At 35.8% G+C, this 72,089-nt stretch overlaps 3 protein-coding genes and 1 long non-coding RNA gene across 4 annotated transcripts in view; all 4 read right to left on the bottom strand.

Annotated features, from left to right (window-relative positions):
* The window catches only part of LOC133865762 (laccase-14-like), a 5,945-nt gene extending 246 nt beyond the window's left edge, over positions 1 to 5,699 (bottom strand). The window contains exons 1-7 of the mRNA XM_062302231.1: positions 5,522 to 5,699; positions 5,009 to 5,160; positions 4,567 to 4,811; positions 2,518 to 2,643; positions 1,023 to 1,614; positions 246 to 598; positions 1 to 128 (exon numbers count right to left, since the gene is read on the bottom strand). The exon at positions 1 to 128 is cut by the window's left edge and continues 246 nt beyond it. Of these exons, the coding sequence (XP_062158215.1) occupies positions 1 to 128; positions 246 to 598; positions 1,023 to 1,614; positions 2,518 to 2,643; positions 4,567 to 4,811; positions 5,009 to 5,160; positions 5,522 to 5,626 (1,701 nt within the window). The 5' untranslated portion in view covers positions 5,627 to 5,699. The remainder of the gene's footprint in view (positions 129 to 245; positions 599 to 1,022; positions 1,615 to 2,517; positions 2,644 to 4,566; positions 4,812 to 5,008; positions 5,161 to 5,521) is intronic.
* Positions 5,700 to 26,519: 20,820 nt separating this feature from the next.
* LOC133867110 (laccase-14-like) lies at positions 26,520 to 30,779 on the bottom strand. Its single transcript, XM_062303792.1, has 7 exons — positions 30,595 to 30,779; positions 30,089 to 30,240; positions 29,641 to 29,885; positions 29,062 to 29,187; positions 27,609 to 28,200; positions 26,834 to 27,186; positions 26,520 to 26,730 (listed from the first exon to the last, which is right to left on the bottom strand). The coding sequence occupies exons 1-7, from the start codon at positions 30,697 to 30,699 to the stop codon at positions 26,591 to 26,593; spliced, it is 1,713 nt and encodes a 570-aa protein (XP_062159776.1). The 5' UTR covers positions 30,700 to 30,779; the 3' UTR covers positions 26,520 to 26,590.
* Positions 30,780 to 48,316: 17,537 nt separating this feature from the next.
* On the bottom strand, positions 48,317 to 52,705 carry LOC133867214 (laccase-14-like). Its single transcript, XM_062303931.1, has 7 exons — positions 52,498 to 52,705; positions 52,155 to 52,306; positions 51,116 to 51,360; positions 50,888 to 51,013; positions 50,045 to 50,630; positions 49,034 to 49,386; positions 48,317 to 48,579 (listed from the first exon to the last, which is right to left on the bottom strand). Exons 1-7 carry the CDS (start codon positions 52,600 to 52,602, stop codon positions 48,446 to 48,448), a joined length of 1,701 nt encoding a protein of 566 aa, XP_062159915.1. The 5' UTR covers positions 52,603 to 52,705; the 3' UTR covers positions 48,317 to 48,445.
* A 5,071-nt stretch (positions 52,706 to 57,776) lies between these two features.
* On the bottom strand, positions 57,777 to 58,417 carry LOC133865242 (uncharacterized). The gene is made up of 2 exons (XR_009899677.1): positions 58,139 to 58,417; positions 57,777 to 58,026 (listed from the first exon to the last, which is right to left on the bottom strand). It is a non-coding gene; the product is annotated as an uncharacterized LOC133865242 (long non-coding RNA).
* Positions 58,418 to 72,089: the final 13,672 nt, after the last annotated feature.

Below are 72,089 nucleotides of genomic sequence, written 5' to 3' on the forward strand. Positions count from 1 at the left end.
ACAAGGAGGCATATAGGCAGGTGGTGGTCGGATGCTCGTTGCATTAGTAGGTCCATTCCTCACTATCAGCACAGTGTCCATACCCCAGCTTGCGTGCCTTTCCAAATGACAGTGCATAAACCATACACCTGAAAATTATATATATATATATATATATATATATACATAGCTTAACCATGTTAGCTAGTTCATAGCTCGTGGCAAAATAAATAAATAAATTAGCTAAAGAATATATATATATATACCGGGATTATCAGCAAAAAATCTGATAGTAGCCCATCCATTCTTACGAACTCCGATGGTATTAACCTCCGGTGGGTCGATTAAATTATAATTCGGAGGATCAGTCACATTGTTGAAATTTCCCGACCCATTTCCGACCAAGTAGAAGCTAAAACCATGCAGATGCATGGGATGATTCTCTGCGGCGACGATATTAGTCCCTTGGAACACAATTTCAACCGCTTCACCATACTTTATCAACTTCGCTTTTGTTCCCTGGCTTGGGTATAATGTGTTATTTCCTACATCTCCTGTGAAGTTGAAAATATATGGCGGCACACTTGGGAAATCACTAGCGAAAACCCCATTCAACCCACTGCATGCACGCATCAAACACAATTTTAATTAAGCAAAATATATATAGTATATAACATATCAGAAAAACTTCACTTAATTACCGGTGTTAATTTAGTGTATTCATCGTTAAACTTTTTTCAATTTTACCCGTCCGTTAGAATTTCTGTTAAATCTTGTCAAAATTTCTAAAATAATCCTACATTTTTTTCTTATTTTTATTATTAATTTTTTTTTTAAAAAAATGAAAGTGCGCATATACCCTTCTAACTACCACTCTACTGTCGATATCCCCTTCAAACTACCAATTGTGTCGATCTCTCCCATAAACTACCAAAACACTGTCAATATCTCCCCGATAAAAAAAATACCCTTCATAAAAAAAAAAATTAAAAAAAAAAAAATATTAAAATTATAACAAAAAATAAAAACCAAAAATTAATTACTTGTAATATGCTTGCAGGACAGCAATAGATGGGGTCTCGAAACTGATGTTGTTCAAGCTAGCAGACATGCGATTACCGTGAGGCCCCGAACACGATGTATTAATAGGGCAGATCAACTGGTTTACGGAAACCGCTATGAAGATTCGTGTAGTGATGTTTTTCGGGACGTTGACCGGGTGTTCTTTGCTTGCCAGGGCCCTTAAGCGAGTGGTGAAGTTTCCAGCTGCATCTGTGTCATTAAAACTAGGAAGCGTTGGAAACGGAATTGATGACGGCGGAGTATAGTTGCCGTTGTATTGGAGAATTGCTGTAGTTGTGGTCCTGTCGGACCCAACGGTGCCGTCGACGTAAGGAGTTGAAGCAATGTAATAGAGGCTGCGAGACTGGTTCATGGTTACCCGAACATCCATTGTTTGGCCTGGGGTTATCATGATGTAGTTGGTGGTGATGGGCTTGATGTATGCACCATCTGTCCCGACAACCGTGAGATTGTGTTGTGCAATCCCGAAGAACTGTTCTTCATTCATCACGGCATTTATAATGCGAAGAAGATAAGTATTGCCATACTCCACCGCTAAATGATATGTTGTCCCTGCAACATGAATTATCAAATTAATTGTCGTGTTACATATAACATTCTTAATTTTGCGAAATATCTTTGCCTAAATTTTCCTATTTATCTCCACCCGATATCTTTCTTTGAAATTAGCATAATATTTAAAGAAATTAGAAAATAGGGAAAATTTCACTTACAATTCCTGATATTTCATCACTTTTGCAATCATAATCTCAAACTTTAAAAAGTGTTAATTGAGTGTATCCATCTTTCAAGTTTAACCATTCGTTAGAATTTTTCGTTAAATTTTATCAAAATTTTTAAAATACGTACTCTTTTTTTTTTATTAAAAAAAAAATTAGAAAAATTTTCAAAGATTTAGGCACGGGTATTTTTTACAAATTCCGTTAAATTTTGACCAACAACTAAATCCTTAAAAAAAATTTCGTAAAAAAAAAAAGGGGGTATTTTGAAAATTTTGATAGGATTGAACTAAAAATTTTAACAAATGGTTGAAATTGAAAAAAAAAAATTTAAAAATGGATACCATAAATTGAAACTTTTTAAATTGTTTGAGTTTATGATTGCAAAAGTGGTAAAAGATCAGTGGTTGTAAGTGAAGTTTTTCTTAAAAAATATTTGGAGTATTACAGCTTTTACTACAAATCCCTAACAAATTCACATGGTGGTCCATATTTTATGAAACTGGGTCTATCATGTGGCAATCACATTTTGCTAATGTGATAATTAAGTCCATATAAATTGTCATATCAATTTGTAAACGTAGTAAATATTAAATAAATTGCGTCTACGTAAGTTTATAAAAAATTTGCAGTAAAAATTATAATTCCCCTATCAGCACTTGGCAGAAAATGAAAGCGTTGTTGATTTGGTGAATGTATTAGTTTAGAGCTAATAAATATTGTTTGTATAACATACCGTTGGAACAATTATACAAGTCTCCCGGTTGTCCGTTGATAGTGAAGGCATCTGAAACCTTTGGTTCACCACCAGTTGCGAGGGCATCGTCGATTATCGCCATCACATCTCCCTTATACCAATCCCCTGTACGTCCAGCATACATCAAAAATGAAAAGATTAACATGCTAATTAATTAATACTTGGCATAACTTCCCCTTTTCTAGGTACGTTGCTGATAAAGTTTTTTCTATTTTAGAAATTGTGTCACATTATTAAAAAATAAAAAATAAAAAAGACCCTATAATTAGCTATTAATTCTGTTACTTCAGTAGACGGCATGAGTGGAAAAAAATAAACATAGACTGAAGCTTCTTGGAGGACAAAAGAGCTCATTGGACACGTGAAAGTTTTATTAATGGGACGCACTACAAAAATTGCTGCAATTAGTCGCGTGTTTATAGTAGCGGTTACTGTAGCTACGCGGCCAACTAGCCACGTGTCTTTATGACAACGTGGCAGGTTGCATATAAAAAACAAGTAGCCACGTGTAATAAATTGGCCACGTGTATTTTTTACACGCGTCCAATTGGCTGTGTGCATCAAATAAACGTTGCCAACTGATTTTAATTCCCCCTCTTTTTTTTCTTTTGCATTTCCCCGCCCTTTATCTTTTCATTTCCGCATTTCTCTCTCTTTTTCATTTCCCCACGCCCCTTTGACTTTTCTTTTCATTTCTTTTTTCTTCCTTCTTTCCCTTATTTCTTCCCCTTTCTTCACACAGTCACAAAGAGGGAAATGGAAGAGGGAGACCAAGAGAGATTTTGAGATAGATCCGGCGAAAGACGACGGAGCTGGAGTCTGGAGGGTCATGGCCCGAGAAGTTGAGCTTGTGGTCGACCAACTCTCAGAGATGGAGGAGATCCGGCCGACTCACCCTCGTCGGCCGGTTTTTGGTTTGATTTCCGTTCGGTTTTTCTTTTCCTTCTTTCCCTTTTTCCCACGCTCGCCGTTCCTTCTTCTCCTTTTTTTTTGTTCTTTTCTTCACACAGAGGGAGATGGAAGAGGGAGACCGATCGGAGATAGATCTGTGATCGACGATGGAGCCGGAGTCCGAAGGATCACAGCCGGAGAGATAGAGATCTAGATCGACCGATTCTCAGATATAGAGGAGATCCGGCCGACTCATGATCGCCGGCCGGATTTTGAATTTGATTTTGGGTTTCTCTTGTTTTGGTTTGATGATTTCCGACGAGTGGTTAAGGGGCGACTGGGTTTAATGGCCGGCGTGCTGCATTTTTTTTTTTTTTTGATTTTATTTCCGACGACTTCTTGTTGTTTTGGTGTATTGAATTTTTTCCCATTTTTGGTTTTTGTATTTTTGGTTTGATGGGTTCGAATCCGGCGATTGGGTGATTGCCGATCCCGGCCTGGATTTATGCCGAATTGGGAGAAGAAAAAAGAAAAAACAGGACATAAATTTATGTTCTGTTTTTTCTTTTTTCTTCTCTTTTTTTTTTAAAAAAAAAAAGAACAAAAATATTAGTCACGCGTCTTTCATTACACACTGCTAGAAGTGCCTATTTTTTCAGAAAAATGAAATTTCAGTTAGCCACTTGGAGTGGCATGTGGCTAAATGCTACATGGCTAAATAGCCGCATATATAAAGAGACACGTGGCTAAAATTGCATTTAGTCACAACTGGATTCACTGCGTGTAATTGGCCGTAGCTAAATGCACGTGGCTAGCAAGCCATGTGTATGACCCCATACACGTGGCTAATTGTAAGTAGCTAAAAACAAAGTTTTTTTGTACTGACGGCTTAAATTTTGGATAACTTTTGAAGGACTATATACTTTAACCAAAAAGAAAAGCATCATCATGAGTCAAATAGAAATATGGGATCGAAAAAAAATAGATAAATAATAAGGTGTAGAGTATTTTTTTTAAAAAAAAAAACAAATATATATATATATACTAAACCGAATGTAAATGGTCTTTTATATATATATATATATATATATATATATATATATATATAGAATCGAAGTAGTTGATGCGATGGAATACCGAGTACAATTGTTTCTTGTGCATAAGGCTTTGGAAATGGATAAGTTGTCGCCGGAGTTGGTAGAATAATAATAGCACCGTGAACGGTGGCACGTGACCAGTCACTATGGGCATGCCACCAAAGGGTTCCTTCTTCTGTACTAAATATGACCTCATATGTGAAGTTTGTTCCCGGTTGAATTGGGCACTGGGTAATGTTCTCCGGCCCATCCGACCAAGGATTCCTCGGCTGTCTTACTCCGTGCCTATCAAGTCAAAAAAAACACAGAAAAAACAAAGCACAAGAGAAAACAATCATGCGCGTACCCGTTGGCGGTGGGAAGTGTTTGTTTTTTTTATTATTATTATTATTAATTAATTAGAACGTGTCAAATTGTCAACCATGAGGAGAGAGAGGGGGATAAAAAATGAGTGGATATGGATAGAGATAGTGATAGTTTACCAGTGAATGGTGACCCCATATAAGCCCTGGTTGTGGACATTAACGAACACTGTATCTCCCCTGTGAACTTGAATCGTTGGTCCTGGAAAGCTGCCATTTACAGTCAGAATGCTCTTTGTGCTGCACAGCCTTGTAAAATTTGTTTCTTTTAGCTGCAATGACACCAACCCAAACAAATCAAAAGGTTAATCTTTATGCCAAAAAAAAAAAAAAAAAAAGAAGAAAACATGTCATGTCCAATTGTCACTAAGAGGCCCTTTCATTTGCCGTTCATCAATTATAGATTGTAATACTAATTTCTAAATGATTTTATAGTAGGTAAGATTTTTTTTTTTTTGGAGGTACGTCTTATCATGAGGAATTTAACAAAAAATAGAAAGCACTAGCAAATTACAACCAAATCTCAATAAAGTTAAAAATAAAAAAATAGAAAAGAAAAGAAAAGAAGTGCTTGCAAATTACAGCCAAATATTAATCCAAAAAAAAAAAAAAAGAAGGGAAAGAAGTGCTTACAACAAAATCATAATGAAGGACATCGCCTCTAGCCATGCAAAGAAGCCCACCCAGAAACTGGATTGCTAAAAACCCTAAGATCAAACTCATCCATTTTAATCCCATTTTGCCAACTATTCACTCAAGTCAATGCCTGATCTCCTGTGTACTTCAGATCTCCCCCGGCCCTTACTTCTGTTATCTCGAGCTTGCAATTGCAAGTATTTATAGAGCCTTTTTGCCCATGTTGCTTCTCACTCTTGGTCTTTAATTAATCAATTGGTTGAATGTTTCAAACAGTTACCTCATAAAATATAAAGAAATGAAAACCATGGAATTATTAAAATTATCTCTTGTCATCTTCAAATGGAACAAAGTATTATCCTTTAGATTACACGGTTTGATATATTTATATAGCCTATTATGGTCTTTCGTGGGTAAACTGCTCAGCTTGCATTTTTCTTTTCTTTTTGCTAATTAATTGGAAGGTGATATAATTAATTGTCAAATATGATCCAAGTCTCGGGCTCTCACCTTTGACATTAGCTCACGTGGGTTTAATTTAATTGGTTGCAGTTTTTATCTTAGGCCAAATATGTAAAGATCTCTGTGCTTTGTGTGATTTTCACATTAAGATCGTTGGGAATAAATCCCACTCTGACCAGCTTAAGGAAAGAAGGGGAATAGTCATTCCCTAGGCCTAGGTTGGCCCAGGATCAAGCTGTTCCTGACAGGGCGGAAGTTGTACCCGATCGGGTATATAGAAGATGACCCGACCGAACGGGAGAAGAACCGACTGGGCATTTACATTCGGGTACACCGAGACTTGCAATACAAGGTACACCTACCTTGACGGACTTGACTAGGAGTTAGTCCTATATATGCGCCATACTGGGTGTCTGAGCACCATGCTGTGTTACTGTTCACCTCGTACCGAATCACTATTCACTCCATACCGTGATGGTTGGTGATTCCCTGAAAATCCGGAGGAAACTGTTCTCGACACAGTGTCCTCCACTTACCCGAGATTGCTTATAAATACCAGACTCCCCAAGTATTGAAGGGGGATAATTTTTCAACTTTTGCTCTCACCTACTACCGGACTGACTTAATTATTGGAGGGAGGATCGCGGGCCAACCCCCAACGCTTCCTTGTTGTTTTGCAAGTTATCCGAGCGCCCTGGAGGGTCCGAATCACCTAGAGGGATCTAGCCACCTAAAGATCGAGCTGAGCCACTAAAAGAACGAAAGTTGGAGCAGACTCGTCACCGATCAGATATTGTACCAACAAAGATCTCAATTTTTAATATTATAAATTTAAGTCTGAGTTTACCAAAATTTTAAATCTAATACTATTTTTCCTTATAAATAATAATAATAAAAAATAAACAACATTAAAATACAATTATACCATTTATATTATTTAAAAAAAAAAAGAAGAAGAAGAAGAAGAAGAAGAAAAAAGGGCCCCGACCTCGACATCCCTTAGATGGGTACGTGACTCACATCTTCCTTGGTCATGGGGCTATCACATTCCCTGTCACAGCCTCGGTTTTTTTTTTTTTTTTTTTTTTTTTTTTTTTTTTGTTTCTTTTAAAATTTAGTCCCTACGTAGATCTCGTTTGATTTCAAATATTTCCCTTTATGAACCTACCGTACAATTAGTTAACAATGTGCCATGTCAAGTTAATTAATTAATGGCATGTAACTCTCATTTGACACATTATATGACAAGTACCACACGTACCACATGGCATATTTGTTTTAAGTCACAATTTTTTTTTTTGTTAAAAAAAAAAAGAGATCGAGGTGGCCGGTCATCCCTTATCTGGTAGGGGCACCGCCTCTCATTAGTGAGCTAGGTCGTCCCTAATATGATGAGAGGGATGCCCCTCATCAGAAGAGTGGTTTAAGCCCTAGCCTTCTCCTATGAAGGGAAACCTCCCCTCTCAAAGAGGTGGTGATCCTTATTTGTGAGGGTTAGCCCCCCTTCACTAGTTAGGAGTGGGCAGCCAGTCACTTCGTAATATTTACACTATTGGGAGCTGTTAGAAACACACTCACTACGCACCAAGTGCACACTCACCCTCTCACATGGAGTGGGTCCAACCTGGAACCACCCTATGTGAGAGGATGAATGTGTTTCTATCTTTTCCTTTATACTATTGGGGAATGATTCATGCACTACTAGTGCACTACCCTAAGACAAATTGGGGTGGGACCCAAACATTGAGTTCCACCCCAATGTGTCTTGGAGTAGTGCACTTGTTGTGCACTAGTAGTATTTTTAGCATTTCTCTTACACTATTACACCTATTTCTAAAAGTTTAGCAAAATATATAGTCGATCAGTCCATTACAACAAAGTTAGGGTTCCCTAAAAACATAACCAAAGTTCTACGCAAAATAAGCGATCCCTCGATAAGCTCCAAGCTCCTCAAGTTTTGCTAGGGTACGTGGATAATATCCGGACTCTCTGTTACCTCTAAAAATGTAAATATGATTTAATGAGCAACCCTGGTAAATTGAAATAATTAATCACCAAAGTGAGGTCGAGCCGTTACTTACCAACCGAAATTTGACACAAATTCAGTACAACATTTCCTAATATTTCCTAGGGTAATGATTCACCCCATAGATACCATTTTTTATCACCATGCCTATGTGGCAAAGTGGTCCTCCATTACCTTTTAAGTTTGAGTAATGATTCAATACTACCAAAACATACAACTTTTCACCTTAATTTATTTTTAAAAAATAAAAAAACTCAAAAAGTAGTGGAGGGAATCATTACTCTTTGAGTTTTAAAAATAAAATAAGGTAGGGGACCACCTTACCACATAGGTAAGGTGGTAAAAAGTAATATATTTGGATGGTGGCATGGTGAATCATTACCTTATTTCCTAAATTAAGATTTTCATGTTGCATTAATTTTCATATCAAACTTTTATTTAATTCCTTTACATGTCTGTCATCAATTCCTTACCTTATTTGGTCAATCTTGCCTTCTTTACCGCGGTTTAATTTTTCTATAAATACCATACATGTTTATACAATTAGGCACATGCAATTCAATATAATAAAAATGTAGCCCATATGTCCTTTATAAGCGGTAGCTAAATTTTGATTATAAGTGTGATTTCGTAGACAATAAGTGCGATTTTAAAACAAATCGTTGAACATAAATCGTTTGAGAACTACATTTTTAAAAATTGTGATTTAAAAACGTAGAAAATCTGCTTTTTCAAATTGCAGGTAATATATATATATATATATATATATATATAAACGTAAAATTTTAAAGGCTAATTTACAATTTTAAAGGCTAAATTACGATTTTGCTAAACACTTAACTGCGTTTTTAAAAATCACTTTTTCAACTCGCACATTTTAAAATCGTTATTTTAAATCGCAAATCCAAATAGATCCTAAGGCTGAACCACCCCAAATCTTACATCTTCTATCCTCTCTTTCTATATTTTATATAAAATTCAAAATGGTATCAAAGTTACTGTTTTCTTGGTAGTTTTAATAATCCCCATTTTGCTGTTTATTCAAGTTTTCTCATTTACGGGTTTCTTTGGTATTTTTCATTGCGAAAGCAACATACCAAATGCTTCATTGAGGATAGCTTTGCACTTGACCAAAATTAGGAGTCTATTTGGTTCATCACGCGCCACTTACAATATTTGCTACCGCCTCCTACAGTCAAAATACGAAATCAAAATAATGTTTTCAACGTATAAATCTATCAATCTAATGAAAGCCTCGACACCAACAGACGTTTCATGCGCTGTCATGCGTCATTCAATTCTCCACGCGCCACCGACAATTTTGGTGGTTCCTCCACGCGCGTCACTCACCACAAGTTCAACATGCTTGTTGTCGGATTCGGTTTATATATCTGGTTCGACCCGACGACATGGCCTATTCAGTGGCCCATTTCACGACTAGTTTGCCGACCACCACCAGTCACCTTTTTTCAGGTTTCCCCCAATCGTTGTTCCCCATCCGTCATCACCGACAATGTTCAGCTTCGACATGATCACCTCCGGCTGTCACCGACTTTGGGCATTATCACTGTCATATTCTAGCTGCCGTTCTCCGGCAGTCATCGCTGTTGTCCGCCCCTTCCTCAGCGAATTCTTCCTACCATCTTCCTTTGACTGTCTTCACCGCTGCCATCCACAGTCTTTTGTGTTTCACTAGATCCTATCCCATATGAGCTCATGTCATGCTTTTTATTCACGCCTCACATAATCCTTATCAGCTTCATCAATGGTTTTAAATGGTCGAACGCACACTCATATTTTAGTTCTTGGCTTACCAGGTCTAGTTGACCAAAAAAAAATATTTACTGGCCTTTATGGGTTCTTTTTCCCTCGATAATTTTACCCATCATAGTGAGATATGGTTTTCATTGGCTGCATTCGCAAGTTATGTCCATTTTCAGTTCCTAAAGGTGCCTGTTGTCTGGCTAGATTAGGTTTTTATTTTCTATTTCTTATATTTGCTATCATCTTTTGCAATTTCTTTGAAAATACTTATTATTAAAAAAAAAAAAAAAGTCTCCATAGTAAGTTTAAGGGGAAATGTTAAAGTAATTTTCATATCAAGCCTTGATTTAATTTCCTTATAGATCTATCATCAATTCTATATTCCTTATTTGGTCTATCTTGCCTAGCTTGTTTACGACAATTTAATTTATTTATAAATACCATATATTTAGAGCATTCTTAGTAGCCTCATCAAAATAGCTTTTTAGTTATTTTGGTGAGCCAATTTGATGAAAACACTAAAAAATCACTCCCAGCAGCCTCACTATTTTAACCAAAAAGTTTTGATGAGTGAAATTACTCACCAATTCTGATGAGTAATATTCACTCATCAAATCACTCACCAAATTTTGTTTCACCTTTCTCTCTCACATGATCATGATCAGCACACTTTTTTCCTTTTTTTCTCTCATTTTCTTTTTCCATCTCTCATCTCTCTCACACGATAATGTCCTTATTTCATGGATATGAAGGGATTCTTTGTAAAAATATTAAATAGAGAAATAATAAAAAAAATCTGAAAAATTATTATTTAAATGGAATAGTGAATATTGCTAGTTAAAATAGTGAGGCTGCTGGGAGAATTTTAATAAAGTAGCTCACCAGAATAGAAAAAAATAATTTTTAGTTATTTTAGTGAGTAAAATTTGATGAGGCTATTAGAAATGCTCACTCACACATTTCAATATAATAAAGATGTGGCCCTAAGACTAGTGGTAGATGTAGGCCTCTAAGATTGAACAACCCCAAATCTTATGTCTTCTATTTTCTTTGCTTCCGCTAAATTATTCTTCTATTTTAATATTTTGCTTAAATTTACCTATTTGAAAATTTATACATAATTATGGAATATTTAATTTGTAGCCGTTGAATGACCGTGCAAGTTAATTTTGTTGAAAAATCCTAATGTCTGCTGGAGATCAGATTTCCCTTCTTGTATTCAATATCTTATTGTTAGGGAGAAGTCTTTTCCCTATATCCTTTGTTGGGATCATGATGTATTTGGTAGTCTTTGCAATAAAGATTTGATTGGGGGGGGGGGGGGGGGCAATTTCTTGAAAAAAAAATTTATAAGGGTGAAAAAAAAATCTGAAAAAAAGCTGAAGAATAAAACGTGAATGGGGGAGGAATGAGGAGCTACTCAGGGAAAAAAAAATAAAAAAAAATAAAAAAAAATAAAAAAAAAAAAAACTTGGAACTTGCGAGTGGCTGAACCTGCGTTTGAAATTGGAAATAGAAGATGAAGATTCAAGAATGTATTTTGAAAAGTTGGAAACTTGGAAGCCTAAAAGGCAACTCTCTGTCAGTCACTGTGTCTGTTTGAACGTGGAAGAAGACTCTAGAGACAAGAGCAAATACTCCAAAAGAGTAGCAGTAACTCTGACTAAACCAACTAAAAGGAGAAAAGTCAAAAGAGGAAAAAAATTCAAAAGTCTAGTCCACTGACTCGTGTTCGTCGGTCGTCACTCGTGATTCGTGACTATTACATAGACTTATGGTACACTTCAGTCTCCACGTGATTCGTGAGAAAGAACAGTGGGAGTGATTGTGCCAATTGTTCGAATGGTAATTTTGTTGAGAATAATGATTAAAATGGTATTTGAAATTGAGAAAATTTTAACCTTTTAAAAAAATGTGTGAAAGTAGAATTATTATCGATTTGTCATATTATGAATTTGTGATTTGTGAGGGAGTTCTGTCTCTTTGCATCATGATATTCGTGAATGATAGCTTGAAAGTTGAAGGTTGGAAAAGTGGTCCAAGTAAAGTTAATGGGTTAATTAAAAAAGAAAAAATTGGTGAGGGTGAGAATTATTAAAGATGAGTTTCTGACGGATTTTTTAATGGTGTACATCAAAAGAGAAGTTGCTGCAACAATTAGCATAGATTCAATCATAGATGATTTTCGAGATTTAAAAAAAGACACATTCCATTTTGATAGGTGTTTTTACTGAAATTTGATGTATTATGAAACACTTATTTAATATATTTTCTTTTGTTTAATATTTTTTTCGTCAAAACTAAATTGATGTTAATTTCATTTTTATATATTTATTTCATCTTTAATTTTCATATATTTCTTATTCATGTTTTGACTCTTATTCTTATTTTAATATATTTGTAATTCATACCTTGACAACTTGGCCCCTGCTCAAAATATTTTCTGACTTCGTCCATGCGAGTAACTATTCCTTTTACTAACAATACAAATAATGCATTGATTCACTCCCAAGACTATATACTTGTTGTCAAACATTTATGCCCAATTTAACTAGATTGTGTGATTTCTGTGTTAGGACTAAGACTTTTTGTTGTTGCAAATTAAGAAACGGCCCTCTTCAAAGCTTCTTCTAGTCATGGATTCACTCCCGTATAGTTTTTGTGAAGGATTCAGCCATGACTAAATACATTGTATAAACTATTCCTTTTACTAACTCAATCTACAAATAATGCATTGATTCACTCCCAAAACTATATACTCGTTGTCAAACATTTATGCCCAATTTAACTGGATTGTGTGATTTTTGTGTTAGGACTAAGACTTTTTGTTGTTGCAAATTAAGAAACGGCCCTCTTCAAAGCTTCTTTTAGTCATGGATTCACTCCCGTATAGTTTTTGTGAAGGATTCAGCCATGACTAAATACATTGTATAAACTATTCCTTTTACTAACTCAATCTACAAATAATGCATTGATTCACTCCCAAGACTATATACTCGTTGTCAAACATTTATGCCCAATTTAACTGGATTGTGTGATTTTTGTGTTAGGACTAAGACTTTTTGTTGTTGCAAATTAAGAAACGGCCCTCTTCAAAGCTTCTTTTAGTCATGGATTCACTCCCGTATAATTTTTGTGAAGGATTCAGCCATGACTAAATACATTGTATAAACTATTCCTTTTACTAACTCAATCTACAAATAATGCATTGATTCACTCCCAAGACTATATACTCGTTGTCAAACATTTATGCCCAATTTAACTGGACTGTGTGATTTTTGTGTTAGGACTAAGACTTTTTGTTGTTGCAAATTAAGAAACGGCCCTCTTCAAAGCTTCTTCTAGTCATGGATTCACTCCCGTATAGTTTTTGTGAAGGATTCAACCATGACTAAATACATTGTATAAACTATTCCTTTTACTAACTCAATCTACAAATAATGCATTGATTCACTCCCAAGACTATATACTCGTTGTCAAACATTTATGTCCAATTTAACTGGATTGTGTGATTTTTGTGTTAGGACTAAGACTTTTTGTTGTTGCAAATTAAGAAACGGCCCTCTTCAAAGCTCTTCTAGTTATGGATTCATTCCCATATAATTTTTGTGAAGGATTCAGCCTTGACTAAATACATTGTTGCTTCTCCTACGAAAGCATGGACGATAGCAATCCCACGTCATTCAGAAATGCTTTCTTTTTTTTTCTTTTTTTTTTTTATAAAAAAAAAGAGTCTCGAAATGGGCCGGTGAGGCTTATTTAGGCTAACATTTTTCTTTTTTAAATGATAAGGCTTCAATTAACCGACAAATATGCGATGTTTTATTAAAAGATTCTTTTCTGTTTTTCTTCTTTTTTTTTTGAAGGGAAAAAGAAAAAAGAAAAACAGAAAAGAATCTTTTAAATGTTTCTGGGAGAGGGGGAAGGAGTGTTGGAATGGACAATAATATTTTAAAATCTCAAAAATATAAATAAATAGTACAGTGCCAAATGTTTTCCCCATGCGTAGCCGCGTAGGTGTATCTATATATATATAAATGGTAGATTATCTAATCCGGTTCTTTTTGTATTATTTTGTACTGACTTGACATATAAGAAAAGAAGAATAAAAAGAGAGACTGTAAATTTATTATTATTATTATTTTTTTTTTTATTAAAAGAAGGGTGTTAAGTTAGCACAAAAAAACTTAAGAAGGACCACAGTAGATATTTTAACATTTCTTAAGATATATATATTATCATTTTAAGACACAACTTTTGACCACCTTTGCCCACGTGACAATTTTTACTTTTACTTTTTTTTTTTTTTTAAAAAAAAAAAAAAAAAAAAACCCTAAAGCTACTTAGGGGACCACCTTGCCACATGAACAATGTGATCAAGAGTTGTGTCTTTTTTTTTTTTTTTATGAAAATATAAAATCTTTCATTGATCAAAGAAGGGTACAAAACAAACCACCATATAGATGTACACAAGATACTCCTAACCAGGTGAATACCTCACCTGAGCCAAAAGACTCAAACTATTACAGACAAAAATGCTACAAATTAAAAAACCTAACCAAACAAAATGATGCCTCTACAATGACATAATCATTTTCTTTAGATAGAGTCGGTCACACATTCTAGGCAAAAATCAATGACTAAGTTGATCAGCACAGAGCACACTGCCAAAAGAACCAACACCAACAACCAACCCCACCGAATCAACACCGAGGGGACAACAACTCCACCATTACCTCAAAAGACTAAGGGGAAAAACAACAAGACACACACAAAAAAAAAAAAAAAAAAAAAAAAAAAAAAAAAAAGAAGAAAAAAACTACAATTAAATGCAATGGCCAGACCATTACTCCCACTTCCCCTTTTTGTGCAAACAGTTGGAAGCACCTACTGAGACTCCAGAAAAATCTGGAAATGGTCCCTGAAAAACACTCATAAACTGCACAAAAAAAAAGGCCCTCAATCAAGCACTATCGGTCCAAATTAATTGCCTCACGTCGCCCCAATGGCGAGATAACTAGTGAAAAACAAAACCGCTGAAAAACCACCAATCCTCGTTCCCCTAAACCACCGTTCCTAAGGAAAACTCTAGGCCTCATTGCTGCAAAACTACCACAAAAAATCAACTGAGCTATTTCGCCTCCGGTGTGGCCAACCATACCAGCAGCGGCGGATCAAAGCCTCCTATTCGAAATCAACACTATCAAGCCGGAAAACCCATGGAAGAAACCCAAAACTTGAACCAGTACAATTCTTCTCACGATTGTGTCTCCGACAAATCTAGTGGCAAATCACAAACTCCTATTAAAAATCAGACACCGGGCGCCACGAATCGGGAGAAAAACGTCTGCCATTACACCCAACCAAGTGAAAAAACCACGATTCCATCTCGGAAAAGGATGAGATAAAACACATCCACTTCACCTCAGTAGTTACCAACGACACCCAAAGAGAGAAAATGAAACTTATATATGAACAAGACCTAAAACAACCTACTGGGGATGAGGGAAGCAGAAGGCTCCCCTCCTCCATTATCACGCTCAAAACAGGTTCTTACTCGCAGAGGAAAAATCACCAGAGCACTGCTAGACGTCAACAAAAGATTATATCTATATATTTAGTTGAGTCTTAAGGTAACAAAAGATTATATATATATATATATATATTTATATATATTTCTTCCCGAAATTGTTTTTTTGTTTTTTTCGTGGCTCTCAATTCTCAGCAGTCGGGATTGCCATTTGCCCATTTTTTGGCTAAATGTTTCCTAGTCATGGTTTACATCTAAAATGATACTTTTGTTTTTTTACATGGAATCTGTTATTATTTAAATGAGTAGTGATTCACTACCACCTAAATATACAACTTTTTACCACCTTGTCTATGTGGCAAGGTGGTCCCCCACTTTAATTTATTTTTTAAAAATAAAAAAAAAAAAAAAAAATTAAAAAGTAGTGGGGGACCACCTTGCCACATAAGCAAGGTGGTAAAAAGTTGTATATTTGGGTGGCATTGAATCATTATTCTATTTAAATTATGTAATTGAGCATCTAAGATACCAATTTTATTTTAATTACTTAAGTGTTGTTGACCAAAATTTGTTGAATATTCATTACTAATTCAATCACATTGGATTATCATGAATACAGTTAATTAAGCTAATCAAATCTCTCTAGAGATAAGCTCCGAAATTCATGGCATTTGTTGTTGCGTGGCCAGTACCTTTCCACATCTATAGGTCGTTTTCATTCTGGGCATGTTTGGGTGATTTTTATTTTTTAAAATTTAAATTTTATTAAGATTTTATCTATTTTTTTTTTTTTAAAAAAATTGTCTTATATTTTTTAAATCATCTAAAAAGTAAATTCTCTCAATATGAATAATTTTTAAATTTTTTTTTTTTTAAAATTACATATTCAAACGATCCCTTTATTATTTTAAGTTTTGTCCTTGTTTTTCGCAGGCGTGACCATTTATTTATCTTTTTCTTTTTCTTTTTCTATTTCTGGACATGTGCAGATAACAAAAGTATACCTCATGTCCGCTTAGAAAACCAAAAAGAGAAGAAAGGAAAAAGTGAACTCACGTAGTCACGTTGATTGCAACCGGTCCTCTTATCCATTGACTGTCCCTTTTGATATATATGAATAAATTTGAATTGCTTTAATTGGAAGCAATATATCAGGAATCTTGGTCATTTGTCCAACATCTTCTATTGTAATTGTTTAAGCTTAGAGTAATGGGTTAAAGCAATGATATATTATACCAATTTTTAATTCACATTATTGATTGGACAATCCTAATCAATTTTAGTGGTACATAATTAATTTCTTTGTGCTCTTAGAAACCTTAGCTGTCAGGGTTTTCTATTCGTTTTCTGGTTTGAGAGAGGAGGGTCGGGGGCTTGCCCCCCAACCCCCTGTTTGTTTATTCGATTTGTTTATATTTTTATTGTTTCAACCCGGCACTAAGCAGTGAGTTGTTGTTGTTTCTTCCCTTTCGGTGTCGCTCTATGAAGCCAAGAGGTGACATGTAATTTTCTCCAATTCTATTGATGATTTGGAAGGTTGAGGGTTTCAATCTATTGGTGGGTTGATTTGGGTTAGGTGCCAACGGCCCCCAATGGAAGGAAAGTATTTTGGCTTGGTTTACATGCCGATTGTTTTTGAAGCCAGATCTATCATTCCTTGTCAATATCTGCATGTCACGCGCCTGTTCAGGGTGTTCATCGTCGTCCCCCACCTCTATCTCACCCAGGCGTGTTTTTCCCGGCAGTCCGTACAACGGAGCGTGGTGTGCACGTGCAAGCAAACGCTCCTCACTTGCAGGCACGTGTTGGCTCCATCATCTCCTTCGGTTTGTGGTTGGCGGTTCCCAAGAGTTTTCGTGGTTGTTCTAATGGTGGGCGGTCTTTGGGTGCGGGCGCGTGGTATACACGCGCCATTACTAGCGACTCCATGTGTTCATTTTAGCCGATCAGTGTTGTTTGTTATTGTTCTAGTTTTTTAAGTTTGTGTTATGTTGTTACCTTTGCAGCCTGCCTTGGTAGATTTTAGATCCAAATTGAACCGTAATAGCTATTTTTAGATTAAAATTTGCACTCTCTTATCTCCTTTAGTGGAAACTCATATGTAAAGAGAGGTTTGTATTGTTCGTTCATCTGCTCAAGCAGCTGCTCCCCAAGTCAAGATTCAGTCTTGGACTTTGTTTTTAGGAGTTTTTGTACCCCTAATTACTGCCTCTGGCCCTTTGGGTCTTATATTATAATGAAAGTTTCTCCTTGTTTCAAAAAAATAAAAGATTAAAAACAAAAAATCCTAATCAAATTTTAAATATAATATATAATTTTTTTTAGTAATGCTTCATGCCAGATGAACATATCACAAATATTCTATAAAGCTGATGTGATAAGGTTGATCTAATAGCCATTGAATTTTTTAACAATAGCTAATTTAAGGGCTACTAGACATTGTCCAGTCAGCTTTGTTAGATATTTGTAAGATGTGTATGTGATAGGAGTGTACATGCTGGGCATATATTAAATGTCCGTATCCACTATCAGCAACTATCTGCTATTTACTATTCACTATCCGTTATTCACACATGCGAATGCGGATGCGGTTAACAAAAATGAAACATACTCATAAAATAGAACAGAATTGACTTCTTTTTATTTATTTATTTATTTTTACTTTTTACTTTCTCCGATTCTAATTAAATTCATAAGATTGCGGTTCCATTCTCATGAGATGGAGGCATATTTTTTAAAATTATATTAAATCGTATAAAATTGTGACAAATCGTCCAAATTTTGGAGGAACATTTTGAGAATGAATCGTTTCTCATCTGTATTTTTGACATTCGTGTTGTATTCTTAACATTCTCTTGTATCCATTTTTCAATTGTCACTATCAATCAACATTTTTACGTGGAATGAAATGCACGTTTCAATTGTCACTGTCAATCAACATTATTTTTTATTTTTTTTAGAACAAAATAGCATGTGCTACTATATATTACTGAAAGTGCTCGATGGTGAATACAAGGACAAAGGTACAAGACCCCCCTAAAACCTTAAGTCAGAAACCAAATCTGACTTGAAGCAGGTGCCTAAACACAATACACAAATATTACAAGGACACCAATTAGAGCCACTCTATAAAATTAAGCCCATACTAAACAAGATAAGAGTGCTGGTCTGGTCTATCACAGACAACAAATAAGCCCATGAAACATTTATGCATTACAAGTAGACACACTGTGAGCAATAATAGACATAAGGGAATATACAAAGCACGAAAAATCCACAACCATCAGCTTTGGAAAAGCTGACGCTGGAGCCAGCGCGTGTTGAGCAAGCGCCTACTTCGGGATCCCTCCTTGTAGCAGACACCCTCCAGCTGCCCAAATCCTCACCAACTGAGACCGAAGAAGTGGGTGGTGACCCTCACGCGCATGACTAGGGAGAAGGCTCCCCGGCGCATGCTAGCCACGCACCAAACAGTGGAGAACTGCACAGCCATGGCTTGTGACTACCAGACCAAAGGAGGCCGGTGACCACCACAAGGAGGCACGTGTCGCATGAATCCGAGCCAAAACGCATAGATCTAGCACCAAAGAAAAAACCACACTAACAAAGCACTACCATAAACGCCTCACCGGAGACACACCACGAGCGGCCAAAAAACCAGTAGCTTGAAACTCCTTTTGCTAGAAAAGAAAAACAAAGAGAAAACAAGGAAAAAAACACAACCAAGCTCCACAGCTAGAAGCTAGGAGAAAAATAGTCTCCACCGGATCTGACCGGAAGGAACAAAAACCTCCACAATCTTAAGGGCTGAGAGTGAAAAGCTAAACCCCTTAGAAACAAGTCAGGGAGAGATAAAAAACAACCACCCTAGCCCTTTCAAGGCTAAGGAGAGACCAAACACCGGGTGGGAGAGGCGTGAAGCCTCTCCCCAACAACCAAAATACTACAGAGGGGCTCTTTCTTTAAGAAGGCTCTCGAGACTTTCTCTCTCTCAAAGAAAATTGTTACCTATCAATCAGCATTATTACGTGGAATGAAATGCACGTTTATCTCTACGTATCGAAATTTGGTACCTTAATTTAGGAAGATATTTACTTCCCATACTATTCAAAAAGCAAAAGTAGATACTTGGACATATCATACAAGCTGTATTCTGCACTGCCTGTTCCTTGTGTGGAACTTCAATAAGCAATGGATAGTGTCGAGTGTGTAAATTAGATTCTGTTTAATTCGATATATATATATATATATATATATATATATATATATATATATATATATATATATATATATTTGATGTTTGGTACAATTGCATATCGTAGTTAAACCGAAACATTTTCAGTAGACTAAAAAAACTTTACTTAATTTATGTAAACTTATTTTTCCTTTTTAAACTGTAAACCATTTTTTAAATTTGAGCTTCTTATTCTCAAATTGCATAATTATAACCAAAATTCGCCAGACCATTGTTGAAAGTTGTCAGAGGTTGTTGGCCGTTTGTCGCTCTCATTTTCCATAAAAGCCAAATGTGAAATTTTTTTCAAGCTTCATTAAAAATACGTCAGAACAAATAAAGCCTTAGTTTGAGAGCTAGCATTTTAGGATGGAGTTTGTGTTTGTGCTTAAATAGAGTTTGTGTAATCTAAATTATAAAACGGCTTAAAATAATAAAAAAAAAATTTTAAAAAACTAAAAAAACTTTTCAGTAGACTAAAAAAACTTTACTTAATTTATGTAAACTTATTTTTCCTTTTTAAACTGTAAACCATTTTTTAAATTTGAGCTTCTTATTCTCAAATTGCATAATTATAACCAAAATTCGCCAGACCATTGTTGGAAGTTGTCAGAGGTTGTTGGCCTTTTGTCGCTCTCATTTTCCATAAAAGCCAAATGTGAAATTTTTTTCAAGCTTCATTAAAAATACGTCAGAACAAATAAAGCCTTAGTTTGAGAGCTAGCATTTTAGGATGGAGTTTGTGTTTGTGCTTAAATAGAGTTTGTGTATTCTAAATTATAAAACGGCTTAAAATAATAAAAAAAAAATTTTAAAAAAATTATTGTTTTGGAGTCGTTTTAGGAACGACTCTAAATAAAAAACAAAAAATTAAAAAGTAATACCTAATATACCTAAATTGGGAGCCAAAAAAGAGAAACATGGGAAGGAGTTTACTGCCTAACTAGATTTGGGAGCCACCATCCCATGTTGCTTCCAACAAGTTGAACTGCCAAAACCCATCATGGATCCAACCCATTAATCGCATTCCTAATTCATCCACGATCAAATTCATTGAATCGCGTATTCATTAAAATGATAAAAAAACAACAAACACAAATCTACCCAACAAAAAACAAACAAGCAAACATGTTTCTTATGCTCCATTTGTTTCGACGTAAAATGGTTTCCGTCGTAAAATGATTTCAGAGAAGTCATTTTTCTGGAAAATATTTTTCGGCGAAAGCATTTTCCGGTGTTTGGCGCGTACGGAAAATCATAAATATTTTTAATATTTTTATTCAATCATATTAACCTAAAAAAATTAATTTTTATTCAAAACATATAAATATTAATGTAAAATAATATAAAAATTACCGAATACGAGATTTCGTCATTGACTGACAGGATTCCGTCATTCCGGCTGCTATAGCCCAAATCCAAGATATAGGCTAGAATCCGAACAGTTTCGTCGGAATTTGGGATGACCGGATTCCGGCGAATGTATCGGATTTCGGCCAAAACCGCCGGACTCCGGCCGAAACGGCTGGATTTCGGCATACTGGCTGGAATCTGCCAGAACCGCCGGAATCCGGCCGTTCTGGCTTGAATTTCCTGGCCAGATTCGGCCGGCTGGCCTTTCTAGCCGGAATTTCTTGGCCAGATCCGGCCAGCTGGCCGTTTTGGCCCGAATAAAGTCACCGGAATCTGGGCTGACCGGATTCCGGCGAAGATGGCCGGATTCCGGCGACAGTAACCGGATGCTGTCGGATTTCAGTACTGGCAAGATTTCGGTGATAGTCGACTGCTTGAAGTGAAGGTTGACTATGTCGTTTAATAGGGGTCGAATGCGTCTAGCGTCTTCGGAAAATGATTTACGCTTTTTTAAAATCATAAATCATTTTCCGAAATTTACTAAGCATTTTTGGTCAAACAGAAATCATTTTCCGGTTGACTATTATTTTCGCCCCTACCAAACACCGGAAAATGCCGAAATCATTTTACGTCGAAACAAACGAAGCATTAGATGATCAATCAAAACCCAGCAACATTGTCAAGAATATGAAACATTAAACTCATCAATGTTCCAGCTATCATAACTCTAGAGAGAACAAAAGTAACGTAAGTGATAAAAATCCAACGCAGAAAATAATTATGCACTTGTACAAATTGCCATCAATAATTACATAACAAAAAAGGAAAAATGAATTACCTTGCAAAGGCAAAATAAAAATCGGTTCTTTTAGGATATTTGATGATTCCAATCGGTTCTTTTAGGCTATTTGACAATTCCTGCAAAGGCAAAATCAAAATTACATCTTAAAACACATTATAAATTGGAAAAAACAAAATTTTTTGCAATAGTTTCAGCTCTTCTTCCTCTGGGTTGAGAAAGCTAAAGCTAGAGAGAGCATATCGGAGCTGAGGTCATTGGTCGGTGGTGCGGGGTCGATGGAGCTGAGAGAGAGAGAGAGAGAGAGAGAGAGAGAGCCAGAGAGAGAGGACGCCGGAACAAAAAAAAGAATAAAAATCAAAGAGAGACGTTTGAGGACAAAAAATTACCTTGTAGATTTTGGCTTGAAAACAGAGAAGCTATGGGGACCAAATCACGGACCACTCATGCTCAGTACACCGGGGCTGGGTGGCCGGAAACTTTGTAGAAAATGAGAGAGAGAGAGAGAGAGAGAGAGAGAGAGAGAGAGAGGGGCAGAGAGAGGCATAGGTGGCGTTCGGTGGTGGGTGTCTTTGGATTTCGAGCTGGCCAGTGCGGTGGGTGGGCGGGCGTTGCTGGAAGGTGGGGGAGACACAGAGAGAGAGAGAGAGAGAGAGAGAGAGACAGAGACAGAGATAGAGATAGAGATCGGTTGGGACGAAAGAAAAGAAGAACAATAATGATGAAAGAAAGGGCAGGAGAGAATGGAAGAGAAAAGAATAAAAAAGAAAAAGAGTTTGAAAAATTTTGACCAAAAACTGGGGCAAGCGTGCGGCAGACGAAAAATTTCGTATCCCGCGCGCCGCCCCCAAAACAACTTGGAGCTGTTTTCTCTCAAAATAGCTCAAATTGGAGCCTTTTTTTTTTTTTTTTTTTTTTTTTTTTTTTTTTAATTTTTAATAAATTTATTAATATATTTTTGATCAATTTATTAATATAGTTTACATATGTTACTTAATATTTATATGTGTGTATATTAGTTAACATATATACTAAATAGTTATCTCATAAACTAACATATTATCTAGTTAACTAACAAATAGTAAGTAAACAAGTTGATCTTGAACACATATTTCGTAGATCGATTCTAATTCGAGATCAACTATTGTATATAAGGTTAGGGATCGATTGGATGATTCTATCGATCATGTGATCATATCATGATCAATTGGACTAATGCACTAGGATCAATCGCTCATTAGATCAAACTTTCACTATGTCAAGTTTGATTGATCAAACTCTATCATGATCAATCAGACTTATGCACTAGGATTAATTAGATATTCGATCAATCAGATATTCTATCGATCCTATGATCATATCATAATTAATTAGACTAGTACTTAGGATCAGTCGTACGTTAGATCGAACTTTCACTGTGTCAAGTTTAATTGATCGAACTCTATCACGATCGATAAGACAAATGCACTAGGATTTATTGGATGTTCAATCAATCAGACTAATACACTTGGATTGATTAGATTTTCTATCGATCCTATGATCCTATCATGATCGATCATACTAGAACTTAGGATCAATCGCACGTTAGATTGAACTTTCACTGTGTCAAGTTTGATTGATCGAATTCAATCACGATCGATCAAAGTAATGCACTAGGATTGATTGGATTTTTGATCGACCAGAGTAATACACTTGGATCGATAAGATATTCTATCAATCCTATGATCCTATCTCGATCGATCGGACTAGAACATAGGATTAATCGCTCGTTAGATCGAACTTTTATTGTGTCAAGTTTTATTGATCGAAATTTATCACAATTGATCAGACTAATGCACTAAGATTGACTGGATGTTCGATCGATCAGAGTAATACAATTTGATCAATCAGATATTCTATTGATTTTATGATCCTATCATGATCGATCGGACTAGTACTTAGGATCAATCGCCGGTTAGATTGAAATTTCACTGTGTCAAGTTTGATTGATCGAACTTTATCACTAGGATTGATTGGATGTTTAATCGATCAGAGTAATATGATTAATCGAACTCTATCACGATTAATCAGACCAATGCACTAGGATTGAGTCGTTTTCATTTTTTAAAACGGCCCTAATTGGAGCCGTTTTGTTAAAAGGCTTTTAATTTGAGCCGTTTTTTTTTTTTTTTGGTTAAAAATGGCCCCAATTAGAGCCCTTTTAACAAAAATGGCTCAAACTTGAGCCTTTTTAACTAAACGGCTCCAACGAAAACAGCTCAAAAAGCCCCCCCCTCCCCCTTTTTTTTTTGGTAGTGTATCATTTGTGAAGAATTTTGTAATGAAATGAAAAATTAAAGAGAAAATTGAGACAAAAAAACATTTCGGATGGTTTGGCATTATATTGCCCGCGTCCACCATTAGTTAATTGCCTTGAAGGCTACAATGTGTCATTAAGGATCAAAATTTGCTGTTAGCCGATTAATAGCTCTGATTCCATGAAGAATTTAATAATAAAATTGAAACTTAAAGAGAAAAACGGAAGAAAGAGGCACTGCAAAAATTCCTCTATTTATAGACGGTTTTGAACCGTCCAGAACAGGTGAAAAATCGCTAGGAATCAATTCCTGAAGGTTTATTCTGGATGATTTGAAACCGTCCGGAATCTAGCATCGGGAAATTTAATTCCTGACGGTTTGGGCAAAACCATAAGGAATTCTAGACGGTTTTTCCAAACCGTCAAGAATTAATAATTATTTTTTTAATATTAATATCATTAATAATTCCTCGCCGAAGACATTTTTGAGAAATGTCGCCCATAATTTTTTTTAGTTCAGCTCAGTTCTGTCTTCTTTTCGTCCGGCGATTTTACAGAGTCATCTTCTTCTTCTTCTTTTACATTTGAATATCTGATGCCCCCGCCATCGATGTCGACTCTCCTACCTAAGTTTATCGCGGAAAGTCGCCTAGAACTTTTTTCTTTTTGTTTTCAAAACAAATAGTCTCGGCACGAAACGGGCCGCGCTCCACAAGCTAGTTGTCTGCTGCCCAGGCCTCCGCCACTCCGACGTCCTTCTCGAGCACTCCGATTTCGGCCTCGAACGTAAACTTGGCCCAGATGAGATTTTTCATTCTACCGTGTGTTACAATGCCCATTCGGTTTCTCTAAAAATCTTTCACAAATCAATCCAAAAAAGTTTCACAACCCATTCTTTCAGCCGTGAATCATCACAATCTAAACCCAAAACAAACACAAAATGTAAATCAAACCTAAGAATTTCACTTAACCAAAAAAAAAAAAAAAAAAGAGAAAGGATTTATTGTTTGGGTACTGATAAAATGTCAGAATCCAAGCTCCCTGGCTTCTCCGGTGCTAGGCCGTGACCCACTGGCCCAGGCACCGTCGTCCACCTCAAATGGTGGCTAGCCTACCGCACGTCTGCCTCAAGCTCTCTGTTTCTCTCTCTTCCATGGGTAGGTCTCTCTCTCGGTCTCTTTGATCTCCCTATCTCGTTTGCACGGACGAAAAGTGTGACGTCCGCATGAGAATGTGGATGTGCTTATATCTATAAATACACGGTAGAATGAACCTATCAGAACTCCGCAGTTAAGCTTGCTTCTACGAGAGTAGTACAAGGATGGATAACCTCCTGCGAAGTCTGGTTCGAGGGGAGCTAAAAGTGGACAATATTGCGTCATTGGGGGTGGGTTGTTACAAATGGTATCAAAGCTATTGCCCAGCCTGAGATGGAGGAGCGTGCACAAGCCCACGAGAGTCGCCAACGGGGACGCTAGGTCCCAAGAGGGGGTGCTTGTGACGTCCCACATCGCCTGAGAATGTGGATGTCCTTATATGTATAAACACACCCTTCTTGACACAATGCGTTTTAAAGCCGTAATGGGCATGAACCTATCAAAACTCTGCAGTTTAGCGTGCTTTTGCGAGAGTAGTACCAAGATGGTAACCTCCTGGGAAGTTTGGTTTGGGGGGAGCCAAAAGCGGGCAATATTGTGTCATTGGAGGTGGGTCGTTACAAAAAGGAAAGAAAAGAACGAGAAAGAAGAAGAAAAAAAGCATGGAAGAAAAGGAGAGAAAGAAGAGGAAAACAAGAAAAGGTGGAGGCGTACTTTACGTTTTTCTGTAGGTACAATAATAACCCACTGACATGTGTTGGAGAGCAAATTTCGATCGGAATTCGTGAAATTTGTTCCAAACCGTTTAAAAAAATTTACATTTATAGACGGTTTGTCCCAAATCATTAACAAATTTCATGACGATTTTAAAAGAAACCGTCGTGATTTCTTTTTTTACTGACGATTTTTAGAAAACCGTTTGTAAATTTTTTAATTCCTGACGCTTTTCATAAAAGCGTTATTAAAAATTTAATTCTTGACGGATTTTAAAAAAACCATCAAGAATTAGTCTTTTTTTTGCAGTGAGGGAAAATGTAAAATGTAATGTGACGATCTTTTTTGAATTTTGTGATCAACATACAAAAAGGGACATATATTATTGTTTTTTCGGATGGAAATTTAGTATTTTTATTTTCTTATATTAAGCACAGGGAAAGCAATCGTATGAATGCCACCACAGCCAATAACTAGACTCTAGCTTATGGCCTTTTTTTTTTCTTTTCTTTTATTTTATTTATTTATTTATTTTTTTAATTTTACATGTCCACACAAGAGAAGGGTGAGAGATTCAAACTAGTGACCTTCGCATTATGAGGCATGATTTCCAACCAATTAAATTACTCAAGGACGACTCTAGCCTATGGCTTTAACCAAACTCAGCGGACACATTTTTAAATCTTCACTTAACTACACCGCTACGTACACAATTATCAATTAATGACGATATAACTGCATTATTTTATTCAAACAACATATTTATTTTGTCGAGACATTTACAGGTTAATCTAGGCCTTTGAACAAGGAGGCATATAGGCAGGTGGTGGTCGGATGCTCGTTGCATTAGTAGGTCCATTCCTCACTATCAGCACAGTGTCCATACCCCAGCTTGCGTGCCTTTCCAAATGACAGTGCATAAACCATACACCTGAAAATTATATATATATATACATAGCTTAACCATGTTAGCTAGTTCATAGCTCGTGGCAAAATAAATAAATAAATTAGCTAAAGAATAAATATATATATACCGGGATTATCAGCAAAAAATCTGATAGTAGCCCATCCATTCTTACGAACTCCGATGGTATTAACCTCCGGTGGGTCGATTAAATTATAATTCGGAGGGTCAGTCACATTGTTGAAATTTCCCGACCCATTTCCGACCAAGTAGAAGCTAAAACCATGCAGATGCATGGGATGATTCTCTGCGGCGAGGACATTAGTCCCTTGGAACACAATTTCAACCGCTTCATCATACTTTATCAACTTCGCTTTTGTTCCCTGGCTTGGGTATAATGTGTTATTTCCTACATCTCCTGTGAAGTTGAAAATATATGGCGGCACACTTGGGAAATCACTAGCGAAAACCCCATTCAACCCACTGCATGCACGCATCAAACACAATTTCATTAAGCAAAATATAGTATATAACATATCAGAAAAACTTCACTTAATTACCGGTATCAATTTAATGTATTCATCTTTAAATTTTTTTCAATTTTACCCGTCCGTTAGGATTTTCTGTTAAATCTTGTCAAAATTTCTAAAATAATCCTACAATTTTTTTTCTTATTTTTATTATTATTATTTTTTTAAAAAAAAATGAAAGTGCGCATATACCCTTCTAACTACCACTCTACTGTCGATATTCCCTTCAAACTACCAATTGTGTCGATCTCTCCCATAAACTACCAAAACACTGTCAATATCTCCCCGATAAAAAAAATACCCTTCTTAAAAAAAAAATTTTAAAAAAAAAAATCTTAAAATTATAACAAAAAATAAAAACCAAAAATTAATTACTTGTAATATGCTTGCAGGACAGCAATAGATGGGGTCTCGAAACTGATGTTGTTCAAGCTAGCAGACAAGCGATTACCGTGAGGCCCCGAACACGATGTATTAATAGGGCAGATCAACTCGTTTACGGAAACCGCTATGAAGATTCGTGTAGTGATGTTTTTCGGGACGTTGACCGGGTGTTCTTTGCTTGCCAGGGCCCTTAAGCGAGTGGTGAAGTTTCCAGCTGCATCTGTGTCATTATAACTAGGAAGCGTTGGAAACGGAATTGATGACGGCGGAGTATAGTTGCCGTTGTATTGGAGAATTGCTGTAGTTGTGGTGCGGTCGAACTGAACGGTGCTCTCGGCGTAAGGAGTTGAAGCAATGTAATAGAGGCTGCGAGACTGGTTCATGGTTACCAGAACATCCATTGTTTGGCCTGGGGTTATCATGATGTAGTTGGTGGTGATGGGCTTGATGTATGCACCATCTGTCCCGACAACCGTGAGATTGTGTTGTGCAATCCCGAAGAACTGTTCTTCATTCATCACGGCATTTATAATGCGAAGAAGATAGGTATTGCCATACTCCACCGCTAAATGATATGTTGTCCCTGCGCGCAACATGAATTATCAAATTAATTGTCGTGTTACATATAACATTAATTCTTAATTTTGCAAAATATCTTTGCCTAAATTTTCCTATTTATCTCCACCCGATATCTTTATTTGAAATTAGCATAATATATATTTAAAGAAATTAGAAAATAGGAAAAATTTCACTTACAATTCCTGATCTTTCATCACTCTTTCAATTTTAACCATCTGTTAGAATTTTTCGTTAAATTTTGTCAAATTCTCAAAATACTATTTTTTTTTTTTATTAAAAAAAAATTAGAAAAATTTTCAAAGATTCAGGCATAGGTATTTTTTGCAAATTCTGTTAAATTTTGAGCAACAACTAAATCCATAAAAAAAAAATTTCTTAAAAAAAAATAGGGGTATTTTGAAAATTTTGATAGGATTTAACTAAAAATTTTAACAAATGGTTGAAATTGAAAAAAAAAATTTAAAGATGGATACCATAAATTGAAACTTTTTAAATTGTTTGAGTTTATGATTGCAAAAGTGGTAAAAGATCAGTGGTTGTAAGTGAAGTTTTTCTTAAAAAATATTTGGGGTATTACAGCTTTTACTACAAATCCCTAACAAATTCACATGGTGGTCCATATTTTATGAAACTGGGTCTATCATGTGGCAATCACATTTTGCTAATGTGATAATTAAGTTTATATAAATTGTCATATCAATTTGTAAACGTTGTAAATATTAAATAAATTGCGTCTACGTAAGTTTATAAAAAACTTGCAGTAAAAATTATAATTCCCCTATCAGCACTTGGCAGAAAATGAAAGCCTTGTTGATTTGGTGAATGTATTAGTTTAGAGCTAATAAATATTGTTTGTATAACATACCGTTGGAACAATTATACAAGTCTCCCGGTTGTCCGTTGATAGTGAAGGCATCTGAAACATTTGGATCACCACCAGTTGCGAGGGCATCGTCGATTATCGCCATCACATCTCCCTTATACCATTCCCCTGTACGTCCAGCATACATCAAAAATGAAAAGATTAACATGCTAATTAATTAATACTTGGCATAACTTCCCCTTTTCTAGGTACGTTGCCGATAAAGTTTTTTCTATTTTAGAAATTGTGTCACATTATTAAAAAATAAAAAATAAAAAAGACCCTCTAATTAGCTATTAATTCTGTTACTTCAGTAGACGGCATGAGAGTAAAAAAATAAACATAAAGTGAAGCTTCTTGGAGGACAAAAGAGCTCATTGGACACGTGAAAGTTTTACTAATGGGACGGCTTAAATTTTGGATAACTTTTGAAGGACTATATACTTTAACCAAAAAGAAAAGCATCGTCATGAGTCAAATAGAAATATGGGATCGAAAAAAAATAGATAAATAATAAGGTGTAGAGTATTTTTTTTTTAAATATATATATATAGAATCGAAGTAGTTGATGCGTTGGAATACCGAGTACAATTGTTTCTTGTGCATAAGGCTTTGGAAATGGATAAGTTGTCGCCGGAGTTGGTAGAATAATAATAGCACCGTGAACGGTGGCACGTGACCAGTCGCTGTGGGCATGCCACCAAAGGGTTCCTTCTTCTGTACTAAATATGACCTCATATGTGAAGTTTGTTCCCGGTTGAATTGGGCACTGGGTAATGTTCTCCGGCCCATCCGACCATGGATTTCTCGGTTGTCTTACTCCGTGCCTGTCAAGTAAAAAAAAAACACTTAAAAAAAAAAGCACAAGAGAAAACAATCATGTGCGTACCCGTTGGCGGTGGGAAGTGTTTGTTTTTTTTTTTTTTACTTTTTTTTTTATTATTAATTAATTCGAACGTGTCAAATTGTCAACCATGTGGAGAGAGAGGGGGATAAAAAATGAGTGGGGATAGAGATAGTGATAGATTACCAGTGAATGGTGACCCCATATAAGCCCTGGTTGTGGACATTAACGAACACTGTATCTCCCCTGTTAACTTGAATCGTTGGTCCTGGAAAGCTGCCATTTACAGTCAGAATGCTCTTTGTGCTGCACAGCCTTGTAAAATTTGTTTCTTTTAGCTGCAATGACACCAACCCAAACACATCAAAAGGTTAATCTATATGCCAAAAGAAAAGAAAAGAAGAAGACATGTCAAGTCCAATTGTCACTAAGAGGCCCTTTCATTTGCCGTTCATCAATTATAGATTGTAATACTAATTTCTAAATGATTTTATAGTAGGTAAGATTTTTTTTTTTTTGGGGAGGTCTTATCATGAGGAACTTAACAAAAAATAGAAAGCACTAGCAAATTACAACCAAATCTCAATAAAGTTAAAAATAAAAAAATAGAAAAGAAAAGAAAAGAAGTGCTTGCAAATTACAGCTAAATATTAATCCAAAAAAAAAAAAAAAAAAGGGAAAGAAGTGCTTACAACAAAATCATAATGAAGGACATCGCCTCTAGCCATGCAAAGAAGCCCACCCAGAGACTGGATTGCTAAAAACCCTAAGATCAAACTCATCCATTTTAATCCCATTTTGCCAACTATTTACTCAAGTCAATGCCTGATCTCTTGTGTTCTTCAGATCTCCCGGCCCCCGGCCCTTACTTCTGTTATCTCAAGCTTGCAATTGCAAGTATTTATAGAGCCTTTTTGCCCATGTTGCTTCTCACTCTTGGTCTTTAAATTTTTAATTAATCAATTTATTGAATGTTTCAAACACTTACCTCATAAAATATAAAGAAATGAAAACCATGGAATTATTAAAATTATCTCTTGTCATCTTCAAATGGAACAAAGCATTATCCTTTAGATTACATGGTTTGATATATTTATATAGCCGATTATGGTCTTTCGTGGGTAAACTGCTCAGCTTGCATTTTTCTTTTCTTTTTGCTAATTAATTGGAAGGTCATATAATTAATTGTCAAAATATGATCCAAGTCTCGGGCTCTCAGCTTTGACATTAGCTCACGTGGGTTTAATTTAATTGGTTGCAGTTTTTATCTTAGGCCAAATATGTTAAGATCTCTGTGCTTTGTGTGATTTTCACATTAAGATTGTTGGGGATAAATCCCACTCTGACCAGCTTAAGGAAAGAAGGGGAATAGTCATTCCCTAGGCCTAGGTTGGCCCAGGATCAAGCTGTACCTGACAGGGCGGAAGTTGTACCCGATCGGGTATATAGAAGATGACCTGACCGAGCGGGAGAAGAACCAATTGGGCATTTACGTTTGGGTACACCGAGACTTGCAATACAAGGTACACCTACCTTGACAGACTTGACTAGGAATTAGTACTATGCACCATACTGGGTGTCTGAGCACCATGCTGTGTTACTGTTCACCTCGTGCCGAATTACTATTCACTCCATATCGTGATGGTTGATGATTCCCTGAAAATTCGGAGGATACTGTTCTCGACACAGTGTCCTCCACTTACCCCAGGATGCTTATAAATACTAGACTCCCCAAGTATTGAAGGGGGATAATTTTTCAACTTTTGCTCTCACCTACTACTGGCCTGACTTAATAATTGGAGGGAGGATCGCGGGTCAACCCCCAACGCTTCCTTGTTGTTTTGCAAGTTATCCGAGCACCATAGAGGGTCCGAATCACCTAGAGGGATCGAGCCACCTAAAGATCGAGCTGAGCCACTAAAAGAACGAAAGTTGGAGCAGACTCGTCACCGATCAGATATTGTACCAACAAAGATCTCAATTTTTAATATTATAAATTTAAGTCTGAGTTTACCAAAATTTTAAATCTAATACTATTTTTCCTTATAAATAATAATAATAATAAAAATAAATAACATTAAAATACAATTATACCATTTATATTATTTAAAAAAAAAAAAAAGTAGAAGAAGAAGAAGAAAAAAGGGCCCCGACCTCGCAGGCTACCAACATCCCTTAGATGGGTACGTGGCTCACAGCTTCCTTGGTCATGGGGCTATCACATTCTCTGTTGTGGCCTTGGTTTTTTTGTTTTTGTTTTTGTTTCTTTTAAAAATTTAGTCCCTACGTAGATCTCGTTCGATTTCAAATATTTTCCTTTGTGAACCTGCCGTAAAATTTGTTAACAATGTGCCATGTCAAGTTAATTAATTAATGTCATGTAACTCTCATTTGACATATTATATGACAACTACACGTACCACATGGCATATTTGTTTTAAATCACAATTTTTATTTTTATTTTTATATTTTTGTTAAAAAAAAATGAGATAAAGGTGGCCGGTCATCCCTTATCCGGTAGGGGCACCGCCTCTCATTAGTGAGCTAGGTCGTCCCTAATATGATGAGAGGGACGCTCCTCATTAGAAGACTGGTTTAGGCCCTAGCCCTCTCAAAGGGGTGGTAGTCCTTATCTGTGAGGGTCAGCCCCCTTTCACTAGTTAGGAGTGGGCAGCCAGTCACTTCGTAATATTTACACTATTGAGAGGTGTTAGAAATACACTCACTACGCACCAAGTGCACACTCACCCTCTCACATGGTGTGGGTCCAACCTATGTGAGAGGGTGAATGTGTTTCTACTTTTCCTTTATACTATTGGGGAATGATCCATGCACTACTAGTGTACAACAAGTGCACTACCCTAAAACACATTGGGATGGGACCCAAACAATGAGTCCCACCCCAATGTGTCTTGGAGTAGTGCACTATAGTAATATTTTTAGCATTTCCCTTACACTATTACACCTATCTCTAAAAGTTTAGCAAAATATATAGTCAATCAGTCCATTACAACAAAGCTAGGGTTCCCTAAAAACATAACCAAAGTTCTACGCAAAATAAGCGATCCCTCGATAAGCTCCAAGCTCCTCAAATTTTGCTTGGGTACGTGGATAATATCCGGACTCTTTGTTACCTCTAAAAATGTAAATATGATTTAATGAGCAACCCTAGTAAATTGAAATAATTAATCAGCAAAGTGAGGTCGAGCCATTACTTACCAACCGAAATTTGACACATAAATTAAGTACAACATTTCCTAATATTTCCTAGGGTAATGATTCACCCCATAGAGACCACTTTTCATCACCATGCCTATGTGGCAAAGCGGTCCTCCATTACCTTTTAAGTTCGAGTAATGATTCAATACTACCAAAACATACAACTTTTCACAAAAAAACTCAAAAAGTAGTGGAGGGAATCATTGCTCTTTGAGTTTTAAGAATAAAATAAGGTAGGGGACCACTTTGCCACATAGGCAAAATGGTAAAAAGTAATATATTTGAGTGGTGGTGAATCATTACCCTATTTCCTAAATTAAGATTTTCATGTTACATTAATTTTCATATCAAACTTTTATTTAATTCCTTTACATGTCTGTCGTCAATTCCTTACCTTATTCGGTCAATCTTGCCTTCTTTACTGCGGTTTAATTTTTCTATAAATACCATACATGTTTATACAATTAGGCACATGCAATTCAATATAATAAAAATGAAGCCCATATGTCCTTTATAAGCGGTAGCTAAAGTTTGATAATAAGTGTGATTTCGTAGACAATAAGTGTGATTTTAAACCAAATCGTTGAACATAATCGTTTGGGAACAGCATTTTTAAAAATTGCGATTTAAAAACGCAGAAAAATCTATTTTTTCAAATCGCATGTAAAATGATTTTTTTTAAATGCAAAATTTTAAATACTAATTTGCAATTTTTAAAAATCACTTTTTCAACTCGCACATTTTAAAATTGTTATTTTAAATCGTACTTTTTTAAATCGCAAATCCAAATAGATCCGAAGGCCAAACCAGCCCAAATCTTACATCTTCTATCCTCTCTTTCTACATTTTATATAAAATTCAAAATGGTATCAAAGCTACTGTTTTCTTAGTAGTTTTAATAATCCCCATTTTGCTGTTTATGCAAGTTTTCTCATTTAAGGGTTTCTTTGGTATCTTTCATTGCGAAAGCAACGTACCAAACGCTTCATTGAGGATAGCTTTGCACTTGACCAAAATTAGGAGTCTATTTGGTTCATCACGCGCCACTTACAATATTTGCTACCGCCTCCTATAGTCAAAATACGAAATCAAAATAATGTTTTCAAGGTATAAATCTATCAATCTAATGAAAGCCTCGACACCAACAGACGTTCCATGTGCTATCATGCGCCATTCAATTCTCCACGCGCCACCGACAATTTTGGTGGTTCCTCCACGCGCGTCACTCACCACAAGTTCAACATGCGTGTTGTCGAATTCGGTTTATATATCTGGTTCGACCAGACAACATGGCCTATTCAGTGGCCCATTTCACGACTAGTTTGCCGACCACCACCAGTCACCTTTTTTCGGGTTTCCCCCAATCATTGTTCCCCATTCGTCATCACCGGCAATGTTCAGCTTCGACATGATCACCTCCGGCTGTCACCGACTCTGGGCATTATCACTGTCATATTCTAGTTGCCGTTCTTCGGCAGTCATCGCTGTTGTCCGCCCTTTCCTCACCGAATTCTTCCTACCGTCTTCCTTTGACTGTCTTCACCGCTGCCATCCACTGACTGTCATTCGTCTTCGTATCCCGATTGTCGTCACTACCGTGTACAATAGCTCTTCCACCCAATCTCACGATCTGATTTTCTTTTGTGTTTCACTAGATCCTATCCCATATGAGCTCATGTCAAGCTTTTTATTCACGCCTCACATAATCCTTATCAGCTTCATCAATGGTTTTAAATGGTCAAATGCACACTCATATTTTAGTTCTTGGCTTACCAGGTCTAGTTGACCAAAAAAAAATATTTACTGGCCTTTATGGGTTCTTTTTCCCTTGATAATTTTACCCATCATAGTGAGATGGTTTTCATTGGCTGCATTCGCAAGTTATGTCCATTTTCAGTTACTAAAGGTGCCTGTTGTCTGGCTAGATTAGGCTTTTATTTTCTATTTCTTATATGCTATCATCTTTTGCAATTTCTTTGGAAATACTTATTATTAAAAAAAAAAAAAAAAAAAAAAAAAAAGTCTCCATAGTAAGTTTAAGGGGAAATGTTAAAGTAATTTTCATATCAAGCCTTTTTTTTTTTTTGAAAGGATATCAAGCCTTGATTTAATTTCCTTATAGATCTATCATCAATTCTATTCCTTATTTGGTCTATCTTGCCTAGCTTGTTTACGACAATTTAATTTATTTATAAATACCATATATTGAGCATTCCTAGTAGCCTCATCAAAATAGCTTTTTAGTTATTTTGGTGAGCCAATTTGATGAAAACACTAAAAAACCACTCCCTGCAGCCTCACCATTTTAACCAAAAAGTTTTGATGAGTGAAATTACTCACTAATTCTGATGAGTAATATTCACTCACCAACTCATTCACCAAATTTTGTTTTACCTTTCTCTCTTACACGATCAGCACACTTTTTTCATTTTTTCTCTCATTTTCTTCTCACATCTCTCACACACGATAATGTCCTTATTTTATGGATATGAATGATTCTTTGTAAAAATATTAAATAGAGAAATAATAAAAAAAATCTGAAAAATTATTATTTAAATGGAATAGTGAATATTGACTAGTTAAAATGGTGAGGCTGATGGGAGAATTTTAATAAAGTAGCTCACCAGAATAGAAAAAAGTAATTTTTAACTATTTTGGTGAGTAAAATTTGGTGAGGCTACTAGGAATGCTCTAATACAAATGCACACTCACACATTTCAATATAATAAAGATGTGGCCCTAAGACTAGTGGTAGATGTAGGCCTCTAAGATTGAACAAACCCAAATCTTATGTCTTCTATTTTCTTTGCTTCCGCTAAATTATTCTTCTATTTTAATATTTTGCTTAAATTTACCTATTTGAAAATTTATACACAATTATGGAATATTTAATTTGTAGCCGTTGAATGACTGTGCAAGTTAATTGTGTTGAAAAATCTTAATGTCTGCTGGAGATCAGACTTCCCTTCTTGTATTCAAGATCTTATTGTTAGGGAGAAGTCTTTTCCCTAGATCCTTTGTTGGGATCATGATGTATTTGGTAGTCTTTGCAATGAAGATTTGTTTCTTCTCTGTTTCAAAAAAAAAAAAATTTGTACACACGAGTAAGTGAGTAACTATTCCTTTTACTAACAATACAAATAATGCATTGATTCACTCCCAAGACTATATACTTTTTGTCAAACATTTTTGCCCAATTTAACTGGATTGTGTGATTTTTGTTTAGGACTAAAACTTTTTGTTGTTGCAAATTAAGAAACAGCCTTCTTCAAAGCTTCTTCTAGTCTTGTGTTAGGACTAAAACTTTTTGTTGTTGCAAATTAAGAAACAGCCTTCTTCAAAGCTTCTTCTAGTCATGAATTCACTCCTGTATAATTTTTGTGAAGGATTCGGCCACGACTAAATACCACGTTGCTTCTCCTACGAAAGCATGGACGATTGCATGATCCCAAAACTTAGGGATCCAACTCTCACTCTCTCATTCAGAAATGGGAGGACGTATCACCGCCAATCCCACGTCATTTTTGACGTGAAGGTTCTGCAATTGGGCAGAACACGCAATCTGTTTTGCCATTTCAACATGTATTTAATAGATAATAATAATAATAAAATCGAAGTAGGTGTAATGCCATAGACACAACTATATAAAAAAATAAAAAATTAGAGACACCCCCCTTGCTTTTTTTAAGGAGCCAAAGTCACCGACGTCCCTCCTTGGATATTGCTTTCTTTTAATAATAATAATAATAATAATAATAATAATAAAAAAGTCTCGAAATGGGCCGGTGATAGAGTTGGCAATTCGGGTTTGCGGGTCGGGTTCGTGTCGACCTGACTGACCCGATCACATATTCGGGTTCAACACGAACCCGACCCGATTATTAATCGGGTCAAAACTTGTAACCCGAACACGACCCAATTGTGAGCCGGGTTACACGACACGAACTCGTGCCCACCCCACAACAGCACAACCCCAGTTCCCAAATCCCAATCCACACTGCAATCACAGGAGAAAAGACCCAAAGTTACCAAACAACACAATCCGGCCCTGGTTTCCAAGCCCAGATCGCACGAGAAACCGTGTTCAAGCCAACAAGTGCCAAATCTAGGGATCCCAAGTTTTTCAAACCCAGATCGCATGACCAACCGTGTTCACAGCATTGAGCGTCTGAGCCGCTGATTCGTTGAACCTCAGACCGAGTCAGACGGCATGAAGCCGTGAGTGTGAGCAGTGAACCCAGAAGTGAAGGCCGGGTGAAGCCATGAGTGTGAACCCGTGAGTAAGTCCTATTCGAAGGTGAAGCTATGCGGCTGTACGGCTGTGCCTGTGAAGAGTCAAGACAGTGAAGTGAAAAGAAAAGTGATGGTGGAAGATTGAAATGGTGAAACTTGAAAGGAGCCAAGGAAGGGAGCCGTGACCGCGTGAGGTGTGAAGACGGTTAACAGGTGAAGTGAAAAAGTAAAGTGATGCGGATTGCGGGTAAAGACTACCGTAAAGTGATCCGGGTAAGACTTTTGGCGTTTTGCCTTGGACAGTTGGACCAAAAGTGACATTTGAAAAAAAAAAAAAAAAAAAAAAAAATAACATAACATAACAATCGGGTCATAATCGGGTTGACCCGATTATGACCCGAACCCGATAAAGCTAAACCCAAACCCTGTTTTTTCGTGTCGGGTTTGCGGGTCGTGTCAAAAATTGCCAAGCCTAGCCGGTGAGGCTTTTTTAGGCTAACGTTTTTCTTTTTTAAATGATAAGGCTTCAATTAACCGACAAATGTGAGATGTTTTATTAAAGAGAAATGATTCTTACACTCATTTCTCACGACAGCCGCACAACAGCCTACGTGAAAAGGCACTTTTTTATTTTTTATTTTTTTATTTTTTGTTTCTTTTTGTTTTGGTTGAAAACCGGTTGGAGGGGAAATTTCCTCCAACGCAGCCCCTCTCTCTCACTCTCTCTCTGCAACGTCCGTACAGGGAGCCGTCTGGTCGTCCCCTAGCCAGCGCCGCTTCATCGGAATACTCCTCCTCTGTAATGGTGTTTTAATATATTTTTTTTCTTTTTTCATTTATTTTGGATCTGAAAACTAGGTTGGAGGGGAATTTCATTTCCCCTCCAACTCGTAGCTTCTCTCTCTTTGAAACGGCTCTCTCTATCTCCAGCGCACACATTCTCTCTCTCTCTAAAATGACTGTCCTTCTCTCTTTGTGGCCGGCCGTTTCATATCTCCGGCGGATTTGGCGACCGGATCTGTCTCTGGCGCACTCGCTCTCTCTTTCTCTCTCTCTTTCATTGAAACGGCCGTCCTTGTTTCTCTTTGGCCGGCCGTTTCATTTCTCCATCGTCTCCTTGTCGGCGCCGCTTCACCGGAGTTCTCCTCCGCCGAAACCGCCGCCGCCACCCCTCTCTCTCTCCCGCTCGCTCACTCGCCGGTTGTCCCCGTCCCTCTCGGCGACTTCTCTCTAGGCAGTCGACCTCCTCTGTCGTCTGGCGTTCCATCTCCGACAGATTTGGCAGCCGGATCTGTCTCCGGCGACGCAAAAAAAAAAGGTTCTCTCTCTCCAGCCGGATTTGTTGGATGGTGTTTTCATTACTTAATACAATCATAATCCACCCTCATTTGGTTTATTTTTGCATTGCTTGTTGCTTATTTATGACTGGATGTACAGATTCACCTTCACATATGCTCTCTGCACTCTGTTTTTCTTTTCTTTCTTTTTTTTTGTGGAGTTTGGCCGCAAGATGCGGCAGTTTCCAGTGGCTCTCGTTGGTTTCTAGTTGACGAGTTGAATTTTATCCTGGTGGTGTTTGACATAAGGAGAAGAAATTTGTGGACTTTCCTTTATGGTTTATTGGCCTAGTAATCATTGGTTTAAAATTTGGAAAATGTTTTTGTAAAAGGTAATTACTTTTTGGATTTTGTGAATTCCTGGTTGTACTTTTTGTGAGCTATAAATTTCATTTGGTTGATTATGATATATGCAGATGTTTGATGCTCTTACTTTTAAGGATATTCATGGAAAGATGCTTTAAGCTTTGCTAATTTGAATTGTGCATTTAGCTATGGCTTACCTGAAGAAAGTTAAAAGAAAACTAAAAAATTAGTCATTTTGATCTTGTATACAACATTTCATCCGTGGCTGGATATGATGGTTAGGACATATCTTGTTAATAGCAGAACTCCAACATTTATGTTTAACAACAAAGTTCTGTTGTAAACAAAGTTGCTTAATTCTATATTTGTTGGGATGTTTAAATGATTAGAAGATCGGTGGGATTATTTTTGTTTCTGATGTTTGTTGTTCTCTGTTGCTTGGCCAAGTTGTTATGGCATGAATTCTTTGTTTTTAGAAAAATTGAATTGGCAAAAATTCTTTGGTCTCATGATTTAAATTCTTGTTTTCAGTTTGATGGGGGAATTGGCTTTGGTTTTGTTTTCCAGCCTGACCTGCATGTGGGTTTGATTTGGGTTCTTTCAATGATTGAATGTTGGTTTATCAAAATTCCTTACTGATACGATTTTGTTTTAATCGTATTAAATTTTCGTATATACTATTGTTTGAGTTAATTTTACTTTTGTGTTATTGCATAATATATAGACTAATTTCATTTTATCTTGTAGGTTGCTGTTCTGGAGGTGGTACTCAAGGGGATTGCATCATCTAGTCGGTTGGCCAAAAGATGGTTTTGGTTTAAGTTTTAAAGATTGCTTGCTTATTTGCCTCTTTTGTTACATTGACTCCTAAAGCAAAATTAATAGTGTAATGTTTTGTAGGAGAGTTCTACTTCGATTTGGGATGACATTGTTTTCATACCTCCCTATTTCGATGTTTCTACTGATCCCACCCCAGAGGCAACTATAAATGATGTAGATCATGAATCTTTCACTGGATCAACAATTTTGTAGCTATTTGAGAGATGCCTTTTATATTTTTGGCATTATCTTATATGGTAGCCAGGGAGAGAGTATTGAAGTTAAGGAATGGGCATGTAATTTTTGAGCAAACAGCTACATGTATATACCATCTTAGCTATATATGAAATATGTTATTTTGATTAATAGTACCTAGTCAAATTTGGCTTCTTTTATTTTACATTTTTCTTTTTCTGGAATTAGCTTCCTAGATACATCCCGTGAAGAGTTGAGTTCCACATATTTGCAATGGCTTTAATTTGAAGATTGTTTCTGTTAATGAGGCATTTGCTAGCTGATAGATCCGTGTTAATGAAATTGTAATTTTCTTTTGGTGGATTTCATAGCACATTCGAGCTTTGATAACTTATACAAGTGTTATTGAAGTTCTCATGACGCAGCACCAGTAAATCAATTCATAATGGACCAACAAAAAAAGCAAAGAAGTGATATTGGCATCACACCAGAAACAGAACTGGTAGTAGAGTAATCACAAATCAAGAAATATTTTAGAATGCAAATTTCATAACAATGGATAATTGGAGCACTACATCTTTAAATAAAGATCCACTTATCGAAATCCATAAGAAAACTACTACTAATATAATTGAATCAATCATCAATTTTCCGAGGAGCTGCTGCACGACTTCTTTTTGTAGAATAAGGAGACTTCTTTCAATTAAATACCACTTTCATGAATGGACTCTCATAGTCCGAGTAGAACTCCCTGTAAGACGAGATTTCACAGAAGTGGAGGTCAACAGTGAACTTGTTGCCTGAAATTTCTCATTTCTCCTTAAACAATGAACGATACACGTCTTTAGCATCCCTTATCTTCTTTTTCTGGGATCCAGTAGATGTGCAATATTGGACAAAGCACTAGTACATCTAAGTGTCCAAACAAAACGCAAGTCATAAAAACTGCAACCATTGAAAGAGTTAAGAAAATACCTCCCACAAAGGCAAATATACATCAAAATGCCCATCAAGAAGTACATCAAATATACATGTGCACCAAAACTGTACAAATATACATACATTCAGCATCAAATCTTGCTTTGCCTGGGCTTAACGAATAATTATACTTCCCAAGAGCATATGGATGAAAATGTTAAAACATATTTTTTTTTGAAAGAATAAGTAGATCTATAAATTGACAAAAGAATCTACAATACAAAGGGAAACAACCCTAAGCAAAATACCTTACAACCAGAGATTGTCTCTAGGCAAACAACCAAACAAAACTACATATTGTAAAGCATGACAAAAATATCCAGCAGAAGATTTTTTTTTTTTTTTTTTTTTGGATGAATTAAAGCTTCATTAACCAAACAAAGTCAATACAACTCTCCAGTAAACACTGGAATCTCAGTTTCAACAAGAAACCAAAACTACAACCTCTACAAAACAAAGGCAAAACTATTAAGCTATACATTCAAAACAACACAGCAGATGCCACCCAAGACAATGTAGCCGATGCCATATTGTCGCAACCTGTTCAAAATCTTCTAAATTGAAACACATGATTTTGGATTAATTCTTGGAGTGATTCACAAGAACTCTGCCCACCATTTCAACAGTTTTGATTGAATTTCCGGCCAAATGGGACAGGAAACTAAAGTTGATTTGTTAGACATTGGTTCTTAAGGAGCCTCAAGTGTTTATAATATATGAAGATTATTACAGGTTCTATTCATAGGAATATAACATCTTAATCATAGAGGAAAAACAATACAACTCAAGTAGCCAATGCAAATCCAAACCATTTTAGATATGTCATTGTTGTGGATTATATGCTCTCTTTTTTTTCTTTTTTTCTTTTTTTTTTCTGCATTAGGAAAGGTCAGTGTAGGATAATATAGAGATAGTGTAGTTGAGATTAGCTTTAATTAGAAAAGTCATATCTATCTCTATTAAACGAAACCGACACTAACTGAATCATAGTTTGAGAATTAACTAGCATTGGTGGTTGTGAAAGAAATTTTACAGTTAGTGTACATTTTTAAGGGCTTCAAAAAGACTAGGAATCCTTGCCCTATTTGTTTTTGATGAATGATATGAACTTGTATTGTTTAATTAGCATATATTATACATATATATAGATATCTATAGATATAAAAAAGGGCTTCGAAATTGATAGTTTTGTAGATGGTAGAAGTGGAGTAGGACAAAGATTGCCAGCTCTTCGTACACAGAGGTACAGCTGCCTGCTTTAAAGAATTTCATGAAAATCTTTAAAATGTCCACCATCTTGTTGGGAACACTTAAAATGTCCACCATCTCACAGAAAACATATATTGGAAGCGAACAAGATGAACACATCATTACATCATTAGAACAATACTACAAAACATACAAGAAAAGTAAACCATCTTTAGTCTTTTCATGGCAACTCAAGACAAATAATTTCTTACAGATGTAAAACCACTAGACTAGACTATTTTATCTCAAAAACATATATATATATATATATAATCCCGTTATATACATGTTCACGAAATGAAAGAGAAGTGTACAAATTTGTTGTCTTATTGGAGAAAACCAATAAGGTTATGTCTACTGACAAAGACGATTGAACCAAAAAATTGAATACAAAACAGTAGTGAAAAAAAACCACTTAAATCCAAAATCTTAATGATAGGGCCCTGTCGTGGACTTAGTTTGTAAAAAGGAAAAGGATTGTTATTGAAAAATGACTCCACTTTGGATAGGAGCTCACCAGTATACGAAGTGTTTGACGAAATCACTGAATGACCCCTCCGTTGCTTCCCTTATAGAAACACCACCCGACCCTTGCAAGTTCCATGAAAAGGTACACCCAAAGAAGATTAGAGAAGCTAATCATAAACCAACAAAAAATAATTTCTGGCATAAAAAAAAAAAAAAAAAAAAAAAAAAAAAAAAAAAAAAATCGGCATTCCACTGTGTGAAGCAGCCAAAAAAAAAATTTCACCCCTTTTATATTGTAGCAACAGACCCGGCCAGAGAGAGAGAGAGAGAAACCTGTTTTTTTAGTGTCGCCGGCCAGAGACAGATCCGTCGGAGAGGGACGCTGGACGACGGAGGAGGTCGACCGCCGAGAGGGACGGGAACTTCCGGCGAGTGAGCTACAGACGATGTAGAGCCGGAGAGATAGAGGAAATCTATCGGAGAGGAGACCTACCTGAGAGAGAGAGGAAATCTACCGGAGAGGGCCGCCGGACGACGGAGGAGGCCGACCGCCGAGAGAGAAGCCGGTGGAGAGACGACCAGATGAGAGAGGAAATCTGCTGGAGACGGACGCCGGACGACGGAGGAGGCCGGCCGCCGAGAGAAAAGCCGGCGAAGACAGACCAGACGTGGGGACTGTACGGCGCAGAGTTTTCAGAGAGAGAGAGAGCGCGGGGGGGGGGGGGGGGGCCTGCGTTGGAGGGGAAATGAAATATCATTTCCCTCCAACCGGCTTTCAAGCAACAAAAAGAAACGAAAAAATTAAAAATTAAAAAAGTGTCTTTCCACCTAGGTTGTTGTGCGGCTGTTGTGAGAAATGAGTGTAAGAATCATTTCTCTTTATTAAAAGATTCTTTTCTGTTTTTCTGGGGGAGGGGGAAGGAGTGTTGGAATGAAAAATAATATTTTAAAATCTCAAAAATATAAATAAATAGTACAATGCCAAATGTTGTCCCCATGCATAGCCGCGTAGGTGTGTATATATATATATATATATATATATATATATATATATATATATATATATATATATATATATAAATGGTAGATTATCTAATCTGGTTCTTTTTGGTTATTTTGTACTAACATGACATATAAGAAAAAAAGAATAAAAAGAGAAACTGTAATTTTTTTATTATTAATATTTATTTATTTTTATTAAAAGAAGGGTGCTAAGTTAGCACAAAAAAACCTAAGAAGGATCACAGTAGATACTTTAACATTTCTCAAATACGTGACAACTTTTACTTTTACTTTTTTTTTTGGAAGGAAATATAAAATCTTTCATTGATCAAAGAAGGTATAAAACAAACCACCATATAGATGTACACAAGACACCCCCAACCAGGTGAATACCCCACCTGAGCCAAAAGACTCAGACCATTACAGACAGAAATGCTACAAATTAAAAAACATAACCAAACAGAATGATGCCTCTACGATGGCATAATCATTTTCTTTAGAGGGAGTCCGTCGCACATTCTAGGCAAAAAGCAATGACTACGTTGATCAGCACAGAGTACACTGCCAAAAGAACCAACACCAACAACCAACCCCACCGAATCAACACTAAGGGGACAACAACTCCACCGTTAGCTCAAAAGACTAAGGGGAAAAACAACAAGACACAAACAAAAAATAAAAAAACTACAATTAAATGCAATGGCCGGACCATTACTCCCACTTCCCCTTTTTGTGCAAACAGTTGGAAGCACCTACTGAGACTCCAGAAAAATCTGGAAACGGTCCCTGAAAAACGCTCCTAACTGCACCCAAAAAAAAGGCCCTCAATCAAGCACTATCGGTCCAAATTAATTGCCTCAAGTTGCCCCAATGGCGAGATAACTGGTGAAAAACAAAACCGCCGAAAAACCACCAATCCTCGTTCCCCTAAACCACTGTTCCAGAGGAAAACTCTAGGCCCCCACTGCTGAAAAACTACCACAAAAAAAAAAAAAAAAAAAAAACTGAGCTATTTCGTCTCCGGCATGGCCAACCATACCAGCAGCGGCGGATCAAAGCCTCCTATACGAAATCAACACTATCAAGCCGAAAAACCCATGGAAGAAACCCAAAACTTGAACTAGTGCAATTCTTCTCACGATTGTGTCCCCGGCAAATCTAGCGGCAAATCACAAACTCCTACTAAAAATCAGACACCAGGCACCACGAATCGAGAGAAAAACGTCCGCCATTACACCCTACCAAGTGAAAAAACCAGGACTCCATCTCGGAAAAGGATGAGATAAAACACATCCACTTCACCTCAGTAGTTACCAACCACACCCAAAGAGAGAAAATGAAACTTATATATGAACAAGACCTAAAACAACCTACTGGGGATGAGGGAAGCGGAAGGCTCCCCTCCTCCATTATCACGCTCAAAACAGGTTCTTACTCGAAGAGGAAAAATCACCAGAGCACTGCTAGACGTCAGCAAAAGATTATATCTATATATTTAGTTGAGTCTTAAGATAACAAAAGATTATATCTATATATTTATACATATTTCTTCCCGAAATTGTTTTTTTTTTTTTTTTTTTTCGTGGCTCTCAATTCTCAGCAGTCGGGGTTGCCATTTGCCCATTTTTTGGCTAAATGTTTCCTAGTCATGGTTTACATCTAAAATGATACTTTTGTTTTTTTACATGGAATCTGTTATTATTTAAATTATGTAATTGAGCATCTAAGATACCAATTTTATTTTAATTACTTAAGTGTTTTTTACCAAAATTTGTTGAATATTCATTACTAATTCAATCACATTGGATTATCATGAATACAGTTAATTAAGCTAATCAAATCTCTCTAGAGATAAGCTCCGAAATTCATGGCATTTGTTGTTGCGTGGCCAGTACCTTTCCACATGTATAGGTATTTTTCATTCTGGGGCATGTTTGGGTGATTTTTATTTTTTAATTACTGTTTTATAAATTTAAATTTTATTAAGATTTTATCTATTTTTTTTTTAAAAAAATTGTCTTATATTTTTTAAATCATCCAAAATATAAATTCTTTCAATATTAACAATTTTAAATAATTTTTTAAAAAAACATACATTCAAACGAGCCCTTTATTATTTTAAGTTTTGTCCTTGTTTTTCGCAGGCGTTACCATTTATTTATCTATTTCCTTTTCTAGACACGTGCAGATAACAAAAGTATACCTCATGTTCGCTTAGAAACCCAAAAAGAAAAGAAAGGAAAAAGCAAACTCACGTAGTCACGTTGATTGCAACCGGTCCTCTTATCCATTTACTGTCCCTTTTGATATATATGAATAAATTTGAATTGCTTTGATTGGAAGCAATATATCATGAATCTTGGTCATTTGTCCAACATCTTCTATTGTAATTGTTTAAGCTTAGAGTAATGGGTTAAAGCAATGATATATTATACCAATTTTTATTTCACATTATTGATTGGACAATCTTAATCAATTTTAGTGGTACATAATTAATTTCCTTGTGCTCTTGAGAAACCTTAGCCGTTAGGGTTTTCTCTTCGTTGTTTGGTTTGAGGGAGGAGGGGGCTTGTCCCCCAACCCCCTATTTGTTTATTCGATTTGTTTATACTTTTTGTCTTTATTGTTTCAACCCCGCGCCAGCACTAAGCAGTGAGTTGTTGTTGTTTCTTCCCTCTCGGTGTCGCTCTATGAAGCCAAGAGGTGAAATGTAATTTTCTCCAATTCTTTGAGGATTTGGAAGGTTAAGGGTTTCAATCTATTGGTGGGTTGATTTGGGTTAGATGCCAACGGCCCCCAATGGAAGGAAAGTATTTTGGCTTGGTTTACATGTCAATTGTTTTTGAAGCCAAATCTATGATTCCCTATTAATATTTGCATGTCACGCGCCTATTCAGAGTGTTCATCGTCGTCCCCCACCTCTATCTCACCTAGGCGTGTTTTCCCCGGCTGTCCGTACAATGGAGCGTGGTGTGCACGTGCAAGCAAGCGCTCCTCACTTGCAGGCACGTGTTGGCTCCATCATCTCTTTCAGTTTGTGGTTGGCAGTTCGCGAGAGTTTTCGTGGTTGTCCTGATGGTGGGCGGTCTTTGGGTGCGGGGGCGTGGTATACACGCGTCATTACTGGCGACTCCCTGTGTTCATTTTAGCCGACCAGTGTTGTTTTGTTATTGTTCTAGTTTGTTAAGTTTGGGTTATGTTGTTACTCTTGCAGCTTGCCATGGTAGATTTTAGATCCAAATTTAACCGTAATAACTATTTTTAGATTAAAATTTGTACTCTCTTATCTCCTTTAGTGGAACTCATGTGTAAAGAGAGGTTTGTATTGTTTGTTCATTTGCTCAAGCAGCTGCTCCCCAAGTCAGGGTTCAGTCTTGGACTTTGTTTTTAGGAGTCTTTGTACCCCTAATTATTGCTTCTGGCCCTTTGGGTCTCATATTACAATGAAAGTTTCTCTTTGTTTCAAAAAAATAAAAGATTAAAAACAAAAAATCCTAATCAATTTGTAAATATAATATATATATATTTTTAGTAATGCTTCATGCCAGATAAACATATCACAAATATTCTATAAAGTTGATGTGATAAGGTTGATCTAATAGCCATTGAATTTTTTAACAATAGCTAATTTAAGGGCTACTAGACATTGTCCAGTCAGCTTTGTTAGATATTTGTAAGATGTGTATGTGATAGGGGTGTACATGCGGGGCATATATTAAATGTCCGTATTCACTATCAGCAACTATCCGCTATTTACTATCCACTATCCGTTATCCACACATGTGAATGCGGATGTGGTTATATATATATAAATTCATCAAAACGACGTCGTTTTAGTGTTTAATATCAAAATGAAGTTATGTTCACATTAGTTTGGTTCGCTATGTTTTTATTCTTATGTAATACTTGGGCAAAAGGCAAAAATAATGTGAAATTAATATATTTTCAAACGATTAGGATTTAAAAAAATTAAAACAAGCCTAAAACACTTTTCAATATTGTTTAAAATATACCTTAATAGAGACTTAACGAATGTCGAAAAGACTAAAATAGGCTCAAAATGCCAATTACATAATATGTAGATAGCGAATAATAACTGCATTTAATAACCGCGTGAATGCGATGAGTAAAAACATTATGCGGATATCTAAAGTGATACACACATTTTGCGGATGCGGCTACAAATATTGTAAATAATTACATATGCATCCGCATATATATACACCCCTATGTCTATGTGGTATGTGCATTACTCTATTTTATTTTTATTTATTTTTACAAGAACTGATCCAATGGTGAGTTGGAATTTACACATCAACAATATAAGATAAAAACACAGTTTCTAGTATTACTCAATTAGTTAACTATATTGTGTTAAGCTCCTAATCACCCGGAAAATTATATTAAAAGAAAAACATATTAACATAAGAACAATGTTGAAAACCATATTTTTATCTCATAACTATTTCATAATGTTGACATGACAATCCCAACCAATCTTTGAGTTAGTTATTGTTAAAAAAAAAAAACAAAATAATAAGGATTTGTTAAAATTGCCACATCTGTAATGTAGCATCTAGCATTATTCTTAATGTAAACATTAATCAAATAAACGAGTGTAGGCAAGCATTATTATTATTATTATTATTATTATTATTATTATTATTATTATTATTATATTTTGGCTCAAGTACACTCCTGCAATTTAAGTAGAAGCATTCCTCAATAAAACCAGGACTTAGGAACAAGGAGGCATATGTTTAGGGGGTGGGCGGATGCTTGTTGCGTTGGTGCTCCCATTCTGCACTATAAGCACAGTATTCATACCCCAGCTAGCGTGCCTTTCCAAATGACAGTGCATAAACCAGACTCCTGAAAACACATAAATTCACGTTAATCACTCTCTTAATTAATTTATTGTAAATCTAAAGCAATTTTGTGCTTAACTTGAATAAATATATATGCTAATTAAATTAAAGCTTGTTAATTTGGACAGTATTAGAGCAAACTCTACCAGGCCCTTGCACCAATTTCATCGCAAATAGGTTGATTTTCATCACAAATAGGTTCAATTTCGTTGTTAATACCTTTTTGCAACTTCTCGCATGTAAAAATTTCCCCACTTTCATATTAAGGACGACAAATTGTCGTTGATGTTAAATTCTTGCATGATATCAGTGACAATCTCAAATTGTCATCGCTGATAGATGGTTAATTATCGGTGACGATTTTGGGTCGTCGTTGACAACGTTGTTGATAAGTCGTGGTTTTTTTTTTTTTTTGACGCTTAAAATAAAGTTTGACGTCGTTTAGATCGAGAACATACCAGGATTATTAGCAATGAATCTGATTGTAACCCATCCATTCTTAGGAACTCCAACAGTGTTAACTAGTGGTGGATCCTTCAAATTATAAGACTTGGGATCAGTCTTGTTGTTGAAATTCCCTGAGCCCGTCCCAACCACGTAGAAGCTATAACCATGCAGATGCATAGGATGATTCTCTGCTGCCCCAACATTAGTCCCTTGAAACACTATCTCAACAGAATCATTGTAATTTACTATCAAGGCCTTCGTCCCTAAGCTCGGATATATTGTATTGTTCCCCACAGTTCCCGTGAAGTTGAAATAATAGGGCGGCTGCTTCGGGAAATCCTTTGTGAAAACGTTGGGCAAGCCTCTGTAAAATAGTTAGGGATACAAATTATATATATAAAGTCTTAATTAAATTCACATTTTTTTATTAATTAGATGAAATTTTTAGAATAAATTAATGATGATTTAGCATGGTAATACTAAAAATAAAAAAGAAAAAGTTTGTAAATGGAGTTTTTGACAAACGCAAAAATGCCAATAAAGTTCAAAATTCTTGGCGTAACGAAGCAAAATGGCAAGAGATTAAAAAATAAATAAAATTGTTGGCAGTTTTGGCAAACGCTAAAAATATACTTGGCGTTTATGTATAAAACGCCAAGAAACCTGGCAAACATACTTGGCATTTTGAATAATGCTTGTTGTATACAAAGTGTGTGTCAACCATTTTTTTTTTTTTTTTAAAATAATAGTACAAAAGAGTTGTGTATAAAATGCGTACAACAAGCATTACTCGCGTTTTTCAAAGAACAAAAATATACTAAGAATTGTCTGGGTGTTTATGCGTAAAACCCCAGAAATAATTCAAATTCTTGGCATTTATACATAAAACGCCAGAAATAATTCGGAGTATTGATTTCATGGTAACGGTGTTTAAAGTCTTGAGATCGAACTTGAGTATTCAGTTTATGTTGGCTAGTAGCTAATGTATACCTGATTTAAAAGGAAGAGGGGAGATACCGTACCTGTAATACGCTTCGAGTATATCAATTTTTGGGGATTGAAAACTTATATTATTCAAGCTTGCTGCAAGCCTATTACCAGCCGGCCCCGAACATGATGCATTAGGGCAATAAATCTGATTTACAGAAACTGTCATAAAGATTCTTTTAGTGATACTTTGCGGCACATTGACGGGGTGGGCATTGCTTGCTAAGCTCCTTAAGCGCTTTGTAAAGTTTTCTGCCGCGGTTTTGTTATTGTAAGTGGGAAGCGTTGGGAAGGGAATAGATGACGGGAGTTTACTGCTGTTGTATTGGAGAATGGCCGTCGTGGTGGTGTTGTCAAAGGGAGCGGAGGTGTCGGCAAAAGGTGTCGAAACAATGTAATAGCGGCCGGCAGACTGGTTTGCTGTGAGCAAAACGTCCATTGTTTGCCCTGGGCTTATCATGAGGTAATCAGTGGTAAATTGGCTGGTGTATGCAGCATCGGTTGCGACCACTGTGAGTTTATGCTTTGCAATTCCAAAGAACTGTTCTTCGTTCATTATGGAATTGATTATCCGGAGAAGATAAGTCTTGCCTTGGTTAACCGTTAGACGGTAAGTAGTTGCTGCATCATATAAGACTATTTATTATCATAAACTGGAAAAAAATTATCTTGTTATGCAGAATTTACCGAATGATCAGGATCGTCCGAATTTGAGAGAATTCGAGGCATATAGTTGTAAGAGATCACTTATAAGACGTACATGACCGGATAGGTAGTTGTGTAATCCAACTTTTATTTGTTAATGTGAGTTCCATAAGTAATCTCTCTCACAATTATTAGCCGTCTTGAATTTTCTCAAATTCAAATAAATAATATACCATTAGAACATGCATAAAGATCTCCCGGTTCGCCGTTAATTGTGAAAGCATCTGAAACGTTTGGATCGCCACCAGTTGCTAGGGCTTCATTAATTATGGCCATCACATCTCCCTTATACCATTCTCCTGTTGATGATCAGAAAATTCAATGACAAAGCTTAAGGTGTTTGATACATACAGTTGGTGTAAATGTTGAAGTTTGATAATTGTTTAAATGCATATATATACCAAGAATAATTGTCTGTTCTGCATAGGGCTTGGTAAATGGATAATTGGTGTTGGGAGCTGGTGAAATAATAATGGCACCATGTACTGTCGCACGTGTCCAATCACTATGGGCATGCCACCATAGAGTTCCTTCTTCGTCAGAAAAGATGATCTCTTGAGTGAAGTTTTTTCCAGGTTTGATGGGGCACTGTGTGATGTTCTCAGGTCCATCTGACCATGGATTTCTTGGTTGCTTCACCCCATGCCTGTAATAATTACCAAAGTTACCTTTAGCTTTCAGAAAGCTCTATTTCATATATACAAAAAAAAAAAAAAAAAAAAAAAAAAAAAAAAAAAAAAAATCAATTTAAAGGGTCCAACCCATAAAAATACATAAAATTTAAATACATTTTTAAAATTTTCATGAATTTTTAAAAAGTTTGGAGAGCTAGTTCCCCCCAAAACAAAGTGTAGTTCCACTACTGTGCCTATGATGCATACATGAAATCATCTCTTTGTCATGCAAATAAATAAATAAATAATGTTATTGGTCACCTAGGAATTAATGAAGATTATCACAATATGTTCCACTGCAATAGGAAAAGTGAAAAAATGCCTGCTTTTGGTGGTTGTGCTAGCTAGGAATATGCTGCATGCTAACATATTAATTTTATTATTTTTTATCTATTGAAATTATATGTATGATAATTTAATATAGTATCATAGATAAGATTTTAAGTTAAAATCTTAACTCTCTACAGTTTACTCAATCTTCCATTTTAAGTAAATATATTTTTACTTATTGAGTTTCACTCGTAAATTAAAGAAGAATTAATTGAGCTCACATATAAAAAATAGTGTTAAACTCATAATTAAATAATAATTACTATTTTTTATTGTTAGACTCTTTAATTTAGTGTATGTCCCATGTTTCAGCATAAATATAACGACTCTAATTTTCCCTCTCCGGCCAACAACGTGAACGTACCATCAAAGCAAGTATTTTCCATCATTATCTTCAAGTAAATTCTAGTCTAGCTAAGAGAAAGAGAGAGATTACCAGTGGATAGTGACGCCATATTTCCCTTGATTATATACATTAACAAAAGCAGTATCCCCTTTGTTAACTCGAATGGTTGGCCCTGGAAAAGTGCCATTCACAGTTAATATGCTCTTCGTGCTGCACAGCTTTTTGAACTTTGCCTCCTTCAGCTGCCATCACAAATCCCCAAGAAGGAAAAACAAAAACAAAAGCCCCTTTAATTTCGACTTTTAACAGTTTTAAGCATAATTAGAGAATATATATATATATATATATATATATATATATATATATATATATATATGATGGAGGATGAATGGAAAGACATAGTTTTCATGTATAACGGACGGAAAGAACTTACAACGAAGTCATAGTGAAGGACTTTTGCTTGGGCCATGCAAAGAAGAGAAGCCATAAGAAGTAATATAAGCCCTAGAAACCTTAAGATTGAATCCATTTTCTTCATACCCTTTTTCCAACTCAACTCAACTCACTAGAAAACGAAGAGATTGCATGTGCCTTTATTTTATGATCTTCTTCGCGATCGGGTTTAACAAGTATTTATAGTGTAAGTAGCTAGTGTGCAGGCACAAGTTGATGATTTTTCCAGCAACCCCATTAACTCAGTATGTGCATGCATGTCCAAATTTCAAACATGTATTACAGAAAAAGAAAAAAATAATTTTTTTTTGCTCTAAATTAAATACGCGTGCATGAGATCGAGAAAAACATGGGTATATAGCTAGTGTGCTTTGTCATCTCCCAATATATAGACATAATTGCTAGCTAGCTTAGTGGCGGAGGAAGGGAAGGGTTAGGGGGGACCAATGGACCATCTCCCCCAAAAATTTGAAAAACTTCCTTAATTAGTCATCTTCTAAAACTATACCATTTGGCCCTTCCAATTATTATTATTATTTTTTAAAATGGATTCCCTCCAAAAATATAAATAACTGTTTAATTTAATCGTCTTAATTAAACAACTGAAAAAAAAAAAAAAAAAAAACCTCCTTGACCCTCTCCACAATTTGAGAAAAATAATAATTATGGACTGGTTTGCTAATGTGTTTTAGGCCTACTGTTTACTTTTTACCCAAAAAAACGTACTTAGCTGGCCAGCAACATCTTTTCTCTCAGTTCTATTTAGCCAAACAGCAAACCACACGTGTTTCACGATTCCCAAATTAAGCTTTTTTTTTTTTTTTTTTGTCAAAAGTGATTGGCAATTAAGTTCGAGTAATTCTAGATATCATACACGTATCCCTATTGTGTCCCTCTGATGTTGCTTTTAAAATCACTATTTGATCAAAATTCAGTAGGAATCTATCATTAATTAAATGCTGATTTTAAAAGCCACATTATTTTTAAATGGACTCAAGAGGGACATGGGTATGATATCTATAATTACTCGTTAAGTTCACCCAAATAGCAAACCACACATGTTTCACGATTTCACGATTTCTGGCTAATTGAGCTTATCTTTGTTTTTTGTTTTTTTCAAAAGAATTTCATACAAAAAGCAATTAAAAACGGGTTATCAAACGTGAGCGTTTGGCCATTTTTTAAAAAAGTAAAAGGTTCTCTCATAATATATATATATATATATATATATATAAAGAAATATTTGTGTTTTATCTAATTAAAATAAAAATATTAACCTCTAAAGTGTTTCTATAACCCAAAAGAATTCTTTTTCTACAACCCACCGTATGTGTGACTTTTCTCTATCCTTTTCTCAACTCTCTTCTCTCTCCAATGCCTTCTCTTGTCTCCTAAGCTTCCAAATTGCATCCAAATGTCTTCCCTTTCCCACTTCGTAACAATGCTCGGTCTCCCCCCAAGTAAAATTCTTCCCTCCGCCACTGAAAATTAAGATCGAGCTTAACTAAAGAACTGAAAAGTGATCATATAACATGTGCATAATTACTTTAAATCGATCAACTTCTAATCTCAATTTTCACGTTACCTTAGTATAAGCAGCCTAGCTAACTGTTATGTAACACTAGCCTGCTCCAAGTCTCCAAGTGGTATGATTTTATCCGCTTTGGACCAAGCCCACACAGTTTTGTTTTGGGTTTATCCCAAAAAGCTTTATACTATTTAGAGAGAACATGCTTTATATAAGCACATCCCATTTTTTACACTTAAGCGATGTAGGATGTCACAATCACTTTTTCTTAAAATCCAGCGTCTCTGCTGACAATAAATCCTCATGAGTTTGTGCACGCTCCCCATCTTAAGCTGTGCTCCAGCTTTATTAGTCAATAAACTTTAAGACAATGAGTTGTCTGGGATATGGTATTAAGATTTTTAGAATTCTTCAAATCTCAATCATTAGTTCGAAATCAATAGTTGAGATTTTGTTACTGCTATTTGCGGTAGGTTACAGCTTTTAACAACCCAAAACTTATCACCTAAGGGGTTATCATATTTATCCATATTTTTTAATTATAATTATTGATACCACAAAATCTCAATCTTTAAATTTCAAACTAATAATTGAAATTTAAAGAATTTTCTACTCGGCGGAATACCTAGAATTCTAAGAATCCTAATCTAAGGGCATCATGAGTAGCAAAGTGACAAGAAGATATAGTCTATCACTGAAATTCAATGGTTGGGATATACATGGAAGATTTTGTTGTTTGGAAGCTGGACATTTTTCATTGTGAACAAGATGAAAAGAAGATAGTCTAGCTATCACTGAAATTATTGGTTGGGAATTACTTGGTAGCTAAGCTACCCTTTGGGAAGCAGCAAGAATATTTAACAGTACATGATTGCCCCCACCTTTTGACTATATCTTCAAAATGGATAAAATGCCCTCCTCAGATACATCCTCGATGTCGTGTTTGGTATCGGGGATTGGGGAAGTTGTGGCATGAAAGGCGGGTCGGCTAACATCATATTCAACAATGTGAACCTTTGACATGAACATTTAATTTACCAACATGCAATTGGTCTGAAATTAAAAACATTTGACATGCATAGGTATTTCATGTGGCTGTTCTTGTATAAACGATCGAAGACAGTGATGATTAATTCATGATTCTGGTAAGGCCGGGTAGGTAAATCCCAAAAAAAATCAAAAAAGGAAAAGAAAAGAAAAGAAAACATTAACAAAGGGAACCTATAATATTGGGGGACAGCAGTTATTTGTTTAAGATCTGATCAATATTGTATTGATTGAAATGTGGGATCAAATAATTTCAGTCTTTGTAAGCATTGATCGAAAAGGTAGATCTAATTTATGATAAATCCATTATTAAATCAGAATCCAATACGAGCTCGACAGATTGGAATATATACGTGATTTACGTGTCTTGGATCACTTGAAAGTTTTGCAAAACGCGTTGATATTCGTTACAGCCCTCCTTTTTCAATCGGTGTTCCATCAATGCATTAATGTATATGTATAAGATTTGTGACAGCCAGCTAGCCTAGCTTCCATGCCTATCCATTATCCTTGAAATAACATCCATCGAGCTTTTCATCTAAAGTCTGCAGCAAACAGTTGCCATTTGTTATATATTAACGTCTATCATTACCAATTGAATAAACCTATAAATATAAGACTCCAAAAGAAGAAAGAATAAAGATTTATTCCAAATAATTAGATTCGAAAATTTTCTTTTAATTTAATTTATTAAATTTATATTAAACTATATATCATATATGTGATCACTACAAAAAGAAATTACAAATTGCCACCTGCATTTTGACACGTGTACAGTTTTGTACACGTGTCAAACAGTTTGACACGTGCAGTTTGACACGCGTGAGACGCGTGTCAGATGTGCAAGTCATTAACTGCACAGTTTGACACGTGTATTAAAATACGCGTGTCAAACGGTTTGACACGTGTATTAAAATACGCGTGTCAAATGGTTTGACATGTGTATTTTAATACACGTGTCAAACCGTTTGACACGTGTATGAAAATACATGTGCCAAACCGATTTTTTTTAAAAAAAAAAATTCAAATTGAAATTTTCATTTAAATAAATTTTTTATTTAATTATTTAATTGTATTTTTAAATTAATTTAAAAATCCAATTAAATAATTAAATAAAAACTTCAATTTAGAATTTTTTTTTTTCAGTTTAATTCTGTTATTGTTTAATTAAATTTATTTGGGTTAATAAATAAAAAATTTAATTAAATAAAAACTTCAATTTAGAATTTTTTTTTCCAATTTAATTCTGTTATTGTTTATTTAAATTTATTGTTATTGTTTATTTCGAGTCTTAGCAAATGAGCAAGGAGGACCTTGCCAGACGGAGAGCCGGAGAGGGCTTCGGACTGTAGAGAGAGTAGAGAGAGAGACATAGAGATACAGAGAGCGGCAGAGAGAGATAGGGAGAGAGCGAGAGAGAGAGAGAGAGAGAGAGACATAGAGATACAGAGAGGGATACACAGAGAGGGAAAGAGGGAAAGAGAGAGAGAGAGAGAGAAAAAGATAGAGAGGAAGAGAGAGATAGAGAGAGAAAGGTAGAGAGAGAGACCGAGAACCGAGCAGAGAGAGGTGGAGAGAGGGCGTCTCACCGTCGGGAAGGGCGGTGGCCGGAAGCTGTCCGGTGCGGCTTTGACGGAGAGCGAGAGAGAGAGAGGGAGAGAGAGAGAGACCGAGAACCGAGCAGAGAGAGGTGGAGAGAGGGCGTCTCACCGGCGGAAAGGGCTGATGTGCGGTGGCCGGAAGCTAGCCGGTGCGGCTGTGACAGAGAGAGAGAGAGAGAGAGAGAGAGAGAGAGAGAGAGAGAGGGAGAGAGAGAGAGAATCTAGATCGGAAATGGGTAGCTTCCTGCTACCCATTTCCAATATATATATATATATTTAATCTATTATTATATTATTATATTATTTGAATTTTAAAAATTATATATATATATACAAACATACATAAGCCAGCATTTCTCCCGCGCAACTGTCCCAATTCGGGACGTGTATTTAAATACACGTCCCCAATTGTTAAAATTCTATTTAATAAAAAAAATTATATTTGAAAAAAAATAACAGTTTGACACGCGTATTTAATACGCGTGTCTAATTGTTGAAATTCTATTTAATAAAAAAAAAATTATATTTGAAAAAATAACAGTTTGACACGTGTATTGAATACACGTGTCCAATTGGACACGTGTATTAAATACACGTGTCAAATTGGACTCGTGTATTTAATACGCGTGTCTAATTGTTGAAATTCTATTTAATTAAAAAAAAATATATATTTGAAAAAAAATAACAGTTTGACACGTGTATTTAATACACGTGTCCAATTGGACGCGTGTATTTAATACGCGTGTCTAATTGTTGAAATTCTATTTAATTAAAAAAAAATTATATTTGAAAAAAAATAACAGTTTGACACGTGTATTTAATACACGTGTCCAATTTGACACGTGTATTAAATACACGTGTCAATTTGTGACGGCTGTACAATTAGACACGTGTCTCCAAAGACACGTGTCAAATTGGACGCGTGTCTACAGTAACAGGTACTGTAGACACGCGTCAAAATGCTTGTATTTTTGTAGTGGATATATATTTTATCCAAGATGAAAATGTCAGCCAATTAACCATGTATATATTTGCAGATTCCCCGGGTGGTTCCATCACATAGCCGTTTGACCAAAAACCAAAAACACAAAATAAAAATTAATATATTGAAAACAATGATCCTGATGCCGAAATGACAGGCAAACCTAACAAAATGTGGCTGGCCCTTTGAATGGTTGGTGCCAATGGCACATCAATTTCCAGTTGACATACAAATGATTATGACAAAAGCTTTTGCATCAATTTCTGTGGGTTCACAAATGATTCTCATGCTTTGGCGCTGGATAGCACGCATGCACATATCACGCACATATCCTCTTTAGTGGAGTGTTACCTACAAATTCCTTTTTCAATATATATTTTGAGATAGCTAGATCGACAACACAACACATCTGTTGGAAAGATGAAGATTACCACTAAGATAAATCAAACAACCGTAATGTTACCTCAATTCAGTTCTTTCATACGTTGTTGACCTAAGTAGCTTCCCACTAGAAAGAGAATCACCACCACTAAAGTCGATCGCTGGCTTTCTAGAAGAGGAAAAACTTGTGGTTTTTGAATTCCAAAAGAGAATTGCTTTAATTTCTGAATGAATCTAATACTAAAAAAAAAGATGATTTAGATCAGATAGATTACAAGCACTGGGATATCAGATCGATCTTTGGAATGAATCTAATGCATGTAGAACAAAATCAGGACAAACTATAGAGATGTTGGCAAACGTTCAGACGACTGGTAATTTAAGACCTTCCAAGAGCGTTATTTTTATAGGGTTTCAAATTTTTGTAGTACAGAGGTTGAAGTACATACGCTGTACTACATAACTCTGTTCACTATAATTAAAAAGTCCCTGTCCAAGTTGGTCTTGAACTTGCCACATTTTAACATCGATCTAATTAGACTCATTATAGCATATTGTTTGGTTCTTTTTACTATACTTCATAGGTTTTTTTTTTTTTTTTTTTTTTTTTTTTTTTTTTTTTTTTTTTTTTTTTTTTTTTTTTTTTCATTTCATTTTGCTATATGAGGAGGGGATCATAATTCCATTGATATTTTGCTAATAAAGGTAGGACATGTCCTACCATTTACCACACAACTAACCATCATTTTACCACACGATTCAAGACTATCTTAATTAACGGTTAATTAACGCTTGGGGCCTAGTTTTTTTGTACTCGTAGCTCTTATTGATGTTGATGGGTGTGAAGAAGTGGGAGTTAGTGTAACATTAATCATCTAGAATTACTCGTTAGTTTAGGAGTCTATCGTTTTAATTGTTTAGTCTTAATTTGAGTAATGCAATATTAATAAACTATATTTTTTTCCTATTATTATTTTATAATGTTGATGCGGCAATTTCAACCAACCTTAGCTTGGATACGTCTTTGTTATATATATATAAAAAATAATTGGTTGGAACTGACACATCAATATTGTGGGATAAAAATGTACGCGGTCTATAACATTTCTCATCTTAGCTAATGTTATGTACATTTTACTTTTAGTAGGAGTACAGTAGTTGTCGAGAATGGCTCTTTTTTATAAAAAGATGTTATTGTTTTTCAATCGCTAATGCTATTTACTATACTCTGGTACAATTGTTATATAATTGAGCGACATGACAGTAAAAATCAGTATTTTTTGAATCGGAAAAAAAAAAAAAAAAAAAAAAAAGTGCTGATCTAATAGTTAATTTTTATTGTCACATCATCCAGATGTAAGATAGTTGTACAAAAATATACTAAATTTCAATAATAAGAGTGATTTGTTTAATTTTCGTTTGATATCTTCTTCTTCTTCTTCTTCTTCTTCTTCTTCTTCTTCTTCTTTTGTATCAAAGTGAGACTCCGATCCCTTTCTATTCTTATTGCCAAGACGCCAATATCATTATATCTTTGTGTAAGATTAGTGCATGTAGCGAGGGGCGGAGCCCGGGGGTGGGGGTGTGCCCCCTCTTGACTCTCAAAATTTTTCCTTATCCCTAGCAGATTTTTTCTCAATACATTGGTTGCCCACCCTCAACCACTCGCCAGGGGCATCTTCATTACGTGGACAAAGCATTTCTAACACTAAGAGGAGGCTTTCACCATTTTTTAGTTTTTAAGTTTCTGAAACTTTTAGGTTTACATTTGACTCTTCCAAGAAGATGAATAAAACGCACCGTTTCATTAATTTTTTTAACAAAACGGGTTGGGCCGTTGGCGCTTTAGCGTGTTGCGTTGTCTTGAGGTGTTGCCGTATTGGGAACTGTTGCATGCGTTGGCCGTTGGCGTGGTAAACGTTTAGTCGACATACTTGGGAGTTGGGAAACTAAAAAAATTTACAGACTTATTACAGTTGTCCGTCACTCATCAGAATTTTGTTTTTTTTTTTTAAAAAAAAATTATTCAATGGGGAAAGATAACGGCCTTATTTGTTAAGTTACAGAACAGTACACAGTAATGCGTGTACTGTTTATGTACTTTTTCATATTTCCTACTACCAATCAACATCAAAACATTCTCACTTTTTTCACTTTTTATATCACATCAATAATTTTTTATTATTATTCAAATAAAAAAATTCACTACAAAACAAAACTTTTTCACCTTTTTATATCACATCATCAACTTTTACTAATTCCAAAATTAACAACCCACTACTCTGTTCTGTTCTGTTTTGTACATGTCTTTGCCCAACAAGATCAACAAATGACAAAAAGTAGCCTTTTTTTTCTTTTCTTTTTTTTCCTGGTGTACGGTAAAAAAGAAAGAGTGAAACGTTTACCTTTTTCTTTTTTCAAGATTTCTTTTCATTGAATAGTTTTAGGTATGCAGTGAGATTTACGTGCTAATTTATTTTTAATTTTATTATTAAATAGTAATAGATTTTCCAATTAAGTTTTTAATTGTATGAAATATATAATTGTAATTACTTGAAATTATGGAGAACAACAATGATTTTATTGAGCTTTAACCAATTTTAAATGAGCTCGTGTTAAGGTAGATTTAACAAATTTGAAATATGAAAATTCGTGGAGAATAGACGTGACAAAATAACGTAATAATGAAACTTTTTATATTTATTTAGATTTTGTATTTAACATTTTCTTTTAAAATAATTGTTTATGAATATATATAATTTTTGTTACATATTTTAATTATATGAAATATATAATTGTAGTTAGTTGAGATTATGGATAAAAATAATGCTTTTATGGAGCTCCAATCAAATTTTAAACGAGTTCATATTGAGACAGATTTAACAAATTTGCATGTAAATCCTTGTTCAAGAAAAAAAAAATCTGACTACCATTCTAGCGATATTGACAAAATTTGAAAAATATATCTACAAAAAAGACATTGTCAACAAATTAACCATGGTTTTATACAAACACAATTTAAAAAAATTTGGCGTCATTTTGTTGAATTATTTATCTATTTGGTTTGTTATATTTTTTAATATTTTTAATCAATTTCTATTCAACTTGAAATTTTTTTTTTTCATTTATAAAAAAAAACTTGACCCCCTAAACAAAATTCTTGGCTCCGCCACTGCATGCGGCTAGATCTCTTTATTTACTTTGTCCTGGGTCAGGTAGAAATATAGATTTCATTTTCTATTGTTATTGCTATATATATATATATATCATCATAGTCATCTTCATGATATCCTAACACTACAAAAAAAAAAGCAAATTCTGGACGGTTTTAAACCGTCCAGAAATGCAAAAAAACCGTCTGGAATCAATTCTAGACGGTTTTTTATGGACGGTTTAAAACCGTCTAGGATATAGTGTCGGTAAATCAATTTCTGGACGGTTTGGACAAAACCGTCCGGAATTCTAGACGGTTTCACAAAACCGTCCAGAAAATTCTGGACGGTTTGGTCCCAAACCGTCCAGATTTGCTCCCTTTTTTTTTTTTTTTTTTTTTTTTTTTTCCTGCTTTCAGTTCCCGTTTTCTTTATATTAATATAATTAATTAATTAATTATGTAATGAAAAAGTAAACAAGGCGTCAAAAGACTCAAAACAACGAATCAAAACAACGAATCCGGCCGACGCCTCGAGCTTGCTAGGGTTTGAGCGGGACCGCTCGATTTGCCTCTGGTGGGATACGCGCCGAGGAAGGGAGGGTAGATCCAGTCGTTGGCGTTGTTGGGGTAGGGCCAGGAGGGGCCGTCGCCGTCGATGAAGAAGACGCAGAGGTCAAACGACCTTGGAGGGGTGGGAGTTGGGGAGGGTGGAGATGCGGCGGACGGCCGGGAAGAGTGGGCTAGGGAACTGCGGCGGACGACCGGGAAGAGTGGGCTAGGGAATTGCGGCGTGGACCGTGGGCCGTGTAGCCGGTGGATCCGAATCGAGGGATAGAGCCGTCACCGTCGATCTCTCCCTCAACGCCCAATCAGGTCGATCTCACTCTCACCCTGAAATGTTACTGCAGATCCGTGAGCATCGATGATGGCCGGTTGTGAAGTTTCAGGGCAGCTGGGTTTATAATATCTATGTACAATTTTGTTTTGATTGTCAAATGAAATGGATGGTTGTGATTTTGGCTGGTAACAAAATCAAACGGATGTGGTGAAGTTTGGGAGCATCATGCGGATCGATGACATGGGTGAGGAAAAAAATTTCCAGACGGTTTCATTTGAAACCGTCTGGAATTGAAATGTTATCTCTAAAAATAATATTTATAAACGGTTTGGATGAAACCGTCTATAAATTTCTAGACGGTTTCATCCAAAACCGTCTGGAAATTTTAATTTCCAGACGGTTTAGTTCAAACCGTCTGGAATTTTATGGACGGTTTAATCAAACCGTCCATAAAAAAAATTTTGCAGACGGTTTCAAAAAAACCGTCTGCAAATTTTTTTTTCTAGACGGTTTTTAAAACCGTTTAGAATAAAACCGTCCATAAATGCCTTTTTTTTTTTTTTTTTGTAGTGTAATGGTGCTTCGTCATTCTCTCTGCCTTTCTCTTTCTTAACAGACTTTTTTCGTCTAGCTGAAACAAATGGAACACTGAAATCGCCATTCTCAGCTGGTCCCTCATGAACTGAGATTTTGATTCGGTCTCGTACAATATTAAATTTGGTGAATTAACCAAGAAAAGCTGATCAGGACAGGTTTTAAAAGAGAAGTATTGGGGGAGTGAAGATAGCACCACCTTAATATTAGTGGAGCCATTGGGCCAATATCGCTTAGTAATAATAGCAGTCGGACTACTGCGCTATCATTACTTCACGAGCATAAAGAGATAGTACTATATAGGGCTCTTTAACCCCACCAACGTACTTACCCTAGCTAGAACCATTGATCGAGCAAATACTTCGATAATGTTATGATCACTACAATCTGTAGTTGTTTTCGCTTGAATTATATATACATGTAACGTTTTCCTTTCCATTTCCTATGAAATTGATGTCCACTATGGAAAAAGAGACTGCTAGCTAGTGTTCTAAATACAATGAATAGAATAAAAGAAAGGAGAAAGCCCACTTCTGATACCCAGTTACACACACACACACAAATCAATAAGAAGTTTACAAAATTTACATAAAAGATTACAGGTAATTGTTTCACTTTTATTGATAAATAATAATTAATTAAATGATTAAATTCACTGTTTCTTATAATCTTCAAATTTGAGGGTATAACTAACGTGATATTAAAGTAAAGATAATGAATTCAAACGTATATACCATCTCCTTAACTTATCTTATATTTTAATTAATTTGCTGTGTTGGACTAACCCCCCCACTTATTGAAGAGAAGTTTACCAACACGTATTGAAGGTGAGTATAGTATTAGAATATTAATTAAATTATTAAATTTATTATTTTCTATGAATATAAACTTTTGAGACATTAGATGATTTAATAAGTAATATGAACGATTAGCTCTTCTTCTTCTTTTTTTTTTTTGGGGGGGGGGGGGGGGGGGGGGGGGGGGGGAGGGGGTGGTATACACCTATATATCCATAATACATATCATTTTGGGGACCTCCTATTTTTAGTGATACATAATTGGTTAAAGTAATGCTATATACTATACCTCTATCTTACCTTCATCTCAGTGAGTTGATGTGACAGTGCACATTAGCCCTTGAATAAACCATTGTTAAAAAATAATATATATATATAAGGGAAAACTTAACAAACCCCCCCTCCTGAACTTCCACTCAAGTTGAAACTATCCTTTCAAAATTTAAAAACTCTCAATTTCATCCTTTAATCTTTAAATTTGTTGCAATGTCCCCCATTTGTTATGATTTGACATTAAATCAAACAGCAAAAGAGGTGAAATAATCTTTATACCCTTGAAACTTTTATAAATTCTCAATTTTAACCTTAATTTCAATTTATTTATTTATTTTTTTTTTTTATTTTTTATTTTTTTTTAAATTGAGGCCCACAACTAAGTCATGCCGTGACCCAGCTTGGGTCACCACTAGACCCAATCGTGTGTCTGGTGACCCACAACTGGGAAACCTTGTGACCTTGCATGAGTCACTTTGTGACCCAGTGTGGGTCACGGCTGACCCACAATTGGGTCACCACTAGACCCCGCTATGGGTCTGGTGGTGTCAATCAGTAAAACTCAATAGAATGGGAATGAGATGACAGTATCACATCAGCCCAATAGAATGAGAATGAGATACAAAACAATGAACTTTATGCCCTTGACCTTTATTTTACTAATTGACATTATCACATTAGCCCAATAAAATGGGAATGAGATGACAGTGTAGTATGAAGCATTACTCATGTGGTTATCCTACAAAACATTGAGTTTGCACTAATCTAGCTTACGGGGGCATCTCAAATTCAAACCACATTAGATAAGGAGACAAACAAACTGATAAGGGCGGTCTTCAGACTCAACGTAACAACTAACAAGAGTTGTAACCTTATCATGATATATTTGAAAGAGTTGTAATATATATTGTATTCTTGTATATCACTAATTATAAGAGTAATGTTAGGGACCATCTTTTTATCCTCTCAAATTGATGTGGCTATTAAAATTATCATTAGATTTGGGATGAATCCTTATTGAATTTTGATCTAATGATGATTTTAAAAATCTCATCAACTTTAAGAGCATAAAGAGATAATTCATAGCATTGCTCTAATTATAAATACAATAAGCAAACTTTCATACCAAGTGTGAGAGGAAACATCTCTAGGCCGAAGATCTTCTTTTGCTTGGAGAAGTATTATGTCTTCAAAAGATCTTATTCAATAGGGCATGCAATGGAGAATTGGGAACGGTGATTTGGTTAAAATTTGGAGGGATAAATGGTTACCTACTCCGACAACGTATAAAGTCCAGTCTCCTTTAAAGATTCTTCCAGAGGATGCAGTGGTGAGAACTTTAGTAGATGAGGAGACGAGAGGGTGGAACAAGGCTTTTGTTTATTCAATTTTTGCCAAGGAGGAGGCAGATATTATTTCTTCCATTCCTCTTAGTAAATATGGAAATCTGGATATGCTTGTATGGCGGAGGTCCTCTAATGGAGAATTTATTGTTCGGAGTGCCTACTTTATTGAAAAAGATAGGCAAGAGGAATCAAGGGGGGAATGTTCTAAAAATGAAAGTGAGCAAAACTTGTGGAAGATGATATGGGGAATGAAGGTCCCAAACCTGGTTAAGGTTTTTATTTGGCGTGCATGTCAAAATATCCTCCCTATGAAGGATAATTTGCATAAGAAAGGGATTTCTCTTGATCCTTTATGTTTATTTTGTAAAACAGAAGTGGAAATGACGAAGCACATCTTATGGGATTGCCCTTTGGCTACTGATGTATGGGGGGCTTGTGGAAGGATAATTCAAAAGAGCTATGTAGCTGGATATTCTTTTGTAGAAGTTATGGAGGTTCTTTTTGACAGGTGTAGTGGGGAGGATGTCGAAGTCTATGCTTAAACTGCCAAATGCATATGGTTTAGGAGGAATTCGGTGGTTCATGAGGGGGAGTTTATCCACCCCAACGAAGTGATACAGATTGCGGCATTGTTCATCAATGATTATCGGGAGGCTATGAAGAAGATGGGGGAGGGTAAGTCCATGGAGATGACTCGGGTAACACCGGTCTTTGTTAGATGGGTTCCTCCTTCCAGTTTCTTTAAAATTAATTGTGACGTGGCTTTGGACAAAAAGAATGGTAGGATGGGTATTGGTTTGTTGATCAGAGATTCAAATGGTAATGTTAATGCTGCTGTTAGTCATGTGGTGGATTTCCTAATTGATGCGGTTGTTGGGGAGTCCATGGCAGCTTTGAAAGCTGTAGAATTTTGTAAGAACAGGGGGTTGGACAGGATTATGGTAGAAGGAGATTCCCTCCAAGTGGTAAATTCTATCAATAAACCAGTTTTAAATTGGGGAAATTGTGGACACATTGTGGCTGATATTCACGAGGTTCTTCGATCCTTTCAAACGTGGAAGATTTGCCATACGCTAAGGGAAACGAACTCAGCGGCACATATACTTGCAAAAGAAGGGATCCATTTTGTTTCAGATCGTGTTTGGTTTGATTGTTATTTGGTTAGTATTAGAGAGATTGTAATTTCAGAGATACATAATCTGGATATTTAAGAGCTTTTTGCTCTTGTTGTTTACCCGTTTTTGAATGAAAGAGGAACATTTATCAAAAAAAAAAAAAAAAAGTGAGAGGAAACACTTTCATCCAAGTCTGAGTATATATGAGTCTTTAGGGTAGCCCTAAAACCATGCCCCAAGCTCTTTAAAATATGTGTGTGTGTGTGTGTGTGTCGCTAAAGTTGCAAGATGGAGTTGACAGCTGATGGGGATCGGTTGCAACCATCGAGTACTATTTAATGTGACATGTCGTTAATTAATTAGACGGTAGGTTGACGTAAGAACTTATTTAAAATTGAGGTAAAACTTAAGAATTTAGTTACTGAAATTAGAAACTTAATAGCTAAATTAAAATCACGTGAAAACTTAAAGACTAAATTTTATTGGATTGGTTTTTCTATGCGGTCGTTGTTGTTGTTGGATTTGGTTCCCACCTACTACAATTTTGGTCTCATTAATGAATTTTTATTTATCCAAAAATAAAAAATAAAGAGTTCAAAATTGTTATTAATTATTGTAAAAATAAAATATTGTCAACCTAAAATGTCCTCTCTTTAATAAGTCTAAATCATTTTCTCCTTTTAGTGATAAATCTATTTTTTACCTTAAAATCATTTTTCATTAATTAGTATTTTTTATCCGCACCAGGTCTATCCCACCCAAGCCCATTGGTTTAATAAAGCAGTGATCATAAGTTACTGTTAAAAATAGATAAATAAATAAAATTCAATGACAGATGAATACAGCGACAATGTAATAAGTAGCATTACTCAAAAAAAACAAAAATACATAAATTTTTTTTATGCCAAATCAAACCAGTTTAAACATTAATATAAGTATTAAATTTCAAGTTGAATATATATTTAAAAAATAAAGGTTGGTATAACATAACTTAACTAAAATCACAAAATTTTGAATTTTGAATTTTAAATTAATATGACGTGACAGAAATTTATACCAAAAGAGTATTCACCATGGACTTCATCACCCCAATAATTATCAATTTATCAATCAATATATCTAAGTCTCGGTCAGCTTAATTAACATTAGCTGATGCGGGTTGATGCTTCGGATGGTGAAGGTGAATAGGTGTTCCATACGAAACCTACTATATATAGTCGTTACTGATCTTGATTGATTGGTTTGAAAAACGATTCCGTTTCGAAGCCGCCGTGACGAAAGCTTTCTGTAGATCGAGTTGGAAACTCTTTTCTTTCTTTTTCATTTTTTTTTTAATTATTATTATTATTATTATAGATTTTGGAAACGTGAATAAGTTGCTATATATGCTATGCTAGCTTGCTTGTGGATTTAAAAATATGCTATACATATATTTAAGTGTTTAATTATTCTTAAGAGCGCGTGCTTATTCCCTGATGTGACAATAAAAATTATTATTTAATAAAATAATAAATGAAATTACATATAATATTTAATAGTAATTTTCACTGCTATGTACGTTAAGGAGTAAACGCTCGAAAGTATGGGCAGAACTTCTTTGATCGAGATATACCTAACCCTGTCATCATATGTTCTAGAGGGGTAGTTCAATCGGTTGGAGATCGACCACGCTTGATGAAGCGGAGGTTACTAGTTCGAATTTTTTCTCTCCCTCTTGTGTGGACATGTCAAAAAAAAAAATAAAAAAAAAATAACCTGCCATCATATCAACATGTCTATGGGTTTGATTATCTACACTAATTAAGTGCTACTAACATACTTGACAAGCTAAGGGCTCTTTAGTCCCACTAACGTACAGTAGAACCATTTACCGAGCTCTTGGATATGTAATGTTATCACTATCATTGTTGTTTTGGCTTCAGCCATCATACTTTCCATATCTTTAGAAAATGATTTTCACTATGCAGAATGAGGCTCCTATTCTAATTATAATGACTGAGTAAACGAAAGGAGATCAGCCCACTTCAGATAACAAGTTACATTACATATGATATTAATCATATTTACACAAATTAAAAGGTAATCGATCATTCGATATTAAACCTGGGAATTAAGGAGAACAGAAAGCAGGGCATTGAGGGGAAGAGAAGTTTCACATTTTTACGACTTTGTGCCTGTGAAGGTTGGATGTGGAAAACAGGCCAGTGAAAGTGGATGTAAATGGATTAGATATATATATTTCTATGCAAAATGGCTAATGAAAATTCACTTTTTCTAGTTTAATTAACATCTTTTGAAAACCTTCATCCAATCTATTATCTAATTTTTTTTTTTTTTTTTTTTTTTTTTTTTATGAAAATAATTATTTTAGAATTTTTTATTCATTTCAATTAAAACCCAACTCCACCAAAAACAACAAACGAAACATCCATAAATCTGCCAGCATTCAGCAACATCACCGTGACACTGTCCCAGTACCAAGCTTTGTGTGAGCTTGGAGATTTTATTTAATTGAATTCTCTGTGGGTGCCACCCACATATCCAAACCAATATATTTTCATTCCCCTTTTTTGTAACCAAACAATATAATTAATATTCTTAGGATCCAACGGAACCCAAAAATCTATTCAAAAACTTTGTTTTAGTTGACTTGAATATATTTCTATTTCTTTTAAAAAAAAGCACAACCAGACGCAAACTCAACATTTTCTATCATAGGTGATGGTGGGTGGAAAATTGTCGGAGTTGGTAGTGGACGGTGGAGGTGGTACAAAGTTGATGGTGGCTAGCGGCAATGGCACAGAGTTGATGGCAGCTGGCAACGGTGGTTGAAAATGCTAGCAGCCGATAACGATGACCGAATTAAGATGGGCCTTTAACAACAATAAACAAGAAATTAGTCAAACATGAGGGCTAACAATGGGCCGAAAATAAGGCCAATTATGGGCCTTAAATTAGCATGGGTCATCAAACAAGACCAATAAAAGTGAAATGATTGGACCAACAAATGGCCAAAAGATGGGCCACATGAGCCCAATATATGCTACTTAGGCTTCTTTTTTGTTAACTGATATGTTCTTTCAGGGTGGTTTTTTTTTTTTTTAAAAAAAAAAAAAATTCTTCTGTTTTCTCTAAGGAGTTAATCGACCAAAACAAACCAAAAAGAAAAACAATTCACGTACACCAACGTCCAATTTTTCTAACACTTCTGCACATATCAACAAGGTATAGAAATTTTTTACAAATCGGTTTACAGAAAATTCATACAAATTAGTGTCTAAAAGCAACATATGTCATTTGAGTTATTTAAAAAGCATATGAGAAACATATATTATTAAAAAAAAAAACATATGTTTCTTCTATGTCATTATTAGAAATTGGTTTATAATAAATTTCCTACAAAACCGATTTGTAAGAAATTTATATCCATATAATATATACCATGACACATTAGTATAGAGATATAGCTAGTGGTTGGATTATTTAGAGCCTATTTGAGTGTGCGTTTGAGCCTAAAAGTGAGCTTCCCAGCCTTCAAATCCCACCTTCCTTGAAAGGAGGGGACAAAAAAGAAGAAGAAGGAGAACACAACACAACCTTGGAATGAAGACAACAAATGTGAGCCTCTTATCCAGTCTATTTGGGAAGGGGCGGAGGTGGCTGACTCTACATTGATAGGGATTCAAAAGAAATTGGAGGAATGTAAAGCAACCTTGTCTGCTTGGAGTTCCCAAAAGTTTGGGAATGTGGCTTAGAAAGTTCAGTCCCTCACCAGGCGGCTCGAAAATCTTCAGAGGTTTGAGAGCTCTATTAATCAAGAGGATATCAAGCAAACTCAGAGGGAAATTTACCTATTCCTAGAGATGGAAGACATCAAATGGAAGCAGAGAGCTAAGAGGAATTGGCTTATTAAAGGTGATAGGAACACCAAATTTTATCATGCCTAGGCGAATCAAAGAAATATAAGAAATTTCATTTCTGAGATTCGGGATGCAAATGGGAACCTCCAGAAAACTCCGGAGTTAGTGGGGGCAGCATTCACTCACTTTTTTTAGGGTTTGTATACTACAGAAGGTACAAGGGGATTTGTAGAGGTGGTGGATTTGGTTCCTTCCAGAGTCACATAGGGCATGAATGAGATGTTGACAAAAGCCTACTCGGAGGAGGAGATTGATATATCACTTTCACAAATGCACCCCTTGAAGGCTCTGGGCCTGACGAATTTGGAGTTTGCTTCTACCAAAAGCACTAGGCAACTGTGGGGGCGGGAGTCCGAACAGCTGTACTGAATTTCCTCAACTCGGGTATTTTTTATTCTTCTCTTAATCTCACCTACATTGCTTTAAGCCCTAAGTTACAGAATGCTGTTTGTGTTTCTGACTTTCGGACAATCAGCCTATGTAATGTCCTTTACAAGATTGTTGCTAAGGTTTTAGCTAACAGATTGAAGCAAGTGTTGGGTGACATTATTTCTCCTCAGCAGAGTGCATTTGTCCCGGGGAGACTCATTATGGACAATGTTCTTGTTGCATATGAGGCTTTGCATACAATGAGTACTTGGATAAAGGGAAAAAAAAGGGTACATGGCGATAAAGTTAGACATGAGCAAAGCTTACGACAGGGTGGAATGGGACTATTTGGAAGCAGTGATGAGGAAATTAGGGTTTGTTGATCAATGGATCCGGATTGTCATGCTTTGTGTGTAATCAGTGTTTTTCCAAGTGCTGCTTAACGGAGTCCCCCAAGGTCAAATTCATCCCTCGAGAGGCCTAAGGCAGGGGGATCCCTTATCCCCTACCTATTTTTGCTATGTACTGAAGGTTTAAGTTCCTTGTTGCTGAAACACAATTTGGAGGGGAGTCTCACTGGGGTGCTGATTTCTCCTAGAGGCTATCAGCTCAGTCATCTTTTCTTCGCTGATGATAGCCTCTTATTTTGTCGGTCTACCTCACGAGAATGGGGAAATATCCTTCACCTCCTCAACCAGTATGAAGCAGCTTCAAGTCAGAAATTAAACTGTTCTAAAACCTCTATCTTCTATAGCCGAAACACCACATGAGAGTTCAGAGAGTCCCTAGTGGCATTTCGGCAACAAGCTCTTTTGAGAAGTATCTTGGATTACCTGCTTTGGTTGGTAGATCGAAGAGGAGGACTTTTGAAGGCATACTTAACCGGGTTAGAAAGAAGATAGATGGGTGGAAGGAAAGATTCCTCTCTCAGACAGGGAAGGAGGTGCTCCTCAAGTCTGTGATCCAGGCCATTCCAACCTACTCCATGAGTGTGTTCAAGCTTCCGAAGACCCTTGGTACGAATCTGGAAAAAGTGATGAACCGGTTTATGTGGGGTAAGACGAGCTCTTCAAAAGGTTTAAATTGGATGAAATGGTCGAGATTGGGGCAATCCAAGCTTGATGGGGGTCTAGGCTACAAAGACTTGGAAGTTTTTAATCTTTCTCTTTTTGCTAAACATGGATGGAGGTTAATCCAAGACCCCAATTCCTTGGTTGGTAGAATTATGAAGGATAAGTACTTTCCAAGAGGATCTTTTCTCTCAGCAACGTTGGGTTATAATCCATCTTTTGCTTGGCGCAGTATTTTGAAGGCTCGCTTGGTTATAGAGAATGGATTAATACAGCTTGTAGGGAATGGAGAGAAGATTCGAATATGGGGAGATGAGTGGCTGCCCAACTCTTCCGATTATATGGTGCATTCTCTCCCTAATGGCTTGCATAATGAGGACAAGGTTTGTTTGCTCATTGATCCACTCACAGGTAGATGGAAGACTAATGTTCTTGGTAAATATTTCGATCCCGTGGAGGTGGAAATGGTTAGTAGTTTGATTCCTAGTCCTTTGCAGCGAGAGGATAGGCTAATTTGGAGGGGTACAAAACACGGCGTCTTTACGGTGTGAAATGCA

The sequence above is a fragment of the Alnus glutinosa genome, chromosome 4 (genome assembly GCF_958979055.1).
Source record: "Alnus glutinosa chromosome 4, dhAlnGlut1.1, whole genome shotgun sequence".
In the NCBI taxonomy this organism is placed as follows: Eukaryota; Viridiplantae; Streptophyta; class Magnoliopsida; order Fagales; family Betulaceae; genus Alnus; species Alnus glutinosa.

Coding starts and splice junctions, on each gene's coding strand:
- LOC133867110 (XM_062303792.1), bottom strand. CDS start 30,699: ATGGGATTAAAATGGATGAGTTTGATCTTAGGGTTTTTAGCAATCCAG. Junction 29,886..30,088: donor TATGGGGTCACCATTCACTG/GTAATCTATCAC, acceptor TTTACTTGACAG/GCACGGAGTAAGACAACCGA. Junction 27,187..27,608: donor GTCCTGCAAGCATATTACAA/GTAATTAATTTT, acceptor GCGTGCATGCAG/TGGGTTGAATGGGGTTTTCG.
- LOC133867214 (XM_062303931.1), bottom strand. CDS start 52,602: ATGAAGAAAATGGATTCAATCTTAAGGTTTCTAGGGCTTATATTACTT. Junction 52,307..52,497: donor TCCTTCACTATGACTTCGTT/GTAAGTTCTTTC, acceptor TTGTGATGGCAG/CTGAAGGAGGCAAAGTTCAA. Junction 48,580..49,033: donor ATTCATTGCTAATAATCCTG/GTATGTTCTCGA, acceptor ATGTGTTTTCAG/GAGTCTGGTTTATGCACTGT.